The 72,089-nt window shown below is 38.1% G+C and overlaps 1 protein-coding gene and 3 long non-coding RNA genes across 4 annotated transcripts; 1 reads left to right on the top strand and 3 right to left on the bottom strand.

Annotated features, from left to right (window-relative positions):
* Positions 1–17,693: 17,693 nt before the first annotated feature.
* On the top strand, positions 17,694–21,157 carry LOC145094936 (uncharacterized). Its single transcript, XR_013703654.1, has 4 exons — positions 17,694–18,045; positions 18,182–18,211; positions 18,408–18,697; positions 21,027–21,157. It is a non-coding gene; the product is annotated as an uncharacterized LOC145094936 (long non-coding RNA).
* A 23,060-nt stretch (positions 21,158–44,217) lies between these two features.
* On the bottom strand, positions 44,218–45,621 carry LOC145094082 (delta(12)-fatty-acid desaturase FAD2-like). The gene has a single exon (XM_079032350.1). The coding sequence runs from the start codon at positions 45,512–45,514 to the stop codon at positions 44,369–44,371; it is 1,146 nt and encodes a 381-aa protein (XP_078888476.1). The 5' UTR covers positions 45,515–45,621; the 3' UTR covers positions 44,218–44,368.
* Positions 45,622–46,423: 802 nt separating this feature from the next.
* Positions 46,424–54,364, bottom strand: LOC145094935 (uncharacterized). The gene is made up of 3 exons (XR_013703653.1): positions 54,240–54,364; positions 54,036–54,116; positions 46,424–46,920 (listed from the first exon to the last, which is right to left on the bottom strand). It is a non-coding gene; the product is annotated as an uncharacterized LOC145094935 (long non-coding RNA).
* Positions 47,420–47,931, bottom strand: LOC145094934 (uncharacterized). Its single transcript, XR_013703652.1, has 2 exons — positions 47,837–47,931; positions 47,420–47,752 (listed from the first exon to the last, which is right to left on the bottom strand). It is a non-coding gene; the product is annotated as an uncharacterized LOC145094934 (long non-coding RNA).
* Positions 54,365–72,089: the final 17,725 nt, after the last annotated feature.

Raw genomic sequence — 72,089 nt, 5'->3', positions numbered from 1 at the left:
CTTTACTATTGAAATGTTTTACAAACTATTTTACCATCCAAACGTACTTATAGACTGTGATTTAAACAAATGCTTCTTTTACTTAAACTGTTTTACCAACGTATGCCTTAAAATGATTTATAGATCGACATCAAGTCAATCATCTCTTGAAATTATATTTATGCTTCAAAATGTTTTATGAAAACTTATTTATGCTTTATATATACAATTGCATGCCCATATATGTATAGATATATAAATAATGTTCAAAAGGCTTAGGAATGCCATCCGCCCTATTTCCTTTTCCTCGATTTGGATGTGGTCTGGTGGGATTTCGGGTGACCATCCGAAGGTCATTTCCATATTACTTATATATCATATATACATGTATAGACATAAAAGTACTTCCATATTCATATTTATCAGTACATCATTAGCTGGTTACCATCGGGGTAACGCAGGATCATACATATACAGATATACTAGAAACAATACATATACAGATATACTAGAAACAATACATATACAGATATACTAGAAACAATACATATACAGATATACTAGAAACAATACATATACAGATATACTAGAAACAATACATATACAGAGATACGAGAAACAATACATATACATAAATACGTAATAATTGTGATCCACTGTATCGGGCATGCCTTAAATGTCATGGCCCGAGTTGTAGCCAGAATTCTCTTGGAGGGAGAGCGTGAGTTTGCGTATAGATCTATACTGGATTGACTATCCTACACCTTGCTGCTAGCTACAGCCGGACCTGCAGGTCTGCGGGTGCCAAACGTCATTTCTTATTACGACCGTTCATTATGTCGTTGATTTCCAGTCAATAGCATGGTGCAATTCATCACATTATGCCTTAATATAAATCCGGTTTAAGGTAGTAGTATTTAGTACAGCAGTAGTCTTATTATTCAAAGCTACAGTACTACAATGATTTACCCATTACATATTTTAGTGATAATCTCACTTAAGCATTAGTGTACAAACTATATTTTTAACAAATGATAGTTATACTTGGGTAATTACATACTTTTACAACAGACAAGTTTACAAAACAGTTTAGCCTTGGTAGAAGGTTACTTTTATAGAAGACATAGGATTTTCTGAGAGATTCAAACTTTTACAAACACTTTCAAACATTTGCTTACATTTTTACAAACTTATACATTGAGACAGGTTCAAACATTTTTACAAGAAACATTGACACTAAAATACTTATGAACTCACCAGCTTAATGTTGATAAACTCTTTCAAAATAACTTGTATTCTCAGGTTGTCAGTAGACAGGTACCGAGGCCAGCTTTTGAGAAGATGGAGTGCATTCAAGACTCATCTCATATTATTTTGTGTTTCATTATTTTGGTGTCTATAACTGTACAGAACACACTTGTATTAAAATTATATATTTAATGCAATGGATGATGTTGTTTGCTTATTTACAATTACTGTGTTGTGATACTATACATGACGTCCTCCGCCCCAGAACGTTTCCGCCGTTCTTGGTTTTGGGGTGTGACAGATTGGTATCAGAGCATTGTTTATAGTGAATCAAGTATATCAACCCATAAAAGATATACTAATCTATAAACCCAAAAGGGACAAAAACACTCTGACCAAGAGTCTATACTTTAAAATAATAAAATATTTAATTAAGTATACTAGTCTGCATTCATACTAAAATCAGTGTCACAATGACAAGAACAAAAGTATTACGATTGTTGGATATCACAAGTGAGCTCGGGGATGTATGGTCAGTCCTGGGAATGGCATAGCCTGATCAACTATGCTGGTCCTAGGAGTGATTAGCATATGCCCTAGAATGGTTGTGATATGTTAACAAGTCTAAAAACTTACCAACAATACCACAAGAAGATCAGTAGAACTTAACCTTAAAATACTATAAGAGTATTTTGTGCTATTAGTTACACGTATACTATATTCTTATACCTCTCTTCTCGCATAGATCTAAATGGCTGGATTCCATCATGGCGACCCATATTTTCCCGATGAAGGCAATGTCGGGTGGATCGATGAAGAGCCCGAAGATGATCATCCAATCCCTTTGGATGATCACCTCGCAGAAGGCTTTTCAGATGGATCTGACTCCGAGCCTGAAGTCAACAACCTACCGCTTGTAGGTCAAGCCCCGAACAACAACCCTCGACCAGCATTTCCAGGTCCTACTCCCATGTGGGCAAACAATCTGAATCGCTGGAGTGATGAACAGGGTCAGCCCTTACCATACTTTGGGGACCGAACCTTTTACAACATCAGCGATGGTGGCTCTGCTGACAGAGCTCTGCCGGTGGTCATCCGCAGAATAGCTCGTAATGTCGAGCAAGGTCGAGCAGCCATCGACCGGGTCATGGAGATTGATGCCAATTCAGGTGTCAATACCGTCCGCATTCGCCGTCTTGAAAAAGACATGGAACGGACCCGGAGAACCAACGAAACTCTGCAGCATCAGCTGGCTGCCTCACGTGCTGAGGTCATAGAACTTCGAGCTCGTCAAAGAGCTCAGGACTGACACCTTCAAGAGGTGTTTCGTCAAATGTCCGACCTCAGGGATCGCCCGAGAAATTCCCATCGCCGCTAGATGATGTCTAGTACATCTCTGTCTTTTGATTTAGGGATAGCCTTGAACTTATGTGCTCTAAGTGGCACTTGTCTGTAAAATATTCCTAACTTTCAGTACTCTAATTAGGAATCTAGGACTGTCAGTTTTGTCCTTATGGTATGATGTAAGACCTACTGTTAGGTCGATTTTCCTTGAACTTATTGCATCAGTAATACCCGTACTATTGAAATCTATTGTGTGGGAAAAATTTGTACACTTGTGTATTCCTACTAATATTTCTTATGGTGATTTCTAACACTCATTCAACTGTTGGGCTATGGGTAATTAGTCCATGGGTCACTCTCACATTGCTTACAGATTGATTCTTATCATCCTTCTTGTTTTTATAAACTTATAGCTGAAGGATGCCTCCTCGCAAATCTCCCCGGAATAGGAATAATCCTGTACCTCCACCGCCTCCACCACCTGCAGTCATCGATACTGCAGCCCTGAATGCTGCCGTAGCTGCAGCAGTGGCAACTGCCATGGCTCAGTATCACTCATCGGATGCTAGCAGAGGTGGAACCCCTGTTGAATCTATCCCAGTTGAAATCCCGGTGCGCTCCAGGGAGTGCTCTTACAAGGATTTCACAAACTGCAAGCCGAAGCCTTTCCATGGCACCGGCGGAGTCATTGCTCGCTCGCAACGGTTCGAGAAGACTGAAGCAGTCTTCGAAATATGTTCGTGCCCTGCAGCATTCAAGGTGAAATATGCCGCATGCACCCTCGAGGATAAAGCCCTAACATGGTGGAACGGCCACGTCAAAGCCCTAACTCTCGTCGTGGCTAACGACATGGGCTGGGCAACGATGAAAGACCTCATGACTGAGGAGTACTGCCCTAGGGGCGAAGTCCAGAAGTTGGAACATGAACTCTGGAATCTGACAATGAAGGGCACCAACGTGATCGCTTACACTGCCCGCTTTAGCGAACTGGTGGCCCTATGCCCTAACATGGTTCCCACGGAAGGGAAAAAGATTGAGCAGTATGTATGGGGGCTAGTGCCTCCGTACCAGGGGAATGTCTTAGCATCCAACCCTGCTACCTTCGACAGTGCCAAGCGATTGGCACAAAGACTTATTGACCATGGAGTCAAGACCCCTGCAACAACAACCACCCTAGCCATCCCGGAACCCTCTAAACCCGCTGGCAACAAGCGGAAGTTCTGGGACGAGAAGAAGAAGCAGCGTGCTTCAAAGAAACAGCAAATCGTAGCAGTACATGCTGCGGTAGCCCCTACTGCTGTTACTGCTCCGGGGAAGCAGTATTCTGGAAGTTTGCCGAAGTGCAACAAGTGCAACTTCCACCACAACGGCGCCTGCCGTGAAATGCAGTGTGCTAACTGCCACAGAAAAGGGCACACAGTCCGATTCTGTAGGTTCCCGGCGCAACCGATCTCCCAAGTTCCTGGCTCAGGCGCGAGCCCAACTTGCTATGGATGTGGCGAAACAGGCCACTTTAAAAGGGACTGCCCTAAGGCGAGGAATGCTGGGGGAGCAGGGAGAGTACTAGCAATAGGCCACGGGGAAGCAGTTGCTGACCCGACAGTGGTGACTGGTACGTTCCTCCTTGATAACTCCTATGCATGCATTCTGTTCGATAGTGGAGCGGAGCGAAGCTTCGTAAACCACAAATTTGCTTGCATGCTTAAGCAACAACCACACGCACTTAATGAACAATTCACAGTAGAAATGGCCAATAGGAAAACTGAAAGTACTAATAGCATATACTTAGGTTGTCTTCTAACCTTAGATAACCATTCATTCCCAATTGACCTTATGCCGGTCTCAATAAAGAGTTTCGACGTTATTATCGGCATGGATTGGTTAAGTCTGCATCGCGCCGACATCATGTGCTACGAGAAAGCGGTCCGTCTAAACCTCCCGTCTAACGAAACCCTTATAGTCTACGGCGACAAACCGGGTGCGAGTCTTCGCATAATATCTAGTATTCAGGCACAGAAGTATCTGCGCAAAGAATACCACGCATTTCTTGCTCACGTCGTCGACACGAACCTAGAAATGAAAGAACTAAAGGACCTCCCAGTAGTGAGCGACTTCCCCGACATTTTCCCAGAAGAACTACCCGGGTTACCTCCGCAACGACAAGTCGAGTTCAGAATAGACTTAGTCCCAGGAGCTACCCCAGTAGCCAAGTCGCCCTACCGTTTAGCACCAGCCGAGATGCAAGAACTCTCTGGTCAACTTAACGAACTGCTCAGCAAGGGCTTTATAAGACCAAGTTTCTCACCTTGGGGAGCACCGGTCTTGTTCGTTAAGAAGAAAGACGGATCATTCCGTATGTGTATTGACTACAGAGAACTCAACAAATTGACGATAAAGAATCGTTACCCTCTACCACGCATAGATGATCTATTCGATCAACTGCAAGGGGCGAACTATTTTTCCAAAATCGATCTGAGATCCGGATATCACCAGTTACAAGTGCTCGAGGAGGATGTGCCGAAGACAGCCTTCCGAACTCGTTACGGACACTACGAGTTCGTGGTGATGCCATTCGGATTGACCAATGTGCCCGCAGTCTTCATGGATCTGATGAATAGAGTATGTCGACCTTACTTAGATCAATTCGTCATCGTTTTCATTGATGACATCCTGATCTACTCCCGAAGTAAGAAGGAGCATGGTGATCATCTACGACAAGTTCTAGAGACACTACGAAAAGAGAAACTTTATGCGAAGTTCTCGAAATGTGAATTTTGGATCCGAAGAGTCGAATTCTTAGGACACGTGGTTAGCGAAGAAGGAATCCACGTGGACCCTTCCAAAATAAAAGCCATTGAGAACTGGTCAGCACCAAAGACACCTACAGAAATTCGCCAATTTCTAGGTCTCGCTGGCTACTACCGCAGGTTCATCCAGAACTTCTCCCGAATAGCAAAGCCTCTTACGACCCTGACCCAGAAGGGCGTGGCCTTTGACTGGGAAGAGAAGCAAGAAAGAGCGTTCCAAACGCTCAAACGAGCCTTGTGCACCGCACCAATACTATCCCTTCCCGAAGGAATAGAAGACTTTGTTGTCTATTGTGATGCATCCAATCAAGGACTCGGATGTGTTCTGATGCAGCGAGGTAAGGTCATCGCCTACGCCTCGAGACAGTTGAAGACACATGAGGTTAACTACACGACCCACGATCTTGAACTAGGAGCAGTGGTGTTTGCTCTGAAGATCTGGAGACATTACTTGTATGGAACAAAGAGCACTATCTTTACCGACCACAAGAGTTTACAACACATTTTCGATCAGAAGGAGCTCAACATGAGACAACGACGGTGGTTCGAGCTACTCAGTGATTACGAATGCGATATTCGTTATCATCCGGGTAAAGCCAACGTAGTAGCAGACGCCCTAAGTCGGAAAGAATATTCTGGTCGCAAGGTCAAGTCATTATCCATAACCATCCATTCACACCTGACTAAGCAAATTCAGGCGGCTCAGCTTGAGGCCATGAAACCTGAAAATGTGTCAAGTGAATCCCTTAGGGGAATGGACAAGAACTTCGAAGCTAAGGGTGACGGAGCTTTATATTTCATGAACCGGATCTGGACACCGAAACACGGTGGTTTCCGAGACTTGGTCATGACCGAGGCGCACAACACTCGGTATTCCGTCCACCCAGGTTCTGATAAGATGTATCTGGATCTGAAAAAGCTATACTGGTGGCCTAATATGAAAGCAGAGATTTCTACCTTTGTGAGTAAATGCCTAACTTGCGCGAAGGTTAAGGTCGAGTACCAGAAGCCCTCTGGTTTACTGCAACAACCAGAGATCCCGGAATGGAAGTGGGAGCGGATCACTATGGATTTCATAACCAAGTTGCCCAAGACGACGGGTGGACTTGACACCATATGGGTCATCGTTGATAGATTGACCAAGTCTGCACACTTCCTGCCTATCAAAGAAACCGACAAGATGGAGAAACTTACGAGAACATACATTAGGGAAATTGTACGGTTGCATGGTGTACCTATTTCCATTATCTCCGATAGAGATAGTAGGTTCACTTCAAGATTTTGGCAATCCCTACAAAGTTCCCTGGGAACAAGGCTGGACATGAGCACAGCCTACCATCCACAGACCGACGGACAGAGTGAGAGAACCATTCAAACATTGGAAGACATGTTGCGAGCCTGTGTGATTGATTTTGGGAAGGCATGGGATACTCATATACCCCTTGTCGAATTTTCCTATAATAACAGTTATCACACGAGCATCAAGGCTGCTCCATTCGAAGCTCTCTACGGCCGCAAGTGCAGATCCCCTCTGTGCTGGGCTGAGGTTGGTGATACCCAACTAGCGAGAGGGCAAGCTTCCGACAGTACTCTCACTGGTCCAGAAATCATTCGGGAAACGACAGAGAAAATCGTTCAAATCCGTGAACGATTGAAAGCCTCTAGAGACCGACAGAAGAGCTACGCCGACAAACGAAGAAAACCTTTGGAGTTTCAGGTGGGAGACCGAGTCCTTCTCAAAGTCTCACCCTGGAAAGGCTTGATACGCTTCGGCAAGCGTGGGAAGCTTAATCCGAGGTACATAGGGCCTTTCGAGATTCTTGCCAGAGTCGGCCCCGTAGCTTACAAACTTGATCTACCTGACGCACTGCGTAACGTACATTCTACATTCCACGTATCTAACTTGAAAAAGTGTCTGTCTGACGAGACTCTCGTAATCCCACTCGACGAGATCGAGATCAACGAGAGCCTCAACTTCGTGGAAGAACCTGTAGAGGTCATGGACCGTGAGGTCAAGCAGACGAAACAAAGCCGTATCCCTATCGTGAACGTTCACTGGAACGCTAAGCGAGGACCGGAATTTACTTGGGAACGCGAGGATCAGATGAAGTTGAAATACCCTCATCTTTTCGCTTAATTGTTTGTAACTTTTATCTGCTTAAATTCTAATTTCGGGACGAAATTCCCTCTAACAGGGGGATGATGTGACAACCCGAAATTTCCATTTGTACGAACATCATCTATTCAATAGAAGCTAGTTCAGTTTCAGTGATTTTCAAGCTTTTCCAAACAAGTTTGTGTACATTAGAGTTTATGTTTTAGATGATATCAGGAGAGTGGATACTCCTGGTTTTATGAAACTTGGGCATTTCAAGTTTCAGACTGTTACAGTCCAACTTCAGGAAGGAAAATATTTTCTGTCGAAATATTCCAGGACTATAAATAGTTTTCTGAATTAAATTAATTCATTATTCACAATTCCAAATAGAGAAAAGCCATATTCTCTCTGACGGATCTTCGGGTTTTCATCCCAGATTGTGAGTCTACTTTTCTATATGTGTTTTAATACTTGTTTAATGCATATTAGCAACAATAACATGTTTAGATTTCAAGATCCGGGAGTTTACCGCCCAAGATCGTTCTTGGGGAGTAAACTCCAAAATGGAACATTATGGCTTCCTAGTCCCAATTCCTTGTTATAAGACTTGTTTAGGAGATAGGCTATTACATTTAGGGATCAAAAAGCAACCAAGAAACATAAGTCTTTGGAGTTTACGGCCAAGGAACTACCTTGGGCCGTAAACCCCTTTTCAAGGGCTTAAATGCCCTAAAACATTCCCCAAATGCTTAAGGACTTTAACCACTTGTACTTATGCTTGTTTAGAACACCAAAAGCCCATAAAAACCATAAGTTTTTAGGAGTTTACGGCCAAGAACCCTTCTTGGGCCGTAAACCCCATTTTGTGGGACAAAAATCATTCCAAGCACACCTAAGGCCTTTAGACAATTTACCTTGCACCTTTGGGACTAGAATGGAGAGAAGAACACATAGAAACAACTCCTTGGAAGGAGTTTACGGCCAAGGAGCATGACTTGGGCCGTAAACTCCAAGTGAAGGCACCAAAGTGTGCCTCTTGTCCCCATTAGCCTTAGATAAAATCATGGATGCCATTCTTGATGTTTAAGAGCCTCAAATCAATTAATTTCCTAGAGTTTACGGCCGTAAACTCTAAGGTGGAGGACCTTAGGCCGTAAACTCCCTTATGGAGTGTTCTAGAGCCTTAAAACTAATTCATGCATTATTCCAATAAAGATAGGAGTGTTCTAGATGCAAGATAACACCACAAAACACCCAAAAACACCATTTGAGGAGTTCACGGCCATAAACCTATGAGTTTACGGCCGTAAACTCCAAGGTGTGGGGTTTGTTGGATGGTGAACTCCTATACAAGGCCCTTTGATGATTCAAACCCTTTTGCCTTGTCCCGTAGCAACTTAGATGCAACCATTTGAACCTTAAACACTCACAAAAGTGTTTAAATGTTTTCTAAGTGTCTTAACTTATTTATTTAAGTTATTATTTGTCTAATTAGTTATATATATGCTTATTATATGATAACTAGGCTCGTGCGTGTAAACCAGTCTCCGTTTGTCACCTAGCACGGTAGCCGACATTGCAACTCAGACAACTCACCACAAGTGAGTTCATACCCCTTGAATCAACCTTTGAAATGATTTTAAGTGTTTTAAATACTTTATGGGGGGGAATACAAGTCAAATACTTATAAGTTATTACTTCAATCACATGTGATTGTGTTTAATCACATGTGATTAATAACTAGGAAAACAACGATTTTTACCACTGTTCAAACTGTTTTCAACTGCTTTACTATTGAAATGTTTTACAAACTATTTTACCATCCAAACGTACTTATAGACTGTGATTTAAACAAATGCTTCTTTTACTTAAACTGTTTTACCAACGTATGCCTTAAAATGATTTATAGATCGACATCAAGTCAATCATCTCTTGAAATTATATTTATGCTTCAAAATGTTTTATGAAAACTTATTTATGCTTTATATATACAATTGCATGCCCATATATGTATAGATATATAAATAATGTTCAAAAGGCTTAGGAATGCCATCCGCCCTATTTCCTTTTCCTCGATTTGGATGTGGTCTGGTGGGATTTCGGGTGACCATCCGAAGGTCATTTCCATATTACTTATATATCATATATACATGTATAGACATAAAAGTACTTCCATATTCATATTTATCAGTACATCATTAGCTGGTTACCATCGGGGTAACGCAGGATCATACATATACAGATATACTAGAAACAATACATATACAGATATACTAGAAACAATACATATACAGATATACTAGAAACAATACATATACAGATATACTAGAAACAATACATATACAGAGATACGAGAAACAATACATATACATAAATACGTAATAATTGTGATCCACTGTATCGGGCATGCCTTAAATGTCATGGCCCGAGTTGTAGCCAGAATTCTCTTGGAGGGAGAGCGTGAGTTTGCGTATAGATCTATACTGGATTGACTATCCTACACCTTGCTGCTAGCTACAGCCGGACCTGCAGGTCTGCGGGTGCCAAACGTCATTTCTTATTACGACCGTTCATTATGTCGTTGATTTCCAGTCAATAGCATGGTGCAATTTATCACATTATGCCTTAATATAAATCCGGTTTAAGGTAGTAGTATTTAGTACAGCAGTAGTCTTATTATTCAAAGCTACAGTACTACAATGATTTACCCATTACATATTTTAGTGATAATCTCACTTAAGCATTAGTGTACAAACTATATTTTTAACAAATGATAGTTATACTTGGGTAATTACATACTTTTACAACAGACAAGTTTACAAAACAGTTTAGCCTTGGTAGAAGGTTACTTTTATAGAAAACATAGGATTTTCTGAGAGATTCAAACTTTTACAAACACTTTCAAACATTTGCTTACATTTTTACAAACTTATACATTGAGACAGGTTCAAACATTTTTACAAGAAACATTGACACTAAAATACTTATGAACTCACCAGCTTAATGCTGATAAAATCTTTCAAAATAACTTGTATTCTCAGGTTGTCAGTAGACAGGTACCGAGGCCAGCTTTTGAGAAGATGGAGTGCATTCAAGACTCATCTCATATTATTTTGTGTTTCATTATTTTGGTGTCTATAACTGTACAGAACACACTTGTATTAAAATTATATATTTAATGCAATGGATGATGTTGTTTGCTTATTTACAATTACTGTGTTGTGATACTATACATGATGTCCTCCGCCCCAGAACGTTTCCGCCGTTCTTGGTTTTGGGGTGTGACACCTTTTGTCCAAAATTTGCGAATAATTAGCTAATAAATAATAAGATTATATACTAAATATATTGCTAAATATGCACATATCAGTCCTACAGGTACTTCGGGCAGCTTCGTTTCCAATGCCCTCTCTCGTGGCAGTAGAAGCACTATGCATCCTTCGGTTTGGAAGAGGGAGCAGCAAGACCAGATTTGATTCCACTATAAGAGGTACTATCGTGAGACATTCCCTTGTGGCCATTAAAAAGAGCTTTCCTCTTCTTTCCTTTTCCTTGCCCAATAGCCAAGACAGGGGAAGCAGTAGTAGGAGTAGATGCAATAGATTTTCCTTTTAGACCACTCCTAGCAGTCCTTAGCAGGCCTTGAAGCTTGCTTAGAGTGACCTCCTCCTTGTTCATGTGATAGGTTATACGAAACTGGTCGTAGCAAGGAGGGAATGATTGTAGAATGATATCTATAGCTAACTCCTCATCGAAGTTGACATTCAACTTCAGCAAGCGGTCCACGAATCTTTGCATTTTCTGCAATTGGGTTGTGATGGACTCTCCAGCCTTCATTTTGGTAGTGATCATCGCAACGATGATCTCATACCTTTCTTGCCTAGCACTTTGACGGTACATTTCCATCAAATATTGGTTCAACTCGTATGGATAGTAGTCCTCATAGGACTTTTGGAGTTCAACAATCATTGTTGCGAGCATGATGCAATGAACCATCATAGCATCTCGCTCATGAGTTTCATACGCAACAATTTCCTCAGGAGTAGCAGTGGTATGGTTAATCTCCTTCAGCTCCTATACTCTTTGTCCTCGTAACGGGTGACCATGCGGATGTTGCAGATCCAATCGTTAAAATTAGACCCATCAAATATCACCGTCCCACACAAGTTCATGAGTGAGAATGAGCAAGAATGGGTTGATCCAGAAGCGTTGTTTTGAGTAGACATCTGAAAAAGAAAAGAGACAAAGTTTAGATTAGATAAGTGTCACAGCTAGCCTTTTTTTAGCTAAGAAATTATGTCTTCATGTAAAGTTCAACTCTTATATAACTTGTAATCTAAGCTGATGTCGAGTGCTATTTAAATTCAAAATCAACCATTTGAACCATAAATTATTGAGTGAAGTTCAAAACCTAATTCAATACATCTCATATACTCAGCTATGGGATTGAAACCCTAATAAGTCGGTTCAAACTCAAACTGGACCAGGATCCTCTTGTTGAGCCTAATGGGTCAGTAAACTCTCAATTTGACTATTTTGGGTCAAGGAACCCTATTTGGACCTTTAATAGACTCATATTCATTAAATAATAACATTTTGGGCCATAAGACTTCTCATGGACCTTATTAGGCCTAAAATGTCTCACCTTGTCATCATGGGCCTTAATGGGCTGTAAATAGGTTCATAAGACCTATTGGGCGAAAAACCCCATTCCTTCCTCATTTTGGGCCGTAAACCCCATCCCTTCACCACCTCTTGGCCGTAAACCCATAAGAAGTGCCCAATAGGCCGAGAACCTTCATATTGGGCAAAAGATTTCGAATATGTTCAATATAGGCCCAAAAACTTCTTTCTCTCTTCCTTCCTCCTCATTCACGGCCCACACAAACATAAAAAGGGAAAAGATGAGGACTAAACATGCATGTGACACCTCATGTTTATTTATTGGATATCTAGGCTAATTACACCACAAACATCCAATTTAAGCATCAAAATCATAAGTTATATGTTATGTTCTTTTGGACTCTTTACAATGAGTTGAGAAACTCTTGTACAGAGATATTGTAATCATGAGCATTTGCATATTATGAAACACTAACTTTCTATGCAACTTAGCTTCGGACAATGGTAACATGATCCTCAATTCCAACAATTGTTACAAATCATTTGAATGTATTCCTATCAACAATACCTCGTTGTGGAACCCCAACACCTATCACTTCATATTCTGTTGGTAGATGTTACGTATCAACAAATGTTGAAGACTGTGATAAAAACATCCAATTCTTTAAAATAATTAATAGTTAAACATTATAAAATGGCAATTAGCTTGTGAAGTTAACGACATTCAAAAACCATACTACACTAGTCTAAATAATTGTCATCTTAAGGTGACAAAAACTCCTAGTGACAAATCTAACATAAAAAAAAATATGTAAAAAGGGAATCCATAAATTGAATTATTAAACATACTGAAATTTGTTGTCGTATTCCTAAATCGTTTCCGAACAAGGAGTATACATGCTCCGACTTAAAATCATTATACAAAAGCACGTGAAATAAACTTGGTTAGCTGAATCTTTGCCCTTTTATTCAAATAAGTTCGCAACTTTTAGAATTTTCCAAAATAACGTTCCGGTAGAAGGTGAGCTCCTTTTATATAAGAGGAACACTCAAATGAGTCATGTCTAGTTGTTATGGAGTCCAGAACGGTGCATTCAAAATAGCAGGTTAGCTTTTAAAATACGTGAAAATAAAATATATTTTTTTGAAACTATAAATAAATGATCGTTTTAATTGATATCTCTAGACGTATATATGATAGATGATCGTTAGTTAACGCACTCTAAACTCATCTAAGGCCCATTAAGTAGAAAATAAATCGAGAGGATATGTGTCATGTCATATGTGATAACAGTGATATGCTTATGTCATTTTTTCTAAGCCCATTTAAAGCCCATTAGGTGGAGAGTAACTCGTGAAGACAAGCAATGCTTATGTCATTTTTTTTTTTGTGGAAAGGGAACATGGTTTCCGGACCATTTTTTGCAAACGTTCTAATCCCCTCTGAAAACATGAGGTTACACATAATGTCCTGGAGTCACTATAAACGAACCTCCATGAGCACATGGACTGAGCAGGGTCATGATTTGAATATGAATCAATAGGCTATCGATCATATATTTCAATGTCTTCGTGTCTTCCAATGTCTTACCAATAATGTTATATTAATAAGATTAATCAAGTATCAAAGAGTAACGAGTCTACAAATAACAACGACAATGTGTTTTTTATGGGAGAATTTCGTATATACTTTTATTAGGCTTCAAAATATTGTATTTTCCCAGCTTAAAATCTAAATATCATATTACCCTTCTTAAATTTTACAATATCGTATATATACAAATCTATTTTTTTATTTATTTTTAAAACATTTCAAAATCTTTTTTTATATTCTAAATCATTATAACTTATCAATAAATAGTTTGACCATATTACCCTTCACTATTATGCAGTTCATCATCGTCTATTAGATGTTCATAAATCTATGAAAGGATAAAAAAACAAACTTATCAAATACAAGAAATTATACATGCGACAAGATAAAGAAGAAATACTTCAAATGCAATCCTTTGCTTTGCGGACATTCATAAATATTGTCAAGGTCTTCCATAGTAAAGGAAAATTTCTACTATGCAATTTTTAGTATTAAAAGTCAACCTTTTATTATGGTATACAATTAAAAATACAAAAATACACATCTATTCTGTAGTAAATCTTTTAAATTTGAAGCAAAAGCAACCAAAAGCTTCACATATGATTGTCTGCAATGTGGGTCAAAGGCTACATAAACTTGCGATTTACCCCTTTCAAAAAAATTAATTAGTTTAAAACTACAAAAAAATTCTTCTAAATGTCTGAGATACTTATAGGACTCATCTATCTATTAAAAACACTTGTTCTAGTTTTAGTATTTTAAAACATTGTAAAATACTAACACAAGATTTTGACCTACGTATTGTCGTTTTTTGCTCACAAAAAACGAAGAACAACAATAATCACTCTTTTTTCAACTAAATTTCAATCTTTTTGTGTGGAAAATGATGAAAAAATAAGATGAATCGCTATACCTCGTTTATGGAGATGTGAAATAATTAGAAATGAAGACTTTGAGTTGAATTCGAAGGGATAATGGTCACTTTATAATATGACTAATATGGTCATTTTATTTATTTTTATAATTGAAACGTAAATAAGGATTTCAAAATATAATAAAGCTATTTAAAAAATAGAATATAACAAATATGATATTTTAAAAGCTTACAAAAGATAATTATGATATTTAGAAATTAGGTTGTACGTATATGATATTTTAATATTTATAAAAGATATATACGAAATTCTTACTTTTTTTTATTATTAATTGCTAATAGGAACGAGTCTTCAAATAACATGAACATAACAAAAATTTATTTATCGATAAATAGAGATGAGTCCGCATATATTAGGGTCAAACTTATATTTTCAACAAAACATGCTTTTGTTTTAGCATCTTTCCTTTTTTTAATTTTTTTATGTCAATAAATAGTTGTCCTTGGACTGGCCAAATAAGGCTGAGCTATCGTACTCCCACTAGAGTCAACTTGAACAACTAAACTTTGACTCGATTTTAAATGCCGTCTTTTTTGGGCTATACATACATTTTAACAATAAATAAATAAATAAATAAACTATCCAAAACTAACGACTGGTTCAAAGAATTTATATATTTAACATATAAAGGAATTTATATATAAATAAATAATAACGGTTGTAAGTTAAAGTTTCAAAGAAAATAGATCTAAAAAGGTAATATATATATATATATATATATATATATATATATATATATATATATATATATATATATATATATAGAAAAGAGTTCAATGGAAAACAAATAACTAGGGCAACATCTACCGGAACCAATAATCAAATGACACGTGTCCATTTCTTTCTTCACAAGTAATATGTTGTGGAAGTTATTGTGGAAGTGATGTGTTGTCATGTTTTCATTGGTTCAAATATGTGTTGCCCTAATCATTCATTTTCCATATAACTCTTCCCTATATATATATATATATATATATATATATATATATATATATATATATATATATATATATATATATATATATATATATATATATATATATATATATATATATATATATATATATATATACTAGGTGTGATACCCGTGTATTACACGGGTTTATTAAAAAAAAGTTAATATCATAAACTATGATGAATAAGAAGGTAATTGATATACAAAGTAATAAAAAAAAACTATTAACATATTGTAAATAATTATTAGGAATAAAAAATTTTGAAATAGTTCTTTGAATGAAAATTAGATATCTTATTTCTAAGGTTACTTTATACATTTGTATTTAAAAGTAGTTATTTCATCAAGGGCAAAACAATCACATTTATTAAGAAAAGAAACAAAAACTGTAAAAATAATCAAATTTACTAAAAAAATAAAAAAATTTCATTATTACAAAAAAAAAATATATATTTCAATATTACAAAATTACATTGCTATAAACACATTGGCACACTTAAAATTTACAAAAAAAAATGAGCATTTATTTTACTATCTTCACAAAAGTATAATGTTGTAAACAATATAACCATTTAGAATATTTTTACTGTCAAAAGTTGACTAAAAATAAAATAACCATTTTAATTTTTACCATTTTCACCAAAGTGAATTGAAAAAAAGCACCCCAACATTGATTTCCACTCAAAATTTACAAAACGGTCATCTCGTCTAGATGAGAATATTTGTTATTAAAAATGTCTATTGTGACCTTTTTAAACTTGACAAAAGGCCTGAAAAAATATCATTTTAGCTGCACAACTTGCCTGCAAAGTAATGGTGTCAAAAATACCCGATTTACATCCATTTTTACATCCATGCAAGCAAAATCACATTTTGAAAAGGAGCATTTACATAATTTTGATAAAAATCTTCCTTTTCCTGTTAAAAAAATAATAAAAATGAGCACTATTTTAACATTTTCACCAAAGTAAATTGCCATTTTGTCATTCGCACCAAAGTACATTGCTATAAACTAAACATTATTTTATTTGGATCTATTATATTTTGATTTATGGCAGGTTGAAAACAAAGAGCATCTCTAAAATAGACATGATGATTTATGACCAATATTATATAGTTTTCTTTCCAGGGCATTTTGGACATTTAAGTAATAGTGAATGCTTACTACCATGAAGAATGATGCATAATAACCACCCTTAGCCTCAAAGATGCCATGATCACCGAACAAGGTGCCATCATCCATGTGGATTACAAGGCCTTTTGGAAGTTAGTAAATTTGAAAATAAAAAGAAAAAATGTTAAATTATGAAAATGACGATCAATATATACCCAAAATTTACGTGTTGAACACATAGCTTTGATGAGGCCTTACAAATGAGGCTTGAACACCTAACCACCTGATGCTCAAGCTTCTCAAATTGGTCTTCATTTATTTGATTCCATCAACTCCAAATTTGAATTGGGTTTATGAGTTCACTCTTTGAAGTTGAAAAATACGTACCTTTGCTATGATTAAACTAATATATATGAAAATCCGGAATCATTGAAATGACAGTAAGTGTTAGAACCATCTTAATTAATATTGTAAAGTTGTATGGTTGCTGATTTTAAAAGTGAGAACCTTATGTAAACACATTGAATTTTATTCATGAATAGTCTAATATAAATGCATCAAAGGATTAAACATAATAAAACTTTTGGGTTGTGACAGGAGCAAGGACCCTTAGTACAGGATCCTACGCCAATGTGACAAAAAGGTTGGCAATCACTATCCTTATGACAAGGGTCGGGAATCACATGATCGCTCATAGCATGACCATTGTTTTTAGACGTAGATTTATGGTTCACTACATATCCTCTCTCAGTGAAAGCATATGACATCTACATACCTGCAAAGTGTATCTCGTTAGCATTGAACTCTGTTAGTTTCTGAAACTACAGAAGTAGAGAAACAAATTGTAACAGACATGGAAAGCAAGAATACGACAAAAAAGACAATCTTTCAGTGAAAGCATCCGCCTCAAAGGATTCAACTTATGTTTGTAGGTTCAATCATCGACTGCCTATCCCCTATTCTAATAAAACAATCCTTTTATCAGCCCATATTTTTACAAAGTTAATTACCTATTTTGCCCTTTTCCCATTCGTTTTCCAGCAATCACTTCTAATTACATTGTCAAATTAAATTGCAAATCGTCTATCAGTAACGATAATCTCTCCCCCAATTTCGTCTTCTATTTTTGGGAACCAATCACCTTCTATCTTTCCAGCTCTTTTTAAGAAACCCTACATCAACTGATCAACGTGGTTTATATAATTCGATCACCACCATTGCGTTGATGGTTCTTCCTCTATATCGATCGATGGTTCTTCTCATATAATGAAGAATTACACTTCTTAGATGATGAAGAATCCAACAGTTGTAAGGCCCAATTTCAAGGGTTTTCTTTGATTTTGTTCAGGTTTGTATTTTTCATTTTATAATTTGACTCCCATTGCTAAATCAACTAATTTTGTAGGGTTTTTTTTGTTGTTCGACTTCATTCATGGACTTTCTTCAGGGTCGGAATTTGATTTTGATTTTTTATGGTGTTACAGTGGTTGAAGGAGTTGCAAGCATCATGAAAGGTATGCGTTTTAGGCAATAATTCTACCACGAACCCCTTTTGCTTATTTTCCACTTTCTTATATTGCCTTCAGTATCAGATAGAATTGAAGCTCTCACCACCACCATCAACCTATATACCGTCGCTTCTCACTAACTAATCCACACTTTTAATCATCATATTCTTATCCTTCTTTCCATCTTCGTTAATACACTTAGGATCAAATAAAGTGCTGCTCCCATTCACTTCGTTGTTTTCGATCATCTTTTTTCCATGGGTTTTTAGTGCATCATCTCAGTTAAGATTGAAAAAGAATGAGACTTGGGCTTTGAAGTTTGAGTAGAAATGGAAGATGAGTTCATAAAGAAGCTTTTAATGCCAAGGTTGGTTCCGTTCTGAAGCAAATTCCTTCTCTTATGTGACGAAACCATCATGGTCAATTCCCTTCTCCAAATTTCAATCTGGGCAACAACCTTCCAATCTGAATCACTATTCCTCCCCTCATCAGGTATGATCCTTAATTTTATGATTTATCAACTTACAGCACATCTTTTTTGTATATTGGATGTTTTAAGGGATTAACTCAGTGGGATTAGGGTTATTGTAATTCTTATCAACACAATAATCTTAATCAATGTTGTCTTCCCAAAGGTCATCATATATAATCTGAATCACTAGCTTCTATCGAGTGGGCATATAAAGGGTGTTTGAATGTACCTTTTGGAAGTGATTGTGATATTGCATAGTTATAATCCCACAACAAGCCAAAATAAATCAGTTATTATAGAGTGATTATGTGCTTGTGGTATTGAATAACTATAACACTATGCTGACAGTGCTTTGAAAGTTGTAATAATCACTTTAAATGGTTTAGATGGATTGAAAATTCTGATTATCTAAAAGTATTAGACATATAAGTAATTTTATTCTACAGTTTGATGCTTAGTTTCATTGCAGGTGGTATCAAAGTAATTGTTCAAAACTGAATATTTGACCTCTAAAAGTAATTGTTCAAAACTGAATATTTGACCTCTAATTGTTAAATGCTTTATTAACGCATTGTCCTTTGAAAATCTTTCCCAATCATAGCAATGTCATGACTCATGATACAAAGTAATTTTCATTGCTATAAACAGAATATTTTTAAAATACAATGTTTTAATAAAGATACATTTTTTTGAATAAAACAATGTAAGAGGTTCTAAAACCATTCAACACGTGCCATTTTAACTAAAGGTTTCAATTTACCCATTTGAACAATTAGTATTGAATATAATGCAAATTGGCCCATCTACACATAAATATGTCAACTTTGGCCCCTATAAATGTTATATGGGCTCACATATAGACATGTGTTTATATTCATATATTGTAAGTGCAACCAACTCTCCACTTCGTTTAAAGGAAGAAAGAAGGTGTCAGAAATAGTTGGGGACGATGTGAAGCTCTTAAAAACCACCATGGAGGCTTTCTACAAGTGATAAGATAAATATATGTTACAAGTGCATTATAAATAAACTTCTATTTATAATGTGATAAATAATTATTAAAAATAATTTATGTGTTAGTGTTATTTTAACTATTGTTATGGATAAATTAGCTTAAAATGACTTAGTTTACCATCTTTTAATTTCAGTCAAACTTTTTTTTTTTTGTAAATTAATAACTTTTTTTTGCAAAATTTTGATTGGTCATTACGTTTTAAATTTATTAATAGTATTTAATTATCAATATTGTTTTATTTTTTTTTATCCGTGGTTTCTACGGGTTGTAACCTAGTGAAGACATATATACAAGAGAAAATTCATATTAGTGGTACAAAAAAGGAATCCCAATAATCAACGCTAATAAATGCAAGAAAATTCATATTAATGATACAAAAAGGCATCCCAATAATCAACACTAATGAACGCATACTGTTTTAAAGAACATTTATGTTAGGAAACGTAACCTATAATCTTGTCATTAAAAATTTGATCTTATAATATCATTTATATATTTTTCTTACCTAATTAGGGTCGAAAAATAGAATCCTTCCTTCCAGATCAGCCAATCCATGAATTTTCGGTTTCATACCTTGTTTTAATTGGTTTTATATTTAATACAAAAAAACCACAAAATTCCATGTGGAATTAATTTTATTCAAAAAAAACCACAAATTTACATGTGGCAAAAGGCTTAAGAATATGACAAGTGGCAAAAGTATTTTCATTTATTAGGGAGGATATATATATATATATATATATATATATATATATATATATATATATATATATATATATATATATATATATATATATATATATACTATCTTATTATACAAACCTTATTATTTCTAAAAATAAATTTAAGACGTCCAAACTTTTAAGCTGAATATACAAACATCTATAAGCAAATTACAAAATACAATACATTAAGTACAAATGTAAAACTAATATTGAAACATTCAAACCTGCATCCTTATCTTACCCAATATAGATGATTTAATTTTTAAGAGGTACAAGCTCTTATTGCATCATGTACAATGAATTTATGCTTTGAAATCTAATAAAGTTAACATTTATAAAAAGTCTAACAAACTTTGAATGTTTAAAATTTATGAGATAAGAGATAAGTAGTACTCGGTCAACATTTATGAATCAGTCAAAGTGAACTTATTAGAAATTATTAAAACGTGACAATAGTTATGGATTAGAATCGCTTGTTTTCCCTATATTTTAAGTGATCTGATTAACTCTATAAAATTCCAAAGTTTCTCATCCACTATTTTTTGAAACAATAATCTGTTGATCATCCAAAATCCTAATATCTAAAATTATTTTGCTCGATTACTGCAGGAAAAAAATAATCATTGATGTTCTTTGGGAATTCGATTATTGTTGTGTGTTTGTGTGTTTTCTGCACATATAAAACGCAACAGGTATGTTATTTGTGAATTTCATAAATAAACTCTCTCTCTCTCTCTCTCTCTCTCGGTTTTTGTAGGAAAAAAAATAACAGGTATGTTCTCCATCTTGAATGTGATTAACGGTGTATGTTTTTGTGTGTGTGTGTGTGTTTACATACATACAAAATATTACTCTCTCTCTCTCTCTCTCACACACACACTCACAACAGAAAACAAATAGATACATATACAAACTCCTTTTTTTTATTATCTTTAATGGTGTCTATGTATTTTTTTGTGAGAAGAGGACCCGAAATATTCAACATTTTAGTATTCTTTTTTTTCCCGCAATCTCTCTTTCTCGGTTCCTGCATAAAACATAAAACTTATGAGGTAAGTTCTTTGTGAAATGTTATACATTCTAACTCTCTTGGGATAGTTGATACATTTTTTTCTTAAATTTTTTAAACAACACATGTTCTATATTTTTAAAATTACAATGCACTTACATAAATATTCAATGTATAATTCTATAATTTAAAACATGGATATTTTTATATTTACATTTTCCATCTTTTAAATTTAGAAATTTCAAAAAACACAAATTAAAAACTAGATATTTTGGATTTACATTATTCTACTCATCCCTTTATAACCAATCCTAGTTATCGATACAAACTATGTACACAGTTTGAAATTTAAATTTTAATTAATGGATATTATAAATATATAAAAAGAACCCATATTGAAATAAATGACATTATCCTTACTTTTATATTTATAAAAATTTTCCTACAACTATAAATTTTGAAATACAAAACTTTTTTTTTTCGAAATAGAAAATTTAAAATACAAAACTTAACTAATGCATAACATGGATTTTCAGGTTGATAATATTAAAGCATTTAAGCAAAAAGATATGTAATATTAAGGGTTGATAATATTAAAGTATTTAACTTTTTTCGAATCATGGCATGCTTTAATTGGATTCAGATTATATTACATACTTAAGTCAATCAACTTTGAAAATCTTCCAATTAAGCACCCTATTTTCATTTTAGTTCATATTAAAACAAAAGTAAAATGTTATTAATTGGTAAATTTTCAATGCATAATGCTTTAAAATGACATACAATTAAAGCTGATCTTTGGTTTAAAAGGATTATTCCAGTTTTTTTTTTTTTTTTTTTTTTTTTTTTTTTTTTTTTTTAATGATATAGTGTTAAGTTTAAATGCATAAAAAGATAGAACTAAATTTACCACAATCTTTCTTTTCTTACTTATTTTATAAAATAACTCACTATAATTTTAATAACAATCAATGAAAATTCACAATTTCTTAGCTCAATAAACGATAAAAAGCAAAAACAAAATTTTAAAATATCTCAAAATCTTAGTAATCTTTCCTAATTTAAAAACATATCCTAAAACTTTCTGGATTATTTATCCTAACTAAATTTGTAGGGGATATGTTAATTTGACTTGTTCTTATCCCTCCAAACTTTCAAGACTCAATTGTTTTCATTCCTCTCATGCTTCTGCAGAAAGGTATATTTTGTTGTGTTTTTTGTTTCTACATTTTTACTTCATGCTTTACAATGTTAATAACATAAAAAAGTGCATATTTTTATGTTTGTACAGCAGCAGTTAACATTTGTTCCCTCACTTTTTATTTGACTCAGACAGGTACCTCGCTCTTTGTTTTTAAAAATGTGTTCGTGATTTTCAATCAATGCTAAATGTATCACGTTAATATGTATGTGTTTCTTTGTTCTTTACTTCTTTTGATTATTTGACCCTAAAGCATAAAACATCTATACAAAATTATGTTGCTATTTTTTCATTTTTATATTCTGTTATATAATACGTGTATGACTACTTTTATATTAGGCAATTACTTGAATAATGTGACCATTATATGCAAATGAATTATGCAAAACAAATTAAAAACATGTTTGAGTTGAACATTATACATAATATTGTTAACATACAAATACACTAACCTTTAGAAGTTGAAATCAAATTGTTTGTGTACCACCCCAATACCGTTTCTCATCCAAATCTTCAAGTCTAATACACCAAAAAGTAAATCATGAGATTCAATAAAACACAACAAATGTACACTCTACATCAAAGTTTGACAATATACCAATAACAACAACCAACTTTATTTGTATTTCATTTTCAAGCAATGAACTTCGAATAGCTACCGATTACTTCAGTAAGTCAAAGGAACATGCATTACTAATGAAACAAAAAATTGCTCTTCTTTCCTCTATAAAAATCTGGAAAATACATACACACTCACGATTAGTATTGTGGGGACCGTGAGAGAGATATAGGGGGAAATCGGTGAAATTTGAGTGTTGCAGTTGCCATCGCGATTTTTGTGACAACCCAAAGTTATTCCGTTACATTACCCCGTTACCGTTAACGGAATATTCCATTGTATAAAAGTTCCATTAATTAGAGGTCGCCAATTAAATCAATATATCATTTATTTATATCTTTATGTCGTTAAGGCGTGATAAGAGAAATAAAAACTCGTAATACACATTTCCATTTAATTGAAAAAGTTAGTTTTTATTATTACGACCACTAAATCGGGTGCGACCAAAAGCCCCGTCTAACGGCAATATTGGGTAGAATTCCACTAAGCTCCAACTCCCACCCATATATAAGGGGTAGTAAACTCCATTTGGAGCTTTTCCACCCTCTCTCTCTATACTCTCTCTCTAGACTCGTTTTCGCCCCGAATCCGCAACCAAACGCTTCCAAATCGTAAGTCCGCTTACCCTAGCTTATTCTAAACATTATGATTTGTGTTTATAGCTTAGAAATTTGACTTAGAAGCTGTTGAAAAGGAGTTTACGGCCTAAGCTCCTTCTCAGGCCGTAAACACCTAAAATGAGGCCAAAATGACCCCAAAATGTCCCTAAAGGCTTGGAAATAAATTAAGGGATTTGCCTAGGAGTGTTTAAACATTAAATCACAAGGATTTAGGGTGTAAAATGGAGTTTACGGCCCAGGCATATGCCAAGGCCGTAAACACCTCTTAAACATGTCAAAAAGCCCCCAAAACACTCCCAAACCACCCTAGGGCTTCATACATAAATTAGGGGCTTATCATTTTGGGTTTAAACCATTTAAACACATCAAAATGGAGGGACAAAAGGAGTTTACGGCCCAGGCATGTACCAGGGCCGTAAACACCCCTAAACATACCCAAATGATAGTTTTAATCCCCCTAAATGGCCTCACACTTCATTATAAATTACTAGCAAGGTATTAGGGGCTTGAAACTTCACAAAACTCAAGGAATGAGAGTTTACGGCTGTAAACTCCCTTAGGAGTTGTCCCTGGGCCGTAAACTCCATTAAGATGCCCTTAAAGACCTTAAACCCACTCATACTATATAGTTGTGGACCTAGAATAATTCCATGAACAAGTTAGAAGCCTTAAAACACACTAGATACCCTCACCATGAGTTTACGGCCGTAAAATCATGGTGAGTAGTCCCTGGGCCGTAAACTAAGTAATAAGAGGTTACTCTCGGAGAGTAAACTCCATTCCTAAGCCATACACACCTTTAGACGCTACCCGGGACACCCCAAACACTTAAGTGTTTTCCGCTCGTTTGAGTGCGTATACTTGTTTAATTGGTATATAATATACTAATTGTATGTGAACATATGTTATCATATGTTAAATAGGTCATTGAGTGTGTTCGAGTCGTTACGTGACACCGAACACCCAACCGGCACCCTCGTCGGACCTACTTATACCAGGTGAGTTCATACCCCTGAATGAACCTTTTAAATGTTTTTTTACATGTTTTATAGGGGGGGAATACGAGTTAAACATGCCAGTTATCATATCAATCACATGTGATTGATAACCCGCATGCACAAGATTTTACCACACTATATACTGTTTTACCGAGTAGGATACTATAATGGTTTTCAAAAAGGTTTTTCGTTTGTTTCAAGACTCTTATTTAAACTGCTTTATTTGAAACTCACTTTAAACTGGTTTATAAAGGTTTTACAAGATTTTAATCAAAGTTCTCTTTCACAACGTACACTTTTAGTTGTTAGTTACTGCTGCTTCGCTTATACTTATTTTATACTCCTACTTGGTAACGCTTTTACTTCTTGAAGCGCTTATATCTATTATTGTCTCTATTTCACTTATACTTGTAGTCGCTTATACCTGATAGACGCTCTTACTTCACTTATTGTCGTCTCTACTTCGTGATACGCATATACTTGTTCGACACTCCTACTTCACTTGCGACCGCTCCTACTTCACTTGTTAGACACTCCTACTTCACAAGAATCACTTCTACTTGATACACACTTAGTCGTAGTTAGATGTATGTATGTGCTTATATAGGTACATATAAGTAATGATTGAAAGACTTAGGAAGGCTCGTCCGCCCTATTTCCTTTTCTTCGTTGAGATGTGGTCTGGTGGGATCGGATGGCCGTCCGAAGGTCGTTTGATTCATTACTTATATATTATGTATATGAGTATGGACATACAAGAATTCTCTAGTCTGTTCAGTTAAGAGTCTCTACCTCTAGTCTACACTTACATTAGAAACATACTACCCACTATTTGGAAGTCTCTACCTCTAGTATACACTTACATTAGAAACCCACTACCCACTATTTGGAAGTCTCTACCCACTATTTGGGATGCATCTTCAGGACACGGCCTTCTCCGTCGTCTAGATGGTAACCAGAATCTCCTGTAGGGAGAGCGGACATTGTGTGTATAGATCTATACGGGATTGACAACCCCGCACCCAGACTGCTAGCTACAGTCCCGGCCTACCAAGCCAACGGGTGACAAATGTCATATTTCAGACGCTTGTAGGGCGTCTGGTACTCTAGTCAGTTCGGTTACGAGTATCCCGGGTTACCTTATAATTCATTGGCCTTAAGGTAACGGTATTTCACCGACAATTTACACTGTATGCTGGTAATTCATTTTCAGAGTCACACTGTTTTGACCTTACAAGACGTATCTTTCAGTTGATACTGTCTGGGGTCTGTTTTCTCTGTTTTGACCTTACAAGACGTATCTTTCATTTGATACTATCTGGGGTCTGTTTTTCACTATTTTAGACCTTATCAGTTGTACCTTTCATTTGGTACCTTCTGGGGTCTGAGTCTCTACTTGTTAGACTGAACCAGGCGCGTCGTTAGTTCGATACTCTCCTGGAGTCTGTGATTCCTTTGCCTTAGTCAGCAGTCCTCACTACTGAGGCATATGTTATTTCCCTGTTGTCTCTCACTTTCTTTAGTAATCAAATTTAGTATTTTGATAATGATAGCAATTAAGGGAAAACCATTTTTTACCACATAACATTGACCCGTCTTGGTAGAAGGCTGCTTTTATTAAAGAAAATATAGGATTTTCTGGAAAGAACTCTAATGCACTGTAAACACTTAAACTATTACTTTATAAAGCTATTTGAATGAAATGTCACTAATTAAATACTTATGAACTCACCAGCATTTGTAAAAATGCTGATACTCGCTTTTCAAATAACTTGTATTCTCAGGTTAGCATTAGACAGGTACATCCCCGGAGCTGTTGAGGAAGATAGCTTAGTGCCACGTCGTATTTATTCTATTACTTGTATTACTTTGTTGTATTGTAACGTAAATCATGTAAAACTATTACTATTAATGCAATGTTTTGTTGTACTTTGATTACTATAATGCATGTGTTGTCATACTTGACATGACGTCATCCACCCCAGAATGTTTCCGCCGTTCCGGTTTTGGGGTGTGACAGATTGGTATCAGAGCATTGTTTATAGTGAGTTAAGTATATCAATTCATAAAAGATATGCAACCTATAAACACAAAGGGATAAAACACTCTGACCAAGAATTATACTTTAAAATATAACCATATTTTACCAAAGTATAATTACATCCAGAATCTAAACACTTGAACAAAAGTATCACAAGAAGAACAATAATAAAAGTCTTCGGATGTTGAGCACTACAGTCAAACCTGGGCAGTTATGTAATCGTAAGCTGGAATAAATGTAACCAGATCAACTACATTTATTCGAGATGCGATGAATGTGTGCTTGGGAGTGATAGTGGTGTTGCAACAGGTCTGAAACTTACCAACTAGGAATGCTAGAGCCAAACATAAAGTTAAAATACTATAGGAGTATTTTAGAACACTAAAAGATCCACACTAATCCCAGAATGAAACTCAGAAGATAAGAAACAAACAATAATTAAAATACCATAGGGGTATTTTAGGAAACATAAACAACCTTGCGTGAAGAACAAAAAGATCCTTATTGATATACCTACGACTATAGAGGGTGTACTCCCAAGGTTATATATAATAAGGATCCCATAGGCTAAGAATGTGTGGTTTCGCTCTACTTTCTTTTCCTCGTTGGGATGTGGATATAGAGTAGTATCACGTATTCGAAGGCCTATCGGATCTAAGTTATATATGATTTGTATACCCTGTGTAATCGTAGCAGGACTCGATATGGATCATACAGTGAAATGTTAATAATCACTTAGGATTCTTTAGATATTTCCATTCTCGCGTGAACCCTGTAGACAACCCTATCCACTTTAGTACTCGGCAGAAGAGTTGATTCAGATCCAGAAGAGGTTCATTGAGAAGATTTCCTGTTCGTAAATAAATGAACTGGGTCGAGACTATTGAATGCACCAAGTGCCCATATTCTTTTAGGGACATTGGTGAGAGATTCGCCTAAGCTTCCGAGATTCCAGTCATCCGTCATGAAGCGATGACACCCAGAGTCAGATTCGGAGGCAAGGCGGAGTAGAGATTCAATATATCCATACGAGGAGAGAACCCTAGGTAACTACCTGAAGGAAACCAACGCCGATTCCAGTCAAAGATACGAGGCAGACCGAGGGAGCCAGTACATGGAACCCGGGAATTGTCTTTTCCTCGTGTTCGTCACGCTAATACACCCATAAAATAATACAATTTAGTGAGTTAGTGGTTACACTACTCACGCTATGTGTTAGGTAAATCGTCTTTTCCCGTTGCCAGATACACGATTAAGGCAGATCCCCGCATCTCTATTGAGAGAATTTTAGCCATCTGCCCTTGTGAGCCTCTCTTTCCGCAGTTTCTTTCCGAACCGTTCTCAAATATCTCCAGGCCGGAGAGTGAAACCTTTCACAGTATAAAGGTAACTTAGTAGGAACGACTCGCATCTTATGGCCTTTTTCCGATACTCATACATCTACCTTGATTACCAGGACTACATCATAGGGATGTAGGTCGACACTCAGATGACCAGTACCTAAGGCATGGGAAAAATTTATGCCTAATACGTTCAGGACAGAAATGTCCAGGGTTAACCATCGTCTCTCATTACCTTGTATTCCTTTCCGTGTAGGAAAACCATGCCACCGAAGAAGCGTAACCAATCCACAAGCAAGAAACCTGCTCTCTTATTTGATGAAGCTACGTTCCAAGCTGCAGTCTCAGCAGCCGTAGCAGCTGTCATGGCTCACCTGAATACTAACACCGCCAATGTTAGCAAGGGCCCTGTCGGGATTTCCGATCCCAGCAATGGACAGCAGCAGCCAACACTTTCATACCCAGTCACCCAAGAACCTCAACCGAACCCACTAAAGAGAAAACTCAAGATTGAGGAGGGAAGTACCTCGGCTCAAGGACCTTCCGAAGGGCAACGAGCTGAGACGGCCAATGCTCCTGTAAATCTTTCCCTCCCGACTCCATGAAGACCGTACCTAGGAGACCTTCCCCACTGCAGCAAAAGCAACTACCATCATCATGGTTCCTACCGGGAACTCTTATGTGCTAGGTGCAACATGAAGGGGCATACTACTCGTGTATGCAGAACTCCGGTGGAGCGTATTGCATCAATAACTAATGCGGCGACCAATCCCGTTTGTCACCTATGTGGTGCAATGGGACATTTCAAGAAGGATTGTCCAGCTGAAGGAAACAACAAAGACACAGGAGGAGCCTAACTCTACTGCTTAGAGAGAGGCATCAAGGAACTCGTTAGATTTTGGTACGTCTCTCGATCTTGGGTAACTAAACTAAAAACAATAAAAGACTAATTCAAATGTAAATTTTTTTTTCCAGTAGGGCGAAAGTCGCAGCACTGTTATAAAATTTAAAAATTCATCAGGTAAAACTATAATGGCTAAACATATACGTTACGGCCATGTATATTTAAGATGGACAGACCTAGAGTGATCGAATGCCGCCTCATTTCCTGTTCCTCGTTTGGTTGTGGATTTAGGGCGGGGTCGCTCAGTCAACAGTCCTCCCCACCTTAAATATATGTGACTAGTATATGTGAGGCGATTATAGAAATGCCTTGTGAGAATCCACTCATGAAAAGGTACCCTATTCAGAAACACTTAGGACCCTCTATAGTTCCGCGTCGACTCTATCGGTCCAAGTATCCGCGGTAGTGATACATAGGACGAAACCCGAGACGCCTAGAACTTGTGTGCCCGTTCGGCGCATGACTCTACCGATCTTCATTTTATATCATGTCAGAGTGTGCCAACTTCGACGACTCTATTGATCATGGTTCGACTTCGTGCAGCCATGTGTACATTCTTAGTGGTGTGTAAAAAGAACTTTCCCCGTAGCCATGCCGGCAAATAAAGGTTCTCCCGAACCTAAACCTAACACAAATAAATCAAACCTAATGTGATCCGTCAATCGTCCCTCTTATCTCAAACCCTCCGAAGTACCCAAGAGAGGGTACCCCGCGCCGTTGACCGACCCCTCGTAGTCAAATGGAAACCGAAGCAAAAGACACTGTAAATACTCCAGAAGATGATAACCATCCGAAGCGTACTTCATAGTTTCCCCAAAAAGACCCTTCGCACCTCGCACGTCAGGTTCGTAAGCATAGAGATTAGAACTCATAAGGAATGACCATCATAACCAAGTATATGTGTAAAGGTGGTATACAATTGAGATCAAAAAGATTTAAGGTGTGTGTTTCCTCCCTACTCCCTGTTCCTCGTTGGGTGTGGGTTTGGGGTGGAGTCGCACAACTGAACATCCTGCTGACCTCAATTGTATACTACTTGCATACACCAAGTACTGGTGGTTAAGCCAAGCATGAGCTCTACCACGAACCTCTTCGCAAAACACTTTCACCCTATTCCATAACATAGGATCCGAAGTCAAGAGAATCACTGCGGGTTAAGCTAGTAAAGTTCCGAGTGATGAGACCCTATACTCACTAGAATTGACCTAGACCGAGGAAACTCAGAACCTTCGGAAGAGTAGTTGCAGTAGATGCTCTTACTACTCAGGCACCTTGCCCACCCTGTTATAGACAGGTAGTGCCTATCACCCTCCACCCTCTCGTATGGAGGAAATCGTCGTCGCCCTTTAGACGATAGACTTCATTCTCCGAAGTGAACACTAGAATACCGAGAATCCACAGGATAACCTTCGCAGCCAAGAATACTTGATCAAGTGCGAATGTAGCGACGTTAAACCTCATGACCTAGATCCCGAAGAGATTATCGACTGGACGCCAGCCCTGGTGTGAGTCGAAGGGTTATGCAGGAACATGCGCTTTCCGCACTGGAATAAACCAGAGCCTTGGAGAATCCTTGGACTAATAGGTGTTCCATGAATACTATCTCACCCAGAAATAGTAGAACCACCTCCTGAGATAGTCCAACACTCGTCTGGTGAAACCCTATCTCCCTGACCCTCAGGGTTTCCGTATCTCAAGATTCGTTAGTGCAGGTCCATTTTGCACAAGCTTGAGATAGACACTCTACAACAAACCAATAACCATAGTCGCGCAACCCACTTGACGATCTAGAAAGTCTTTATCAGCCAGTTGACAGAAAACACTAAACCAAAGACCACTCGAGATTCCTCAGAACCAACCTGAAGGACTACACACACAATACGAGTGAGAACATTAGGAACTTCGGAATGGCGATCACGCCAGTGATGATCTTGCCATAGAAGTACATTATGTTGTAAGTACTGAAAAGCTCTACCCTTCCGAAAGTTTCGGACCATATGAGAATTCTCATGGAGACTTGGTCCAACCCTTTTCGGGCCGCTACTACTTTCGGATATACCACAAGATTCACACCCGGTCGATCCACTTCTTAGACTTGATATGTGATTTCCCGACATCACTCTTCGTGCCTCACCCATCCTGATAGAAACCATTGAGAACTCTAACCTCATAGATACACCAGTTGGAACCCACTAGTTACACGAGACGGAACCCGCATCCCGTACGTGAAGGTCTGTTGGGATGACAAACACAGATCAGAGATCACTTGGGATTGCGAGGACAACCGTATAGGAAGTACTCTCATACCTCTACCTAGCCATTCATACCTACTTCCTTGCCTAGACCTGAATTTCGGGACGAAATTCCCTCTAACGGGGGGATGATGTGACAACCCAAAGTTATTACGTTACATTACCCCGTTACCGTTAACGGAATATTCCATTGTATAAAAGTTCCATTAATTAGAGGTCGCCAATTAAATCAATATATCATTTATTTATATCTTTATGTAGTTAAGGCGTGATAAGAGAAATAAAAACTCGTAATACACATTTCCATTTAATTGGAAAAGTTAGTTTTTATTATCACGACCACTAAATCGGGTGCGACCAAAAGCCCCGTCTAACAGCAGTATTGTTGGAATAGTGTCTAAGGCTGCAACTATATTAGGCAAGTATTTGATCCGGTTGTGCATGGTCCTTTTGGGTTGCCTTCACCATAGCAACTTGATAGGATGATTTATTAAGAGAGAGTAAATATTATTAATATATTATGTGAATAATATAATGAATAATATATTGTTATTTGATTAATATAAGTCATAGAATTAATTAGAATTAATTTGGTGACTTAAAGAGATTAATTAAATAAAGGGGTATGAACTGTCAATTGATTGATAGTTAAGCTTTAGACTGTAAATCCATTAGGATATGGTGTGGACGAATTCTAAGAGGTTTAGGATAGCTTAAATCGTCCATATGCTTATCTATGGAATGGATTTGGATAGCCTTAAGAGAAGATTATCCAATTAGGGTTTAGGTTGTAACCCTTAAGGAGTCTACAAGTATATATAGACCCTATGGCATAGGGAATTCGACACATCTCTAAAAGCAAGGAACCTCTGGTCGAATTCCTTCCCTCTCCTCTCTCCTAAATCATTCTTATTGCTATTGGTGTTTGTAAGCCATTAGAGGAGTGACACTTGTGACTCTAGAAGCTCCAAGACCTCAAGATCAACAAGGAACTCAAAGGTATGATTCTAGATCTGTTTCAATGTTGTTATTTAACCTAATTAGTCATTAGAAGACTTGGACTCAATGCATGTTTATTAGAAAGCCTAGATCCAAGCATTAGGGTTTTGCATGCGCACATAGGAAAGTTCTTATGGCTAAAACCCATCAGTGGTATCAGAGCCTAGCTTGGTTTTCTTTAAATTGTTGCTTGATTAACTGAAACAAACCTGCAAAATTCGATTTTTTGGTTTCTGTGTTACTGACTCGGCGAGTCCCAAGGTGGACTCGGCGAGTAGGCCTGACTCGGCGAGTCCCCTTGTGCACTCGGCGAGTCAAAGCGTTAGGAATGGCCAGATTCGGGATTTCTTTGTGTTTATCTTATGGAAACTTACCTTAATCATAATAGATCAACCTAAATCCGATTTTATGATAAATATGACTATTATCTTGATCTAGAAAAAGGTAATTATCAACTAATTAAATATTTAATTTCCTTATATGATAATTAATTAATTATTTAACTATTTTGGTAATTATCTTTCAAAGAAATCTTAAATAAATCAAATATAGATAATTAGGATATTAATTGTTAATTGGAATTATTTGTTATTTGATCCTCCATGTTTTAAATGTTTAAAACCTACCCTCTTGTTTTGAAATTTACTTTTGTGACTAAAAATTTTAATTTAGACAACTTAAATTTCAAACCCTAGATTTTAAAAGTTTTAAAATACAACACTATACAAATATGATATTACTAGAATAATATATATATATGTATAACTAAATGCTAGTCTTACCGTTAGTAGGCCTCATTCACGAAGCCGATCTATAAGGTGGGTATAAGGTTGCGTCCTATAAAATGGCGCTTAATGGGTGTACACTCACACCCACCGCTTGCTTGATTGGTGGAGGGTCGTTAGCCGAACGGGTAGGATAGGGCAACCTCATTCTCTCATTAAAAGTATAATAAGAAATATAAAGTAACTACATATATTTTAAAATTTCCCAATCCTAGTTACTTTAGGAAAAGTGAATTGATGCAATCCCATGAAATTACACTTTGCACCTTGCTAAGATGTTAGTGGAGCGTGTGTGGTTTACCGGCACACTAATTGGTTCTAAGCGAAGGTGGCAAAGGGTGATTCATTGTTTATCATAGTTCGATGGAGCGTGTGTGGTTTACCGGCACATCGAATAGGTGATTGTTACAATGAAGGCACCATGTGAATTTGCATGGTAATTCACACCCGCTTTGTGATCCTCGGCATCCCAGTCACAAACGAGAGGGGCATATCGAGATTTAAACATGCCATTGAATAGTTTCAATGAATCTCATCCGAACCTAGGAATTCTCAAAAACACTTAGGACTAATAGTGTAAGTTTTATGATGGAGAATTAGTGAATCGTCATTCACTTACCTTCAATTTATTTGCATGTTAGATTACGGCATCCCTTTTCTAGTATGTAAATGTTATTGTTGGATCCTAGCCCTAATTTTCTTATTGGGTGATAATTGGGGATTCTTATTCTAATCTATCTTTGTCCTTTTCTAATTGTAGATGTCAAACGCAAACAACGCTGCTGCTAGTTCTTTCACGTTGATGAGCCTTTGCCAAAAGGTCACCTTCGATGGAACGAACTTTAGCGAATGGATAAGATACATTCGCACCATTGCTCGCTATGAGGATAAGGAGTATGTCCTCGATGAGAAGCTCGAGAAAATCAACCCCGAAATTGATACTCCCGCCGAAATCACCGCCTTTGAAACTCATGAGCGAGATGCAACGAAGGTACATTGCATCATGATCGCCACCATGAACTCCGAATTCCAAAAGTCCTACGAGGACATGTACCCGTACGAGATGCATCAAGACTTATTGGAGAGGTACCACCAAAACGCGAGACAAGAGAGGTACGAGATTTTCACTAACATGATTTCCGCGAAGATGGGTCATGGAGAATCTCTTACCGTGCACTTGCAAAAGATGCAAAGGTATGTTGACCGCCTTCGCAAGTTAAATGTTGACTTCGGTGAAGACATGGCGATCGACATGGTGCTTCACTCTTTGCCTCCGATGTACAACCAATTTAGGATGACCTACCACATGAACAAAGAAGAGGTCACCCTAAGCAAGCTCCAAGGTCTCTTGAGGGTTGCTGAGAGCAACTTCAAGGACAAGTCTGTTGCACCCACTCCCAATCCGCCCGCTGCTCCTGTCTTGGCTATTGGACAAGGGAAGGGAAAGAAGAGGAAAGCTTCATCGAAGAACTATCTCAAGGTGAAAGCCCGAGATGGTGCCTCTTCTAGTGGGACCAAAGTTGATCCCGCCAAGCCCTGCTCTAACCCGAAGGAGGCAGAATGCCACCACTGCCACAAGATAGGACATTGGAAGAGAAGCTGCCCGGATTACCTGCAAGCAATCAAAGAAGGAAAGATCAAGCCATCTTTCGCAGGTATATATACAATCAAATCTAACGATTCTAATCATGCTATTTCTTGGGTTCTTGATACCGGTTGTGGTTATCACATTTGTTCTAATGTGCAGGGACTAAGAAGAAGTAGGGATGTGGAGCAAGGAAGGATCAATCTAATCATGGGGAACAGAAGATCGTCGCCTGTGACCAAGATTGGAGTGTATTCCTTAGTGCTTAGGAATAGTTTAGTTTTAGATTTGAACAATTGTTGCTATTCGCCAGAAATGGCAAGAAACATCATTTCATTTCATGGTTTATATAGACAAGGATTTAGATTTTCTTTTAATAATGAGAATGGTTCTATTTTGGCTTATCTAAATGATGTCTTTTACTTTGAAGCTATACCATGTAATGGAATATATGAAACCGTTATGATTGTTGATAACTTAGGAAATGATGTTTTGAATATTGATTCTTCCACTAGTATGGATAAAGCATCCCTGTGGCATTGTCGTCTTGGACATGTCAACAAGAAACGCATAGCCCAACTCCAAAAGGATGGAGTGTTGGAGTCATTCGACCTTAGGGAAGATGACACATGCGAGTCTTGTTTGCTTGGAAAGATGACTAAGTCGCCTTTCACGAGTACATGTGAAAGGGGCGAGGGTCTATTGGACCTAATACATACCGATGTGTGTGGACCGTTTAGATCAACCACGAAGGATGGGAACCGCTTCTATGTGACTTTTACCGATGACTATAGTAGATATGGGTATATCTACTTAATCAAGCAAAAGTCAGACACCTTTGAAAAGTTCAAAGAGTTCAAGAATGAAGTGGAGAATCAATTGGGCAGGAAAATCAAGATGCTTCGATCCGATCGAGGAGGAGAGTACCTAAGTCTTGAATTCCACGATTATCTCAAGGAGTGTGCAATAGTTTCACAATTGACGCCTCCTAGGACACCGCAATTGAATGGTGTGGCAGAAAGGCGTAATCGAACCTTATTGGATATGGTTCGCTCTATGATGAGTCGTGCTTCGATACCAATCTCTTTTTGGGGGTATGCCTTAGAGACTGCCGCCCATATCCTTAATCGAGTCCCTACTAAGAAGGTTGCCAAAACACCTCACGAGATGTGGACAGGGAAAGCTCCCTCGTTGGCACATATCAAGGTTTGGGGTTGCGAGGCTTTCGTAAGACGAGATACTCACAACAAGCTTGAACCTCGAAGTGAGCGATGTATTTTCATCGGATACCCACAGACATCCTTTGGATATCTCTTCTATAGACCGAAGGACAATGTTGTTTTCGTTGCAAGGAGATGAGTTTTCCGAGAGCGAGAACTCATAAGGTAAAGAGACAGTGGGAGGCAAATCGAGCTTGAAGAAATTCAAGAGTCGATAGATGAAGGAACCTATACCACTGGCACTCAACCCGAGGAGGAAACTCCGGTTGAACCGATTGACGAATCCTTACCTCTTAGACGTTCCGATAGAGTTAGAGTTCTACCCCAGTTTTATGGTTTTCATATTACTACCGAAGGGGACACGTATATTAGTGATGGTACACTAATAAATCTTAATGAACCTAATAGCTATAAGGAAGCCATGGCAGGCCCGGAGTCTGCAAAATGGAAAGAGGCAATGGATAGCGAGATCCAATCCATGTATGATAACCAAGTTTGGAATTTGGTTGATTATGTGCCCGGACGTAAAACCGTTGGGTGCAAATGGATCTTCAAGAAGAAGACCGACGCGGATGGAAACGTACACACATATAAAGCGCGATTGGTTGCGAAGGGCTTTACTCAAACTCCTGGAGTTGACTATGATGAGACCTTCTCACCAGTTGCGAAGATTAAATCTATTAGAGTGATGCTAGCTATTGCCGCATTTCATGATTATGAGATTTGGCAAATGGATGTCAAGACTGCTTTTCTTAATGGGAAGTTGGCTGAGGATGTTTACATGGCTCAGCCCGAAGGGTTTGTGGATCCGAAGCATCCGAATAGAGTGTGTAAGCTTGAGAAGTCCATTTATGGACTTAAGCAAGCGTCTCGCAGATGGAATCTTTGCTTCGATGAGAAAGTCAAAGAGTTTGGATTTGTACGAAGCGAAGACGAGTCTTGTGTATATGTCAAAGCCAGTGGGAGTATAGTAAGCTTTCTCGTCCTATATGTCGATGACATATTGCTCATAGGAAACGACATTCCGACTCTGCAGGAAGTTAAGTCCTGGCTCGGGAAGTGCTTCGCTATGAAGGACCTCGGAGAAGCTTCTTACATTTTGGGAATAAGGATAGTGAGAGAAAGAAGTAAGAGACTAATTGGACTTAGTCAGAACACTTACTTGGAGAAGGTACTGAAACGTTTTAGTATGGAAAACTCAAAGAAGGGAGAATTACCAATACAAAGTAATGCCAAATTGAGTAAGACTCAAAGTCCGAGTACCGAAGCTGAGATAGCAGAAATGAGCCGAGTACCATACGCTTCCGCAGTTGGCTCAATCATGTACGCTATGACTTGTACTCGCCCTGATGTAGCCTTCGCTTTGAGCATGGTTAGCAGATATCAAGGGAATCCTGGCAAAGCACATTGGATTGCGGTGAAGAATATCCTTAAGTACCTTCGGAGGACAAAGGAATGGTTCTTAGTCCTCGGAGGGAGTGATGACTTGAAGGTGCGAGGGTATAGTGACGCCAGTTTTCAGACCGACAGGGACAACTACCGTTCGCAGTCGGGCTGGGTCTTTACCCTAAATGGAGGAGCAGTGACCTGGAAGAGTTCCAAGCAAGAGACCGTAGCTGATTCAACGTGCGAATCAGTGTACATTGCAGCGAGCGAAGCGTCGAAGGAGGCAATATGGCTAAAGAACTTCATCGGTGATCTTGGAGTCGTACCTGCCATAAAGGAGCCCATGGAGATTTTCTGTGATAACGAAGGTGCGGTTGCCTTAACCAAGGAACCGAGGGATCATGGTAGATCAAGACATATCGACAGAAAATATCACTTCATCAGACATCGTGTAGAAGAAGGACAACTCGTAGTGAAGAGGATATCATCAGAAGATAACCCAGCAGATCCGCTTACGAAGGGACTGAGTAGGGTTAAGCACTTACAACATGCTAGGAGTATTGGGCTGAAGGATGATATTAGCATAGATTAGATAGTATTAGAAACGTGTAATAGATAAATGTAAATTGACATTTGATGATTAAATAAAGGAGTTTTATTTATGAGTAATGATACTATCTTATGTTAATTGTTTAGCTATTGTTTCACTTTGCATGTTTTGACTTCCAGAATAATTGAGTTTATTAGGAATAATCGAATTATTCAAATGGTCCACAATCGTTCATATGTTGGGAGTAGATATGAAAGAAGATTGTCATGAATTGGTGTGTAGAGTGTCTAAATGGTGTTAGACATAGCAAAGGATTGCTGCAACGTTCATGAGTGCTTATGAACTAGTTTTGAGCATTGGAATAAACCCGCGCTTGCTGGAATCACCTTGTGGAATACGATATAAAAGGTGATCGCAAGACGATAATATCATATAGTCTTAAAACCTAGATATATGGTTTATTATTTGTTAATTGATTGTACATTGATAATACGAAAACGCATCAGTAACTTGGTGTTATAAAACGTATTGTTGTGTATAGTTGGTTAATGAATAAGTAAATGCATATAAGTCGAAGTTTATCTGTAACTTTTATCTAAGAAGGTAAAAGCGATATCTCGGCCGCTCGATGATTTGATTTGACTTATGTGTCGGGCCCGGTCAGAACTGAATTGATGTGTTCAATTAAGTTCTATGTCAAATAAATCAGAGATCGAGAAACCTAAATGCTTGACTAACCATTCCATAGGATTGTCAGCATGATATCTAACAGAGGACTGTACGTTCCCTTATCTAAAGGACAAGATTGATTAGATCAGAGTTGACAGCGTCTTTGAGAGCTATGATTGCAAACCGAATTGTACTTGTATAGTTGCTAGACTTATCCAAGTGGGAGACTGTTGGAATAGTGTCTAAGGCTGCAACTATATTAGGCAAGTATTTGATCCGGTTGTGCATGGTCCTTTTGGGTTGCCTTCACCATAGCAACTTGATAGGATGATTTATTAAGAGAGAGTAAATATTATTAATATATTATGTGAATAATATAATGAATAATATATTGTTATTTGATTAATATAAGTCATAGAATTAATTAGAATTAATTTGGTGACTTAAAGAGATTAATTAAATAAAGGGGTATGAACTGTCAATTGATTGATAGTTAAGCTTTAGACTGTAAATCCATTAGGATATGGTATGGACGAATTCTAAGAGGTTTAGGATAGCTTAAATCGTCCATATGCTTATCTATGGAATGGATTTGGATAGCCTTAAGAGAAGATTATCCAATTAGGGTTTAGGTTGTAACCCTTAAGGAGTCTACAAGTATATATAGACCCTATGGCATAGGGAATTCGACATATCTCTAAAAGCAAGGAACCTCTGGTCGAATTCCTTCCCTCTCCTCTCTCCTAAATCATTCTTATTGCTATTGGTGTTTGTAAGCCATTAGAGGAGTGACACTTGTGACTCTAGAAGCTCCAAGACCTCAAGATCAACAAGGAACTCAAAGGTATGATTCTAGATCTGTTTCAATGTTGTTATTTAACCTAATTAGTCATTAGAAGACTTGGACTCAATGCATGTTTATTAGAAAGCCTAGATCCAAGCATTAGGGTTTTGCATGCGCACATAGGAAAGTTCTTATGGCTAAAACACATCAAGTATTGGGTAGAATTCCATTGAGATCCAACTCCCACCCATATATAAGGGGGAGTAAACTCCATTTGGAGCTTTTCCACCCTCTCTCTCTCTATACTCTCTCTAGACTCGTTTTCGCCCCGAATCTGCAACCAAACACTTCCAAATCGTAAGTCCGCTTACTCTAGCTTATTCTAAACATTATGATTTGTGTTTATAGCTTAGAAATTTGACTTAGAAGCTGTTGAAAAGGACTTTACAGCCTAAGATCCTTCTTAGGCCGTAAACACCTAAAATGAGGCCAAAATGACCCCAAAATGTCCCTAAAGGGTTGGAAATAAATTAAGGGATTTGCCTAGGAGTGTTTAAACATTAAATCACAAGGATTTAGGGTGTAAAATGGAGTTTACGGCCCAGGCATATGCCAAGGCCGTAAACACCTCTTAAACATGTCAAAAAGCCCCCAAAACACTCCCAAACCACCCTAGGGCTTCATACATAAATTAGGGGCTTATCATTTCGGGTTTAAACCATTTAAACACATCAAAATGGAGGGACAAAAGGAGTTTACGGCCCAGGCATGTACCAGGGCCGTAAACACCCCTAAACATACCCAAATGATAGTTTTAATCCCCCCAAATGGCCTCACACTTCATTATAAATTACTAGCAAGGTATTAGGGGCTTGAAACTTCACAAAACTCAAGGAATGAGAGTTTACGGCCGTAAACTCCCTTAGGAGTTGTCCCTGGGCCGTAAACTCCATTAAGATGCCCTTAAAGACCTTAAACCCACTCATAATATATAGTTTTGGACCTAGAATAATTCCATGAACAAGTTAGAAGCCTTAAAACACACTAGATACCCTCACCATGAGTTTACGGCCGTAAACTCATGGTGAGTAGTCCCTGGGCCGTAAACTAAGTAATAAGAGGTTACTCTCAGAGAGTAAACTCCATTCCTAAGCCATACACACCTTTAGACGCTACCCGGGACATCCCAAACACTTATCCAAAGTTTTTTCCGCTCGTTTGAGTGCGTATACTTGTTTAATTGGTATATAATACACTAATTGTGTGTGAACATATGTTATCATATGTTAAATAGGTCATTGAGTGTGTTCGAGTCATTACGTGACACCGAACACCCAACCGTCACCCTCGTCGGACCTACTTATACCAGGTGAGTTCATACCCCTGAATGAACCTTTTAAATGTTTTTTTACATGTTTTATAGGGGGGAATACAAGTTAAACATGCCAGTTATCATATCAATCACATGTGATTGATAACCCGCATGCACAAGATTTTACCACACTGTATACTGTTTTACCGAGTAGGATACTATAATGGTTTTTAAAAAGGTTTTTCGTTTGTTTCAAGACTCTTATTTATACTGCTTTATTTAAAACTCACTTTAAACTGGTTTATAAAGGTTTTACAAGATTTTAATCAAAGTTCTCTTTCACAACGTACACTTTTACTTGTTAGTTACTGCTGCTTCGCTTATACTTATTTTATACTCCTACTTGGTAACGCTTTTACTTCTTGAAGCGCTTATACCTGTTATTGTCTCTATTTCACTTATACTTGTAGTCGCTTATACCTGATAGACGCTCTTACTTCACTTATTGTCGTCTCTACTTCGTGATACGCATATACTTGTTCGACACTCCTACTTCACTTGCGACCGCTCCTACTTCACTTGTTAGACACTCCTACTTCACAAGAATCACTTCTACTTGATACACACTTAGTCGTAGTTAGATGTATGTATGTGCTTATATAGGTACATATAAGTAATGATTGAAAGACTTAGGAAGGCTCGTCCGCCCTATTTCCTTTTCTTCGTTGAGATGTGGTCTGGTGGGATCGGATGGCCGTCCGAAGGTCGTTTGATTCATTACTTATATATTATGTATATGAGTATGGACATACAGGAATTCTCTAGTCAGTTCAGTTAAGAGTATCTACCTCTAGTCTACACTTACATTAGAAACACACTACCTACTATTTGGAAGTCTCTACCTCTAGTCTACACTTACATTAGAAACCCACTACCCACTATTTGGAAGTCTCTACCCACTATTTGGGATGTATCTTCAGGACACGACCTTCTCCATCGTCTAGATGGTAACTAGAATCTCCTATAGGGAGAGCGGACATTGTGTGTATAGATCTATACGGGATTGACAACCCCGCACCCAGACTGCTAGCTACAGTCCCGGCCTACCAAGCCAACGGGTGACAAATGTCATATTTTGGACGCTTGTAGTGCGTCTGGTACTCTAGTCAGTACGGTTACGAGTATCCCGGGTTACCTTATAATTCATTGGCCTTAAGATAACGATATTTCACTGGCAATTTACACTGTATGCTGGTAATTCATTTTCAGTGTCACACTGTTTTGACCTTACAAGACGTATCTTTCATTTGATACTGTCTGGGTCTGTTTTCTCTGTTTTGACCTTACAAGACGTATCTTTCATTTGATACTGTCTGGGGTCTGTTTTTCACTGTTTTAGACCTTACCAGCTGTATCTTTCATTTGGTACCTTATGGGGTCTGAGTCTCTACTTGTTAGACTGAACCAGGCGCGTTGTTAGTTCGATACTCTCCTGGAGTCTGTGATTCCTTTGCCTTAGTCAGCAGTCCTCACTGCTGAGGCATATGTTATTTCCCTATTGTCTCTCGCTTTCTTTAATAATCAAATTCAGTATTTTGATAATGATAGCAATTAAGGGAAAACAACTTTTTACCACATAACACTGACCCGTCTTGGTAGAAGGTTGCTTTTATTAAAGAAAATATAGGATTTTCTAGAAACAACTCTAATGCACTGTAAACACTTAAACTATTACTTTATAAAGTTATTTGAATGAAATGTCTCTAAATACTTATGAACTCACCAGCATTTGTAAAAATGCTGATACTCGCTTTTCAAATAACTTGTATTCTCAGGTTAGCATTAGACAGGTACATCCCCGGAGCTGTTGAGGAAGATAGCTTAGTGCCACGCCGTATTTATTCTATTACTTGTATTACTTTGTTGTATTGTAACGTAAATCATGTAAAACTATTACTATTAATGCAATGTTTTGTTGTACTTTGATTACTATAATGCATGTGTTGTGATACTTGACATGACGTCATCCACTCCAGAACGTTTCCGCCGTTCCGGTATTGGGGTGTGACAATTTTGAATGTTAGGGTTTTTAAAGGGAAACATGAAATGGTCCGGTGGAGTATGATGGTGGTCACGATAATGGTGGAGTACGGTGGACTCGTACCATAATGAAGTAGCGGTAGATAATCCATAAACAATCACCGTCACAGCAAGAGCAGCAGCAACAAACACGGAGTCACACGACAAAAAGCAATTGCGTTGGTTTACTCGGACTCGCAAACACCATTTGTTTTGTAGATCAAGATGAGAGATAGACGAGGGGTCAAGATGAGAACGATTTGGTGTTAGTTTGTGGTGGTGTTGGTCGCCGCGTTTGTTGGGAGTATATTGACGTGGAGGCTGTGATTGGTTCTTAAACATACCAGCTGAGGTCGCCGGTTCTCTTGACTTCACCACAGTCCATCAGTGATGAGCTTAATAGAGGAGCCGTCGGTGAAGGAAAGAATAAGAGAAAGGGGATCGATTTGATTAGGGTTAGAAAAACAAAAGGCAATTTGTTCTGTATCAATTATAAATATTTAACGGTATACACTACTTTTCCCTTCATACAGTCCTTCACAAACATATAAATATAATATATCCAATTTAGGCTTTTAAACAAATGGTTTTTAATATTACATAAAATTAATTATATAATCACATGAAAATATATAAACATGGCAAATCCAATTTATGTTTTTTTAAATATGAATATTTTTATTATTACATAAAATTAATTTTTTTAACGTTATGTAAATATTTAACATTTCAAAGAAAAAGAACAAAAAAAACAATAATTTACAAAAATATTTTTATATTTAAAATAATTTATGAAAAAAAAAATTTATCAATATTACATTTTGATATGAATTATATCAGTAATGGTTGATCATACCGTTGTTCAAGAATTTTCGTCATTGCGACATGTTCACGTATGATGGATTATAATAGTTGTTCGAGTTTTGTTTTTACAAACTAATTTCCGAATAAAATATTCGCACTCGGCGCTTGGCGCGGGTAAAAGCCTAGTGTGTGTATATATATATATATATATATATATATATATATATATATATATATATATATATATATATATATATATATATATATATTATTTTTTTAAAAATAAAATAGAAATTTCGAGATTCAACCTTAGTCACGTATTTCACATCTGCCGCAATAACCTTCCGGTGTACCGGCACGGTAGGTCTGGTATAATCATAAAACATTATACAACGCCACCCATTCCTTTATCCTCCGCCACCACCCCCACCACCATAACCGTAACCGTCACCACCCCTACCACCACCTCTGATACCAGTCGATCCCACCACAATTACATACGTTACTTATACGACCGCTATCTCTGTCACTACCACCTTTTCTGCCATCTATATGATTACTCAGTTTGTGAATAGACATATAACCGACCCCTATATATATATATATATTTAAAAACTTCTTATTGTTACATTTATGGACACTGTAATTTTAAAGTAGACTTTTATTCATAAATACTTTGCAACGTTGAACTTCAAATCTACACCAACGCTATTGGCGTAAGGAATACATTTTAAAAGCTTAGTGCGAATGCAGTAGGAATTAGCCAGAATTAACGTAAGAAAATTACAAAAAAATTACATCTTATTGTTGAACCAATAAACACCTTTGCTGTTGTCGTCACCTTCATCAGCCTCAACAAAGAAACACTCGGTAGCTTCTCTCCACATTGCTTTAACTATAGGGGTGTCGTCATACTGATAGTATTCCCCTAACATGGGTTTGATTGCATTTGTGGCCTCCATGGCATTATAATGAGGAATAGTACTGAACATATGGTGGGTGACATGTGTATCCGTGATATGGTGAAGAACTGTGTTCAAAACACCATAATCCCTATCAACGGTTGACAAAGCTCCCCTCAACCAGTTCCACTCAGTGGAGTCGTAATGGGGAAGTGATGCGTGAGTGTGATGCAACCAAGTGATGACGACCAAGAATCCATACACGATAACCAAAGGAGCAAAGTAGACCAACACTAACCATGTCAACCCTTGTGCTAAGGCCACTTTATAGAGGCCAAAACTTACTACAACAAGTCCAATATCTGTTACGAGTATTTGGAGTCGCTCACGATCACTGTAAATAGGACTTTTTGGGTCGAAATGGTTGGCAAATTTCTCATACTTTCGGCCAGAAACATTGAAACAAACGTACAAGAGCCAGCCTATAGTGCATAAAATCACGAGCCTAAAGAGACGACCAGGTGGAGTGTTGAGAAGTCTGGCAAAAGAATTTAAGCTCGACTTCTTTTTTGGGACAAAAGATTCATCGTGCTCAAGTGAAGCAGTGTTAGAATGATGACGACGATGACTGTATTTCCAAGAGAAATAAGGAGCAAGTAGACTAGTGTGTAGAAAATAACCGATGGTGTCATTTAACCATGTGTAATCACTAAACGCTTGATGGCCACATTCATGGCCAATGACCCACAAACCCATTTGGACACAACCTTGAAGGATCCAATAAACGACCCATGCTACATAAGAAAGAGGGGTTGGAAGGTGGATGATGTAGGTGGAGGCTACGTAGTAAAAGAAGAAGGAAAAAAAGAGATCAACGAAAAGGTAAGATGAAGATCGGAGTAGGGATCGATTGAAACAGTGTGGTGGTATAGTTTTTTTTATATCGGAAAGCGTGAAAGGTGGCTTTGAAGATGGAGCTCGTTTAACTACTCTATTCCCGGAGTTATCTCTCTGGGTTGCACGCCCACCGGAACCCATACTTCAATTGATATTAGAGAACTTTTTCAGTTTGATTTTTGAAGAAGCTAATTGTATAAAAACTCTCTGAGATATTGCAAGGCCTCTCTGGTGATCTAGAATAGTTAGTTACTTTAGGCATATATATAGTGATAAGTATCGAAAAAATATTTAATTAATCTAATGAGCCAGATTTGAGCCGCCACATGCGACTTAGGAGTTGCTGGATAGTCAATATGGGTAGTCTTGGTGCTTGCGAAGAAGTTACGGAAATACGCAAAGTCTCAGCTTTGGTTTAAGAGTAAATTACAATTTTGGTCCTTGAATAAAGCTTATTTTTATAGTTTTTATGCCAAAAGTTTTCTTTCTCACTTTTGGTCCTTATTATGAAATATCCATTTTGGTCCAAATCCCAATGTAGAAGACACCATTTCCCTTTCTGATACCAACCTGTCACACCCCCGAACCAGACGGCACTACAACATTTCTAACCTATGGGGACGACAAAAATCGTCTCTACAGACCGGAAAGTCGTCGCTATAGACCTCAGTGACGACTTGTCGTCGCCATAGAGTTTGTTGTTGTAGATTCGTCGCTTTAGGTTGTTATGTCGTCGCCATAGTGTTCGTCGCTGTAGTCCCCCTTATAGCGACGACAGATCGTTCCTATATAGCAACCAATAGACACGATAAATAGTCGCCATAGTGACCCATATTGCCACGACATATTGTCGCCATAGCCTCATCTATAGCGACGACATCTTGTTGCTGTAAGTACACCTATAGCGACGATAAGTCGCCTCTATAGCTGTTCCACAGGTTTTACACATTTTTTTTTACCTCCTTGGTTATATTTCCAAATTTCTATATAATAAAATTTTCATATAAAATAAAACCAAAAACAGTTAATTTAAATCTAAATCATTCCAAAATATGATACCATCCAAACTTTTAAAATATCTTACATGTTTGGTTTACCAAAAATGAAGAGCTAAATATGATTTTTTTTAGATGTTTCATACAAACCAAACTAAAACAATCAACCTAATTATCAGGTCGACTAGAACTACTTTCCCATTCTTCATTTTGATCACCTTCTTCTATTTCATCATCTTTATTTTCATATCCTTGACTTTATTCATCTTCTTCATTGACATCATGACCGTTTGGAACTTGTAGTCGGGAAGGATCAAAAGTAAATTGAAATTGTGGTGGTTGGGCGTTTGGATTTTGAGATAAGAACATTTGATGCATCTGTTCAGTAAATTGTTGACTCATTTGTTGAGTCAACTCTTGAGCAAATGCATTGAAGTTTTGGGCATTGGTTGATGTACTTGGCCCATAATATGGTGCTACATTCTTCACTTTTCTTCCAACACCTCTTGTATGACCGCTTCTTTCTCCAAGTGCACGCTTGAGGCATTCTGTCTGATCAACCAATGAATCATCACCATTAACCTCTTCCAACATTTTCCTATACTCTTCCATAATTTTACCCTACAATAAACATTTATTAGTTATTTTTTCTAAAATTTGGCAGCATAACAACTATAAAAAGAAAAAAACCAACCTGTTCAAAGTATATAAATAATAAGAATAACAATTCCAAAATTTGAATAAACATACTTGTAATATACGCAATCCATTTTAAATAACAATATAAACAATTTACTCTAAATTCCATATGAATAATTTACACAAAATAATATCATACTAAAAGTATGTAAATACCACTTTTACTTACCCAATCGTGTTGCGCTTGTGGGTGACACCATCCTTTTCCTTCCTTAAAGTGACTTTTTTTTCCATCCATCAATGTGGTTTTCCCTTTCGGTTTCTTTTTTCTACAAAAAAACCACAAAAAATATTACTAATATTTCATAGAAAATGTTGACAAAACCCTTAAATAACACTAAAAAAATCTTACTTCCTTATGTCGCTTTTGGACATAGGATTCAGCACCATGAGAGCTTCCATACACCTGTTTTCCCTTGTTATCTTTATTTTTTACAGAACGGTTTTGATACTTCTCACTCATGAATAACTTTTTAATAACTTTGCTCCATGCTTTTTTATTCATTCTAGGTGGGGGGGGGTGTTTCATTGCCGTTTCCACATCATTGTAGCCTCCAACGCTCAGAAAATGCTTTTTCACCTTCGACTTGCGGTGCCTGTAACTTGCTTTGAAATCCGCATCAATTCCTTGCACAATGCCATTCCAGTGAGGCGTGCCACGAAAAGAATCTATATCAAAATAATTCTACAAAAGAAAATGAAAGGGTTATAAGACATCTCAAAAATATAAAATTATAATACTAATAAAACCATTAAATTTTATAATTACATGCAAGGTGAGATAGACTTTTCTTTTATAATCTTCAGGGACATCATCCCAACTCGGATAGTGAAAGGGGACATTCTTTTGAACCTCATTCGAAACAAGGCATATATAAACTTGATAGTTATCTCCAACGACCTTATATAGTCTCCTCGTGATGTCAAACTCCAAGGGAAGTGGCTTCTTCTTGTTAAGTCTATACCGTTCATACAAATTCAAATTTCTTCCAAAACCTCTCTTTGGTTTTGCTACATTTATATACGTAATTAAACAGTTAGTAAGTTAAAAAGTTATTGAATATAAAGACATAAGACATATTTAATTAGAACAAGTTACTTACATGACTCACAAGCTCTGGGGATCGTATGCGGCTGTCTTGGAGGTTCACCCCCACCGTCTCCACCGTGTCCTCTAGCAACATGTACTGACATTCTGTTGAAATAAATAATAAACATAATTTAAACAAAAAATTATAAATAAGAATTTTAATATGTAACAACAATTTATTAAACATACAAAAACATTATAATACATTTAATCATAATCATCACTAGAATAATATGCATCTATAGACTCATCATCATTATCATTATTGTCATCAACAATTTCATCTTCTGAAGGGTAGCAATCACTGTGTTCTTCTTCATCATTAATGAAATTCTCATCCTCCATGATAGGAGCATCACTTGATTCACCAACTTCACCTAAAGTTGTTTGCATAGGCAAATAGCCTAAATCAGCAACCAAGTTACAATGAAAGGTTTCATGGTCCACAATAGGGGCATCACATCTCTCAATAACCACACTTGAGTCACCAAAATCACCTATGTCAACCTCCAAGTTATAATCAGATGATTGATTGTCATGCAAGACATCTACATCCATACTTGGATGATCCCACAATTTTCTATGGTGAACGTCTTCTACAACCCTCCAACTATTGGCGTTTCGTGAAGGATCTTTAAGATAAAACACTTGTTTTGCTTGTGTGGCTAAAATGTATTGTTGGCCATCATACCATGAATTACCAACATACCATTCACGACTGATGTCTATAGAGATGATACCATTTTCATTAACTAATCGTCCCCTCCCCATTGTGTTGAACCATTTACCACGAAACAGAACAACTGAATAATCACTTAAATAGTTTAATTGTATGATATCCTCCAGTTGACCATAAAATGGTGTACTATCTTCTCCAAATGAAACAATACCACTATTCTGAGTAGTACGTCGGAGATCACGACTATGTACCACATATCTAACACCATTGACTATGCAACCGGTGTAAGAATATGCATTCAACGGACCATGTGCCAAAGCTTTTAATTCGTTGGTACAGTCTGGGGACAATTTTTTTTGTAGACGATAAACCTGGAGAAAAATATAATATTGACACTTTAAATGATAATATATTTTAGATTTATATGTAATATATGTATATAATGTTTTTACCTTATGACTGAACCATGAGGGAAATTTCGTTTTTACATCTTTTTCGGGATATTTAGATTCAAATTCGCTGTAAGTGGGAGAAATGGTTCATATTAGTTTCTTACAATGCCTAAGTATAAAGTATAAATAAATAATTACTTACGATATGTAGCCTTTAAGTTCATCACAGTTGTTGAGTACAAACCATTGTAATGATTTGCTGGCCTCTTCAGAAAGAGCAATGATTTTCATCTTGGAAATTGGTCGACATTGTGATGAAAACACAGAAAATTGCATCTTTGGAAGGCCATCATCTGTATTTCTATCGGGATGATTGAACTTTGTTTGTATACCATCAAGATACATGGAACAGAATGTCAATGCTTCATCTGCAATATAACCTTCCGCTATTGAACCTTCGGGTTTGGCTTTGTTTCTGACATAAGATTTCAGCTTTTTCATGTATCTTTCAAAAGGATACATCCATCTCATATATACAGGCCCTCCAAGAATAGCTTCTTCTGGTAAATGTAGAACTAGATGAACCATTATGTCGAAAAATGCTGGTGGATATATCAACTCCAGATTGCATAATATCTTTATCACTTCACTATGTGCTTTATACATGTCTTTCACATCTAACGATCGTGCACAAATTTTTTTTAAAAATGTGCAAAGGTCAATGATTGTTTTTGACACGTTAGCAGGCAGACAACCTTGGACCCCTATTGGTAGAGATCGTTGCATGAGGATGTGATAATCATGAGACTTTAACCCAGTTATATTTGAATCATTAGAATGTACCTTATTCTTGAAGTTTGATCCAAAACCGTCAGGTAGTCTTACACCTTTAATGAACTGACAAAAACGTTCTCGATCGACTGGTTTGAAAGAGTAATCTGGATGTGGCGGATAATTCTTGTTGTTTCTCTTTTGCAGCCATAGATTCTCTCGAATGCCCTATTTTTCCAAATCTTCTCTTGCTTTGTGCATATCTTTTGACTTTTCATTCTTTAACGAAGTACCTAACAAGCTCTCACCAACATTTTTCACCACGTGCATAACATCTATATTGTGTTTTAGATCGAGTGAAGACCAATAATCAAGCTCGAAGAAGATACTCTTTTTGGTCCAATTTAACTCTGACTCGGTTCGCCTTCTTTTCACACCACCACCATAGCTTGGGTGTTTTCCTGGAATACGAGCGGGGAGACGGTCTAGTTGCTTTATTATTAAAGCATTACTCAATCGTCTAGGAGGCTTTCTTGACTCTTTCTTGCCATTAAACAACAAACTATCCCTCCATTTATGCTTGCTATGCAAGAATCGTCTATGACCAACATAAGCTATCTTGTTGGTTATAGAACATGAGGGTGTGTCTTTGTTACAAGTAGCACAAGCTTTATAACCTTGACCACTCCATCCAGACAAACTGCTACGGGCAGGGTAATCATTGATAGTCCACAATAATGCTGCATGCATTGTGAATACAATATTGGTTGATGCATCTCTCATTTGGACTCCATCCCTCCATAACATTTTCAACTCGTCCACCAAAGGCCTCAAGAAAACATCAATGTCCTTCGCAGGTGCTTTAGGGCCTGGAATTAGCAAAGTCAACATGAAAGAAGATTCTTTCATACACAACCATGGTGGTGTATTGTAAGTTGTCAATACTACCGGCCACATACTATAAGGCTGATTCATGTTGCTGAATGGATTAAAGCCATCAGCAGCCAAACCCAGGCGAACATTCCTAGGTTCTTTGGCAAACTCGGGATATCGCTTATCAAATTCCTGCCATGCTTTCCCATCAACCGGATGATACATCTTACCATCATTTGAACGACCAGTGTTATGCCAAATCATATCTTTTGCTGTGAATCTTGAACTATACCTTCGACGAAGCCTGGCAGTCAAAGGAAAATAACGTAACACTTTTTGTGGCACTTTCTTCCCCTTTGTGTTTTTGTCAACCCACATACTCTCCTTACAAATAGGACAATTTTGCATTGACTCGTTCTCTTTCCAAAATAGAGCACAATCATTAACGCAAGCATGGATAGATTGATATCCCAACCCAATCTTTCTCAACTTCTTTTTAGCTTCATAGTGTGAAGTTGGAATCTTATTTTCTTTCGGGAATGCAACTCTTAAAAACTCTAAAAGTTGGTCAAATGAACTGTCTGTCCACCTGTTGATGACTTTAATGTGCATCAGTTTTGCTAGGAAGTTTAAGGAAGACATCCGACTACAACGAGGGTATAACTCGGTATTGGCTTCTTCAAACAATGCATCAAACTCTGTGTCTAAAGCAGTTGCTTCTTGGCTTATATTTTCTATATGTGGATCTTCCTCTGCCATAACATCATCTATTACATTGAACATCTCTTCATGTAGATTTTCCTCTGCCATAACTCTAGTACTACGGTATTTTGAAGCCCAAAGGTTGTCTAAATGTGAAGGAGGATATTCCTCACCATGATGAATCCATATAAGATATGAGTCTTCAAACCCACGGTCATGTATGTGGGCATAAACCGTAGTCACAATATGCCGAAACATGTTCACACAATCTGTACGCGGGCGACATGTTTTGCCTTCATCATCGACATGGTTCTTGGCGATCTCTATGAAGCTGTTAAGCCCTTTTATGAACTCTAGGCACCCTCGATTTTGCAACGTAATCCAACTCTTATCAATAGTCATAACTGTTTCATTATTAGAAATTAGAATGTATGCATATTATAGCATTTATCTATTATAGCATTCTACTTCTTCATATATATATATATATATATATATATATATATATATATATATATATATATATATATATATATATATATATATATATATATATATATATATCCCTAATAAATAAAGAACTTTTTGCCACTTGTCAAATTCTTATGCAATTAGACATATGGCATTTTCTTGATTTTTTGATTTGTCTAATATTCCACTTGTCAATTTATTATAATGCCACCTAAGAAATAGATAATGCAGATGCATATTCTTGAATGAAAACACACGTATATATAATGCAATTATTATTTCCTAAATTTTAGTCCATATATAAAGCAAAGATACGTTTGAGTTATTTGAAAATTTTGGTCAATATGCTATTTTATTTTGTTAAAATGGCACATGTATCAATTTTGTAAAATTTGTTTTTTTGGATTTCAACCCTATTTTTCCCCCATTAAGTGATTTAATGTGAAATACTTTTTTTTTAGTTTCTTTATTAAGTCATTGTTTTTTGCGTTACATCAAAAAGAAATACTTTCTTTATTAGTATGTTGCTGACTGATATGTTTGATTTGTCCTCCATGTTAACATGATCATGAAGCTCCAATATAAGATCTTGCTGATTTGCTGACTAATATGTTTGAATTGTCCTCCATATTATAAAACATACATTCGTGTCATACAAAGCATAATTAGTTAAAGTAAAACTGTAATTTTGAACATGGGAAATTTGGGAAGGGACATTTTTGTCCTTTTATTATCAAACAAAGTTATTTGTTTAAATGTGTGTCTTAGTGAATAACTGAACTCAAATGTAGTATGAAATGTTGAAGATCTTTGTGTTAATTGTTGGAAGTAAATCAAAGAAGGAATCTCATGCAGTTGTTACTCTTAGCATACCCCTGATAGGATTACTTTTTTTTACAAGTCTTTAAAAAAGAAAAAATCTCTATATGACTGTTTTGCCCCTGGTAAGGGATATACTGAAATGTTTGGGCCTTAAAGTAATCTTTGAAATGGTTGCTAAGCAAAAATAAATCAAACTAAAAGAAACAAAGAAACTAATTTTTTTCCCTACAGGGGTATACTGAAATGTTTAATTTCCCTGTAGGGGTATACCGAAATGTTTAATTTCCCTGCAGGGGTATACCAAAATGTTTAATGTTTAATTATAAAACATATATTTGTGTCATACAAAGCATAATTAGTTAAAATAAAACTTTAATTTTGAACAGGGGAAATTTGGGAAGGGGCATTTTTGTCATTTTATTATCAAACAAAGTTATTTGTTTAAAGGTGTGTCTTAGTGAATAACTGAACTTAAGTGTGGTATGAAATGTTGAAGATCTTTGTGTTAATTTTTGGACATCCAACACACATTATCTTTTACTTGTATGTGATTGTTGTTTATAGCCACCAAATGTGAAATATTCATATTAAACAAAGATGGATAATGTTCCTGATGGATGTGTTTTTTTGAGGTTGAATTTGTTAATACAACTTAAGTTCGATATAATATTGACATAAAAACAACCATTAGGCTGAATTTGGACCAGACTCAGATTGGTAAGCAATATATAAAAGCTGAGTATCAAGTCTATCAAGTCAGAAACATGTGGCCATTAACAGAGCTTCCTTCTCATGATATGTGCTAATCTGTGAAGTATATTAAAAGGGAAACTTATTGTTACTATCTCTTTTCATTATTTCAACAAAACAGAAAAATAGGTGGGCTGCTATCACGATCCAAACAAACTAAATTAAACAATATAATACTAGCATTATACAAAAGATTTGGGAACAAACAAAGGGGTAGGGCACTAGGGCTGCTACGTCCTTGCCAACAGACTTAGAAGTTAGAATAATAGAAATAATATTACTAGCAATTTACATCCTTTTGTCCAACTCCCCCAGAAAACATATACACGAATAATTGTTGGAAATAACCCAAACAACAAATACATGAATAACGAGAAAAGGAGATGTTCTTGTATTCTAAAACATACACCGTTCATACCTGTTGGGAGGAAGTAGAAAACCGATTTCAGAAAGAAGGGAGACTGCCGGAATGAGAGGGAGACGGCCGGAATGAGACCACCTGCAATTTAGAAGAAAACAGAATAAATCCTGAGCTGGAGGGAAAATATCATAGTGAAAGGCTAAAGGAGTTGACGAGGGAAACGGTGGTCAATTGGCGATCGAATCTTCCCTATCGGCTTACAGGAAACGACGATTTCGCCTCAGCTCACAAACAGGTGCAGGTGCTGTGGGTGCGAGACTGCGGGTGACTGATTGGGAAAAGGGATTTCAATCCAGCGAAACCCTATAGGGACGATAAGTCCTTCCTATACCTGCCCATTAAAACGGGGTCGTTCCAGTTTTCCTTATATATACGCATTAATATATATATATATATATATATATATATATATATATATATATATATATTGAAATTAATTTAAGTTTGGGACGATACGTCGTCCCTACATCTTTTTCAGATACCCGCCATTCATTTTTCTTCCCGCTCAGTTTTGCAGAAACGATTTATCGTCCCTATAGGTTTGGAAGTCAAACTAAATTAGTCAACTATATAGTGACGACTTGTCGTCCCTATATAATCCTCTATGGCAACGACATTTGTTGTCCCTATAGCTTTTGTCGCTGTAGACTCGTATTGTTGTAGTGCGGCGGAAATTGTTGGAATAGTGTCTAAGGCTGTAACTATATTAGTCAAGTATTTGATCCGGTTGTGCATTGTCCTTTTGGGTTGCCTTCACCATAGCAACTTGATAGGATGATTTAATAAGAGAGAGTAAATATTATTAATATATTATGGGAATAATATAATGAATAATATATTGTTATTTGATTAATATAAGTCATAGAATTAATTAGAATTAATTTGGTGACTTAAAGAGATTAATTAAATAAAGGGGTATAAACTGTCAATTGTTTGATAGTTAAGCTTTAGACTATAAATCCATTAGGATATGCTTTGGACGAATTCTAAGAGTATTAGGATAGCAAAATCGTCCATATGCTTATCTATGGAATGGATTTGGATAGCCTTAAGAGAAGATTATCCAATTAGGGTTTAGGTTGTAACCCTTAAGGAGTCTACAAGTATAAATAGACCCCATGACATAGGGAATTCGACCCCTCTGAAAAAGCAAGAGAACTCTGGTCGAATTCCTCCCCTCTCCTCTCTCCTAAATCATTCTTATTGCTATTGGTGTTTGTAAGCCATTAGAGGAGTGACACTTGTGACTCTAGAAGCTCCAAGACCTCAAGATCAACAAGGAACTCAAAGGTATGATTCTAGATCTGTTTCAATGTTGTTATTTAACCTAATTAGTCATTAGAAGACTTGGATTCAAAAGCATGTGTAGTAGAAAGCCTAGGTCCAAGCATTAGGGTTTTGCATGCGCACATAGGAAAGTTCTTATGGCTAAAACCCATCAGTGGTATCAGAGCCTAGCTTGGTTTTCTTTAAATTGTTGCTTGATTAACCGAAACAAACCTGCAAAATTCGATTTTTTGGTTTCTGAGTCACTGACTCGGCGAGTCCCAAGGTGGACTCGGCGAGTAGGCCTGACTCGGCGAGTCCCCTTGTGCACTCGGCGAGTCCAGGCGTCAGGAATGACCAGATTCGGGATTTCTTTGTGTTTATCTTATGGAAACTTACCTTAATGATAATAGATCAACCTAAATCCGATTTTATGATATATATGACTATTATCTTGATCTAGAAAAGGATATTTATCAACTAATTAAATATTTAATTTCCTTATATGATAATTAATTAATTATTTAACTATTTTGGTAATTATCTTTCAAAGAAATCTTGAATAAATCAAATATAGATAATTAGGATATTAATTGTTAATTGGAATTATTTGTTATTTGATCCTCCATGTTTTAAATGTTTAAAACCTACCCTCATGTTTTGAAATTTACTTTTGTGATTAAAAGTTTTAATTTAGACAACTTAAATTTCAAACCCTAGATTTTAAAAGTTTTAAAATACAACCCTATACTAATATGATATTACTAGAATAATATATATATATATATATATATATATATATATATATATATATATATATATATATATATATATATGTATAACTAAATGCTAGTCTTACCGTTAGTAGGCCTCATTCACGAAGCCGATCTATAAGGTGGGTATAAGGTTGCGGCCTATAAAATGGCGCTTAATGGGTGTACACTCACACCCACCGCTTGCTTGATTGGTGGAGGGTCGTTAGCCGAACGGGTAGGATAGGGCAACCTCATTCTCTCATTAAAAGTATAATAAGAATTACAAAGTAACTACACATATTTTTCCAAAAATTTCCCAATCCTAGTTACTTTAGGAAAAGTGAATTGATGCAATCCCATGAAATTACACTTTGCACCTTGCTAAGATGTTAGTGGAGCGTGTGTGGTTTACCGGCACACTAATTGGTTCTAAGCGAAGGTGGCAAAGGGTGATTCATTGTTTATCATAGTTCGATGGAGCGCGTGTGGTTTACCGGCACATCGAATAGGTGATTGTTACAATGAAGGCACCATGTGAATTTGCATGGTAATTCACACCCGCTTTGTGATCCTCGGCATCCCAGTCACAAACGAGAGGGGCATATCGAGATTTAAACATGCCATTGAATAGTTTCAATGAATCTCATCCGAACCTAGGAATTCTCAAAAAACACTTAGGACTAATAGTTTAAGTTTTGTGATGGAGAATTAGTGAATCGTCATTCACTTACCTTCAATTTATTTGCATGTTAGATTACGGCATCCCTTTTCTAGTATGTAAATGTTATTGTTGGATCCTAGCCCTAATTTTCTTATTGGGTGATAATTAGGGATTCTTATTCTAATCTATCTTTGTCCTTTTCTAATTGTAGATGTCGAACGCAAACAACGCTGCTGCTAGTTCTTTCATGTTGATGAGCCTTTGCCAAAAGGTCACCTTCGATGGAACGAACTTTAGCGAATGGATAAGATACATTCGCACCATTGCTCGCTATGAGGATAAGGAGTATGTCCTCGATGAGAAGCTCGAGAAAATCAACCCCGAAATTGCTACTCCCGCAGAAATCACCGCCTTTGAAACTCATGAGCGAGATGCAACGAAGGTACATTGCATCATGATCGCCACCATGAACTCCGAATTCCAAAAGTCCTACGAGGACATGTACCCATACGAGATGCATCAAGACTTATTGGAGAGGTACCACCAAAACGCGAGACAAGAGAGGTACGAGATTTTCACTAACATGATTTCCACGAAGATGGGTCATGGAGAATCTCTTACCATGCACTTGCAAAAGATGCAAAGGTATGTTGACCGCCTCCGCAAGTTAAATGTTGACTTCGGTGAAGACTTGGCGATCGACATGGTGCTTCACTCTTTGCCTCCGATGTACAACCAATTTAGGATGACCTACCACATGAACAAAGAAGAGGTCACCCTAAGCAAGCTCCAAGGTCTCTTGAGGGTTGCTGAGAGCAACTTCAAGGACAAGTCTGTTGCACCCACTCCCAATCCGCCCGCTGCTCCTGTCTTGGCTATTGGACAAGGGAAGGGAAAGAAGAGGAAAGCTTCATCGAAGAACTATCGCAAGGTGAAAGCCCGAGATGGTGCCTCTTCTAGTGGGACCAAAGTTGATCCCGCTAAGCCCTACTCTAACCCGAAGGAGGCAGAGTGCCACCACTGCCACAAGATAGGACATTGGAAGAGAAGCTGCCCGGATTACCTGCAAGCAATCAAAGAAGGAAAGATCAAGCCATCTTTCGCAGGTATATATACAATCAAATCTAACGATTCTAATCATGCTATTTCTTGGGTTCTTGATACCGGTTGTGGTTATCACATTTGTTCTAATGTGCAGGGACTAAGAAGAAGTAGGGATGTGGATCAAGGAAGGATCAATCTAATCATGGGGAATAGAAGATCGTCGCCTGTAACCAAGATTGGAGTGTATTCCTTAGTGCTTAGGAATAGTTTAGTTTTAGATTTGAACAATTGTTGCTATTCGCCAGAAATGGCAAGAAACATCATTTCATTTCATGGTTTATATAGACAAGGATTTAGATTTTCTTTTAATAATGAGAATGGTTCTATTTTGGCTTATCTAAATGGTGTCCTTTACTTTGAAGCTATACCATGTAATGGAATATATGAAACCATTATGATTGTTGATAACTTAGGAAATGATGTTTTGAATATTGATTCTTCCACTAGTATAGATAAAGCATCCTTGTGGCATTGTCGTCTTGGACATGTCAACAAGAAACGCATAGCCCAACTCCAAAAGGATGGAGTGTTGGAGTCATTCGACCTTAGGGAAGATGACACATGCGAGTCTTGTTTGCTTGGAAAGATGACTAAGTCGCCCTTCACGAGTACATGTGAAAGGGGCGAGGGTCTATTGGACATAATACATACCGATGTGTGTGGACCGTTTAGATCAACCACGAAGGATGGGAACCGCTTCTATGTGACTTTTACCGATGACTATAGTAGATATGGGTATATCTACTTAATCAAGCAAAAGTCAGACACCTTTGAAAAGTTCAAAGAGTTCAAGAATGAAGTGGAGAATCAATTGGGCAGGAAAATCAAGATGCTTCGATCCGATCGAGGAGGAGAGTACCTAAGTCTTGAATTCCACGATTATCTCAAGGAGTGTGGAATAGTTTCACAATTGACGCCTCCTAGGACACCGCAGTTGAATGGTGTGGCAGAAAGGCGTAATCGAACCTTATTGGATATGGTTCGCTCTATGATGAGTCGTGCTTCGCTACAAATCTCTTTTTGGGGGTATGCCTTAGAGACCGCCGCCCATATCCTTAACCGAGTCCCTATTAAGAAGGTTGCCAAAACACCTCACAAGATGTGGACAGGGAAAGCTCCCTCGTTGGCACATATCAAGGTTTGGGGTTGCGAGGCTTTCGTAAGACGAGATACTCACGACAAGCTTGAACCTCGAAGTGAGCGATGTATTTTCATCGGCTACCCGCAGACATCCTTTGGATATCTCTTCTATAGACCGAAGGACAATGTTGTCTTCGTTGCGAGGAGAGGAGTTTTCCGAGAGCGAGAACTCATAAGCCAAGGAGACAGTGGGAGGCAAATCGAACTTGAAGAGATTCAAGAATCGATAGATGAAGGAACCTCTACCACTGGTACTCAACCCGAGGAGGAAACTCCGGTTGAACCGATTGACGAATCCTTACCTCTTAGACGTTCCGATAGAATTAGAGTTCTACCCCAGTTTTATGGTTTTCATATAACTACCGAAGGGGACACGTATATTAGTCATGGTACACTAGTAAATCTTGATGAACCTAATAGCTATAAGGAAGCCATGGCAGGCCCGGAGTCTGTAAAGTGGAAAGAGGCAATGGATAGCGAGATCCAATCCATGTATGATAACCAAGTTTGGAATTTGGTTGATCACGTGCCCGGACGCAAGACCGTTGGGTGCAAATGGATCTTCAAGAAGAAGACCGACGTGGATGGGAACGTACACACATATAAAGCGCGATTGGTCGCGAAGGGCTTTACTCAAACTCCCGGAGTTGACTATGATGAGACCTTCTCACCAGTTGCGAAGATTAAATCTATTAGAGTGATGCTAGCTATTGCCGCATTTCATGATTATGAGATTTGGCAAATGGATGTCAAGACCGCTTTCCTTAATGGAAAGTTGGCTGAGGATGTTTACATGGCTCAGCCAGAGGGGTTTGTGGATCCGAAGCATCCGGATAGAGTGTGTAAGCTTGAAAAGTCCATTTATGGACTTAAGCAAGCGTCTCGCAGATGGAATCTTTGCTTCGATAAGAAAGTCAAAGAGTTTGGATTTGTACGAAGCGAAGACGAATCTTGTGTATATGTCAAAGCCAGTGGGAGTATAGTAAGCTTCCTCGTTCTATATGTCGATGACATTTTACTCATAGGAAACAACGTCCCGACTCTGTAGGAAGTTAAGTCCTGGCTCGGGAAGTGCTTCGCTATGAAGGACCTCGGAGAGGCTTCTTACATTTTCGGAATAAGGATAGTAAGAGAAAGAAGTAAGAGACTAATTGGACTTAGTCAGAATACTTACTTAGAGAAAGTACTAAAACGCTTTAGTATGGAAAACTCAAAGAAGGGAGAACTACCAATACAAAGTAATGCCAAATTGAGTAAGACTCAAAGTCCGAGTACCGAAGCTGAAATAGCAGAAATGAGCCGAGTACCATACGCTTCCACAGTTGGCTCAATCATGTACGCTATGACTTGTACTCGCCCTGATGTAGCCTTCGCTTTAAGCATGGTTAGCAGATATCAAGGGAATCCTGGCAAAGCACATTGGATTGCGGTGAAAAACATCCTTAAGTACCTTCGGAGGACGAAGGAATGGTTCTTAGTCCTCGGAGGGAGTGATGACTTGAAGGTGCGAGGGTATAGTGACGCCAGTTTTCAGACCAACAGGGACAACTACCGTTCGCAATCGGGCTGGGTCTTTACCCTAAATGGAGGAGCAGTGACATGGAAGAGTTCCAAGCAGGAAACCGTAGCTGATTCAACGTGCGAATCAGAGTACATTGCAGCGAGCGAAGCGTCGAAGGAGGCAATATGGCTAAAGAACTTCATCGGTGATCTTGGAGTCGTACCTGCCATAAAGGAGCCCATGGAGATTTTCTGTGATAACGAAGGCGCGGTTGCCTTAACCAAGGAACCGAGGGATCATGGTAGATCAAGACATATCGACAGAAAGTATCACTTCATAAGACATCGTGTAGAAGAAGGACAACTCGTAGTGAAGAGGATATCATCAGAAGATAACCCAGCAGATCCGCTTACGAAGGGACTGAGTAGGGTTAAGCACTTGCAGCATGCTAGGAGTATTGGGCTGAAGGATGATATTAGCGTAGATTAGATAGTATTAGAAACGTGTAATAGATAAATGTAATTGACATTTGATGATTAAATAAAGGAGTTTTATTTATGAGTAATGATACTATCTTATGTTAATTGTTTAGCTATTGTTTCACTTTGCATGCTTTGACTTCCAGAATAATTGAGTTTATTAGGAATAATAGAATTGTTCAAATAGTCCACAATCGTTCATATGTTGGGAGTAGATATGAATGAAGATTGTCATGAATTGGTGTGTAGATTGTCTAAATGGTGTTAGACATAGCAAAGGGTTGCTGCAACGTTCATGAGTGCTTATGAACTAGTTTTGAGCATTGGAATAAACCCGCGCTTGCTGGAATCACCTTATGGAATACGATATAAATGGTGATCGCAAGACGATAATATCATATAGTCTTAAAACCTAGATATATGGTTTATTATTTGTTAATTGATTGTACATTGATAATACGAAAACGCATCAGTAACTTGGTGTTATAAAACGTATTGTTGTGTATAGTTGGTTAATGAATAAGTAAATGCATATAAGTCGAAGTTTATCTGTAACTTTTATCTAAGAAGGTAAAAGCGATATCTCGGCCGCTCGATGATTTGATTTGACTTATGTGCCGGGCCCGGTCAGAACTGAATTGATGTGTTCGATTAAGTTCTATGTCAAATAAATCAGAGATCGAGAAACCTAAATGCGTGACTAACCATTCCATAGGATTGTCAGCATGATATCTAACAGAGGACTGTACGTTCCCTTATCTAAAGGACAAGATTGATTAGATCAGAGTTGACAGCGTCTTTGAGAGCTATGATTGCAAACCGAATTGTACTTGTATAGTTACTAGACTTATCCAAGTGGGAGACTGTTGGAATAGTGTCTAAGGCTGTAACTATATTAGTCAAGTATTTGATCCGGTTGTGCATTGTCCTTTTGGGTTGCCTTCACCATAGCAACTTGATAGGATGATTTAATAAGAGAGAGTAAATATTATAAATATATTATGGGAATAATATAATGAATAATATATTGTTATTTGATTAATATAAGTCATAGAATTAATTAGAATTAATTTGGTGACTTAAAGAGATTAATTAAATAAAGGGGTATAAACTGTCAATTGTTTGATAGTTAAGCATTAGACTGTAAATCCATTAGGATATGCTTTGGACGAATTCTAAGAGTATTAGGATAGCAAAATCGTCCATATGCTTATCTATGGAATGGATTTGGATAGCCTTAAGAGAAGATTATCCAATTAGGGTTTAGGTTGTAACCCTTAAGGAGTCTACAAGTATAAATAGACCCCATGACATAGGGAATTCGACCCCTCTGAAAAAGCAAGAGAACTCTAGTCGAATTCCTCCCCTCTCCTCTCTCCTAAATCATTCTTATTGCTATTGGTGTTTGTAAGCCATTAGAGGAGTGACACTTGTGACTCTAGAAGCTCCAAGACCTCAAGATCAACAAGGAACTCAAAGGTATGATTCTAGATCTGTTTCAATGTTGTTATTTAACCTAATTAGTCATTAGAAGACTTGGATTCAAAAGCATGTGTAGTAGAAAGCCTAGGTCCAAGCATTAGGGTTTTGCATGCGCACATAGGAAAGTTCTTATGGCTAAAATCCATCAGAAACGTCCGAGGGCTCTTGTGACATTAATTCAATATCATCACAATAAATATACATGAATCATAACATAATTCATCACCATGCATTGAAAATATTACAAATGATATTGTTTACATCCAGTACATTGTTTTAGACATTACAATTGCATAACATAAACTGTCTGATAGATAGTCTAAGCAAAACACCATGACATTACTGGGTACTTATTCTTCGGTTTACCTGTTACCTGAGAATACAAGTTATTTTGAAAAAAGTCAACATATGAAATGTTGGTGAGTTCATAAGTAATGTTGTGGTAAAATGATTTTGTGTAGTTTGTAAAACCCAGAAAATCCGATATTTTCTGAAAAGATCATTGTTTATAAAAAGTGTGAAGATCCGTAAAAATATGCTTGTTGATTTTCAAAACATGTATAATTGTTGAACCTTTGTATAAATCACGCAAGTGAAAATGTTGAACTTCCCAGGAAAACCCGATGTTTTCCCAATACATAAAATACAATGATTTGTCTATTGTTATACCGATACGTCGAATGATTTTGATTACCCGGGTGGCGTTGGATTAATTAGGGTTTGTGAGTTGTTATAATCACACAATAAAGAAAATGACTAGTTTATAACTACAGATTACGAACGATCCTTAAAGGCGTCGGCCGTTACTACTCACTTAATCCACCCACCGTGATTACTCTTGTTTATCGTCCTGAATCTGTTTACTTTGATTTCTCATAAGCACAACAACCGAGGACATAGGAGAGTACGAAGTCCCTTTATTTCCATGAGTTATTCAAGGCTATCGGGAATGCGAAAGACACTTGGCCCATCTCGCATTTGACTTCTCGACCTCACTAGCAGTACTAATGGGCCACTAGGGCCCAATAGCACATTAGAGCTATTGAAAGTCCTTTTACATGGAATTGGGTCATAGGAGGCTCAATAACACGTAAGCATATTCCCTTTGGGCCCAAAGATCATGTTAATGGGCTAGCAAGGCCCAACAAGCATGATTTGAAACTTTCAAGCCCAAAGTTTGTAGGTTAGCTCATCATAGTTATCGCGTGTTTATTGAAAAGCTTTGGTTTAACGATTTTGTTTTGTTATTGATTCGAGACCGAATCAATTCGTTTTGTAACGATATTTGTTATTGAGAGTTTATTTGTTTTCCGTTTTGTCGGTAGTCGTGGATCTTGTATTTTGTATTAATGAATTAATTTCTTTGAAAGTGGAATTTGACCCTTTTCACTACCCTTCTTTTATAAAAATATCACTTTTGGTCCTTTTTATATAAAAGAATTTCATTTTTTGTCCTTAAAACCCTTTTCTTGACACTTTTGTATTAGTTATTTGAAGAAAACATGATTTTAACCCAAAATTTACTTTGTTGACTGATTCAGCCCCTCCAGAATAGTGATTCTCGGTTAGGAACCCATTTTTCACAACTTTTACAGTTTTGGCCCAAAATCTAAAACGTTTACATTTTTGGTCCTTTTTGTTAGTGAAAAGCATTTTTGACCCTTATAAACATTTTGTTATGGTAATTACCCCCTGTTTTATAGAAAGTTACATTTCCAGCCCCTTTGACCTATAAATAGCCCATTAGGCCAAAAATTTACATTTTAAGTCCCTTGAAATTCCTAATATTCATAAAAATATTTATAGAAACTGTTTTGACCCTTTTTAACCTTCAAGAAACCGTGAATTGTTGATTTGTACCCGAAGTTTATATTTTTTTAACAATTTATGCCCAAAAATGGGTTTTATGTTAAAACATGTTCATCATGACCTTGTAAGCTATTATTCTTGACTTATTTAGTGTAAGTTAGCTTAGATTATGTTTGTTTCCCTTCTCATGTCATAGATCTCGGGTTTACACCCCTTTTTGGTAACATACTCATCACAAAACACATGAAATCACACACATACATGCATCAAATCACACATAGCATTACATAAATACATAGATCTACATATTTTCTTGTATTCTCCCCCATAAAACTCATAAAAACCGAAAAGAAAGGGGTATGAAGCTCACCTTGAGTGTGGTTTCAGTTTTGAAGAAGATTGGGAGAAGTTTGGTGCTATTTTCGGCCCTAGTAAGTTCCTTGGATGGATCTCGAACTTAGTGGGTTCTAAGATGCAAGATTATGAATTTGAATGGATTAAGAGGTGATTTTTGATGAAAAAAAGTGAGTTAGATCATAGATTTAAGCATGATCTTACCTTAGATGATGAATTTGTGGGGTAATCTCCTTGAAAAGCTTCCTAATCTCGAAAACTTGGTGAAGGAAAGAGAGAGTTTCTTTGAGAGAATTTTGAGTGAAGTGTGTGTGTGTGTTTGGGTTCGGCCGAGAGCAAAGGAGAGAGAGGAAGAGAAGAGAGAGTGAGCGATGAGATGGTGCATGGAGATATGGGTTATATGCATGGAAAACCTCCATGTAAAAATGAGGTGGCAAGCATAAGTTAACCCTTCCTTTCCTTTGGGCTTGGGCCGAGAATTAGAGACAAGAGAAGAGAGCTTTGGGCCTTTTTGCTTAAATCCATATTGTGAGCCCAATTTGATGATTTTTCGACCCATTGGGCTCCCATGATGGTTTATGGCCCAATTTGTCAAAAATAATGGGCTTCATAGTCCATTAAAGTTAATTAGGTTAATTATGGCCCTATAAGGTCCATTAGGGTATTTTATTTCATTCTAGGCCCAATATGGCCGAAAATGTTAAAATAAATGAAAGTGGGTCCAATTAGAGCTCATTTAAGAGTTCTAAGCCCAAGATAGTCAAATTGGAAGCTTATTGGCCCATTGGGCCCAATAAGGAAATCCTAGTCCAAAATGGACTTAAACCAGGATTTCTAGGGTTTCCAATTATTTGTTGACTATTTGCAGTGCTTGTATGAAGTGTTTGATTGAAATTCTGGTGTTATATAATAAACATCCTACATGCTTTCACATTGTTGGTTCACATTTGTTATCATTGTTAAATGTTTACAAGGAATCAAATTTCCTTGTTGTGACATCATCCCACCGTTAGAGGGAATTTCGTCCCGAAATTCTTTTGAAAGCTAGATTTGAGAATGTTAGAATAGATGAGGGTACTTTTGCTTCATTTGATCTTCGCGTTCCCACGTGAATTTTGGCCCACGCTTCGCGTTCCACCGTACCTTCACAATCGGAATGCGACTTTGCTTGGTACGCTTCACCTCGCTGTCCATGATTTCGACTGGTTCTTCGACGAACAGGAGATTCTCGTTGATTTCAATTTCATCAAGGGGAATGACGAGGGTTTCATCGGATAAACACTTCTTTAGGTTGGAAACATGGAACACGGGGTGTACGCTGCTGAGCTTAGCGGGTAGCTGCAGTCTGTACGCTACTGGACCAATTCGGGCAAGAATCTCGAAAGGTCCAATGTATCATGGATTCAATTTTCCCCATTTTCCAAAACAAATAACTCCTTTTCAAGGAGAAACTTTTAGCAGTACTCGATTATTGGTCAGACAACTTGCACCCCTCTTAGTACGCTGGGCGTACTCAAATTACGCTCGGCATAAGTTGACTCGACAAACTTCTAAATTGCGTAACTTTCGCATACGAGCTCCGTTTTCGACGTTCTTTATATCCACGCGTAGGTCAGACCATACTGTACAACTTTCATTTAAACTCTGTCGGCTAATTTTGACTTTTATTTTTATTATTTATTTTTAGAAGGACGGGACAGAAAAACTTCGTTATAAATTCATAACTTCTTCGTCCGACGTCCGTTCTCGCCTAACTTGTCATCGTTTCACTACTAACAACGAGATCTTCGATTCTCGTTTAGATTGTTTTGGCTAAAAACCGCTCGATCTCAAATCGAGTATTCGGGCTGCATACTGCCAAGTCGAAACTTCAGAAAATCATAACTTCCTCATACGAAGTCAGATTTGGGCGTTCTATATATATTCGGAAACCTCGTTTCGGCCACTACAACTTTATGCAAAGATATCGAGTTTATTTTACACTTAAATTTTGATGCTCATTTTATTCTTAATTCATTAAATTATAATAATTAATAAAACACACACATAATTCACATAATTCACAAATAATACATTTTTATTATTTCAAATTGGGTTACAAAGGTTAACCTAGACTATTACATTGCTAAAAATGGCAAGCCTAGAAACACAGGCGTTACAAAGTCTTACTCTGCCAACAACTCTGGATGCTGCTCCCGCATCTCTCGCTCCGGCTCCCAAGTCAACTCTGACCCTTTCCGATGCTGCCACTAGACCTGCACCAGAGGCACCTCTTTATTCCTCAGAACCTTGATCTTCCGATCTCTAATCGCCACCGGTCTCTCAACATAGTTCAGGCTCGCATCCACCTGAATATCCTCTAATGGCACCACTGCCGACTCGTCGGCTATACACTTTCTCAGCTGTGACACGTGGAAGGTTTCATGAATCTGACCCAACTCTGCAGGTAGCTCCAATCGATAGGCTACCCTTCCTACTCTTGCAGTCACCCTAAAAGGACCAATATATCGGGGCCCTAACTTGCCGCGATACCACCTCCCTCATGTACATCTCTGACAACCTCTCCGCGGAAGAGCTCTCACTGATAGCAAGGAAATGAGCATTGTTCGTCAACCTGTCCACAATCACCCAAATTGCATCGACACCTCTCGCAATCCTCGGAAATTTGGTGATGAAATCCATGGTAATCTGTTCCCATTTCCACTCGGGAATCTCTAACGGCTGCAGCTTACCTTGTGGATGCTGGTGCTCGGCCTTAACCCTGCGACAGGTCAAGCATATCTCTACAAACCATGCGACATCCCTCTTCATACAGGGCCACTAATACTCCCTCTTCGGGTCCAAATACATCTTAGTGGCCCAGGGATGGATCGAGAACTTCGATCGATGAGCCTCTTCCATCAAAATGGTATGTGTCCCGCCCACAAACGGTACCCATATCTGATCCTAAAATGTCATAAGCCCCTAGCTATCGGTAACGAAGTCCGATACCAGCCCGAAAACTCGCTCTCTCTTCTGGCTTTCCGGTCTCACGGCCTCAGCTTGGGCCCCACGAATGGTGTCCAACACCGGAGTCATCACTGTCAATCTCAAACAAACATCTCGCCTCGGGACGCCCTCCGCCCTACAGCTCAGTGCATCGGCTACAACATTAGCCTTGCCTGGGTGGTACAGGATCTCACAATCGTAATCCTTCACCACATCCAACCATCTCCTCTGTCGCGTGTTCAGATTGGGCTGATCCATTAAATACTTCAGGCTCTTGTGGTCCGTGTATATGGTACACCGAACCCCATACAGATAGTGACGCCAGATCTTGAGGGCGAACACCACTGCCCCCAACTCCAGATCGTGGGTGGGATACCTCATCTCATGAGGCTTCAGCTGTCTCGATACGTATGCTATCACATGCCCCCTCTGCATCAGCACCACTCCCAGCCCAGATATTGACGCGTCACAATACACTACAAAGTCCTCCATCCCCTCCAGAAGGGCTAACACCGGGGCTTCGCATAGTCTCTGCCGAAGTGTCTCGAAGAAGGCCTGCTGCTCTAGACCCCATGTAAAAGCAACACCCTTCCGGGTCAACTTGGTGAGTGGCACGGCGATCTTGGATAAATCCCTGATAAATCTCCGATAATAACCAACCAACCCTAGGAAACTCCTGATCTCGGTAGGTGACCTCGGCACCTCCCAACTCATCACTGCCTCAACCTAGGCCGGGTCGACCAATATCCCTTTCTGGTTAACGAGGTGCCCTAGGAACTGGACCTCTCGCAACCAGAAATCACACTTGGAGAATTTGGCATAAAGCCTCTCCGATCTCAGAACTACGAGGATCTCCCTCAAATGCTCCTCATGCTGCTCTCTGGATCTCGAATACACCAATATGTCATCGATGAACACGATCACTGAGCGATCCAACATCGGCCTGCACACTCTGTTCATGAGATCCATGAACACCGCCAGTGCGTTGATGAGCCCGAAAGGCATCACCACGAACTCGTAGTGCCCGTAACAAGTCCTGAACGCTGTCTTGTGGATGTCCTCATCTCGCACCCTCACCTGATGATATCCAGACCTCAAATCGATCTTGGAGAACCAAGATGCTCCCTGCAACTGATCGAACAAATCGTCGATCCTCGGCAATGGGTAACAATTCTTGACCGTCAACTTGTTCAACTCCCGATAATCAATGTACATCCGGTGTGAACCATCCTTTTTCTTGACAAAAAGAATAGGTGCTCCCCACAGCGAGCTGCTCGGCCGAATAAACCCCTTCCCCATCAGCTCCTGAAGCTGCGAGGATAACTCCTGCATCTCTAGAGGCGCAAGGCGATAGGGCGCCTTGGCGATAGGCGCAGCCCCCAGAACTAAATCAATGCTGAACTCAACCTGCCTCTCGGGAGGCACACCCGGTAACTCCTCCGTAAATACATCCGGAAACTCACGCACTATCGGAACATCATCAACTGCCATCGGTGTCTCTGAATCAACCCTCATATCCATCACATACGCTACAAATCCCCTACAACCATGCTGTAGACTCTGCCTCGCTCTAGCGGCTGAACAAAATGCCGACCCAGAATGTGTACCCTCGCCGCACACCGTAAGAACTCCCCCACTAGGGTCTCGTATGGTCACCAGCTGTCACTCGCAGTCGATGACTGCTCCAATCTGCTCAACCAATCCATGCCCACGATGACACAGACATCTCCCATCGCGATAGGGGCTAAGTCAATCGGAAACTCCACTCCGAAAATCTCGAGTACACAACCTCGAATCACCTCTGTGTCATACACGGCTCTCTCGTCAGCTATGGAAACCCTCAGAGGCCGACTCAACGTCTCTCGACTAATACTGATGTGCTGACTAAAAGCCAAAGATATAAAAGACCGACTCGCACCCGAGTCAAATAACACCAAGGCAGGTACAAAATTCACAAGGAAAGTACCTACACATAACATAATATAAGCACAATATCTCGACATAAAAGTAATACATGAAAGAATGCATACCAGCCACGACATCCGACGTTGCGCGGACCTCCTCTGCAGTCAACTGAAAGGCTCTCCCTCATGCCTTTGGTACCTCGGCCTTCACTGGCCGGCTCTCAGTAGCTCTGATAGAAGCAGGGGCATATCCGTGAGGTGCTCCCTGAGCTGTCCCTCGCAACTGTGGACACTCTGCCTTGTGGTGTCTGGTCTGGTTGCAGTGAAAGCATACTGCAAACCCCTTGGAGCAATCCTTGCCCATATGCCCATCCTTGCCACATTTGTAGCAAGATACCGCTCTACGCACCCCATCGTGGCTCTTGCCGCACATGCCACAAGTGCGGCCCTTCTGACTCCCATATCTCGAATCAGCGGGCTTGGCCCGCTTGGCTGCCGGTTGAGATTGCGCCGGTCGCCGATCCCTCCCCTGAGACTCAGCCTCCTCCCTAGCCTGAGTCTCCAGCTCTATCCCCCTCTTCCGGGCATTTGCCTGAAGCTCAGCAAATGTCCGGTACGTTGATTTCGCCACGAACTCCCGTATATCCCTCCTCAAAATGCTCAGATATCGGCTCATACGTGTCTGCTCGAAGGACATGTGCTCTGGGCAGAACATCGCCCGCTCATGGAACATCCTCGTCATCACTGTGACAGACTCAGTACCCTGCTTGAGGGTCAGAAACTCCTGGGCCAAACGCTCCCTCTCCACCTGGTAAACGTACTCATCTCGTAACATAGCAGTGAACCTCTCTCAAGTCACTATAGCAAGCTCAGCAGGCGAATAATGCACCATCACAAACTTCCACCAGTCCTTCGCTCCCAAGCGAAGTTGGTTCAATGCGAACCAGACTCTCAAATGCTCTGGAGATGAGCAGGTGAAGAAACACCTCTCGATGTCTGAAATCCACCTCATCGCTGCAATCGGGTCCTGGGTGCCATCAAACTCTGGTGGTTTTGTGTTGCTGAACTCCCGGAACAGCAACACATCACCACCCTGCAGTCTAGCCGCAGTTATAGCTGCAGTGGCCGCAACAACAACAGCATCAGAAAGAGCAACGTATCTCTCGTCAAATGTCTCTATCAGGGTGGTCTTGATAGACCTGAACATCTTTGGAATCTCAGCGCGGATGGCAGCAGCCACCTCATCATGAATCATCTGGCGGAGCTCCTCGTCGCTCACACCCCCTCCACTCGTCCCTGGTCTGTGGCGCATCCCCACCATGATGCCTCTCTGAAAGATAACACAAGATATCAGAGACTCGCTCGGGTGTACACACACTCGATACTCCCAATCCTACTTGGTCTCTAGTACCCTAAGGATTCTTACGGGCCCAATACTACCGTCCACACCGCATCAACATTCATCCCAAGTCCTCCTCCTAGAGTCCCAAATCCCAAGTACTCTACTCTCTCTACTCATATGCTACTCGCTAGCTGATCTCTCATAAGCTCCTCGCTGCTATCTAAACACTCTCAAGCATCCCTAGCAGCAAGACTCGTAGACGAAGGCATCATATATATATATATATATATATATATATATATATATATATATATATATATATATATATATCAGGTCACTCTAGTCCTAATAAGGATACCTAGTCTACTCCAGCATGCATAGTATAGCTCATCATATAAGATAACATAATATATCTCGTAACACTTATTACAAGGGTATTTTGGGAAATCACCGTTCGGGGGCTGGCTGATCGTACACACGGCTCTGCTCTATTTCTCTCAAAACTCTTTTTACTCGTTTTAAAGAAAAGTTTACTTTTATTATCAAAAATTTTCCTCAAATCCCCAGTTTGAGTTCAGATACGCCCGAAGATGCATCCGAATCCCTCAAACCAAGGCTCTGATACCAACTTGTAACACCGTAAAAATTCAACCAATTTTTCACTATTCAAAAACATAATAATTCATTCATAATTACTTTCATAACCAATGTATCAATATTATCTTAATACAAAATCCCAAGATCGCATCATAATAAACTCCGATGTGTGTGTACGAATCATGCCGACGCCTTCCCGCACTCCTCACTATTACCTGCAACACATAACACAAAACACTGTAAGCACGAAGCTTAGTGAGTTCCCCAAAATACCATGTATAACACATACTAGCCACTCGAGGCTATAACTCTGTGGGCCCTTGGGCCTCGAACTCTGTGGACCCTCTGGTCCTAGCTCTGTGAGCCTTCCGGTTCTAACTCTAATATACTCTGATATACTGTGACAACCCGAAATTTCCATTTTGTACAAACAATATCACCTCAATAGAAGTTATAGCAGTCATAGTTAATTTTCAGACTTTTTCGTGTAAGTTTGAGTAATTCAGGGTTTACACTTCAGGAGATATCAGGAGAGTGGATGCACTAGGGTTTAGTGCAACACTGTTATTCCAACACTCTGTTATATGAAAAAACATTCCAGGAATAAAAATATTTTCTGCCAAAAATATTTTAGGACTATAAATAGAATTCTGAACCAAATTCATTCAT

This window comes from Lactuca serriola, chromosome 3, assembly GCF_051521515.1.
Source record: "Lactuca serriola cultivar US96UC23 chromosome 3, Lser_US96UC23_V15, whole genome shotgun sequence".
Classification (NCBI taxonomy): domain Eukaryota; kingdom Viridiplantae; phylum Streptophyta; class Magnoliopsida; order Asterales; family Asteraceae; genus Lactuca; species Lactuca serriola.
Note: the sequence above shows the minus strand (reverse complement) of the source record. Positions and strands in the feature narration are given on the sequence as shown.

Bases quoted from the DNA above. Each gene is read 5' to 3' on its own strand.
- LOC145094082 (XM_079032350.1), bottom strand. From the start codon at position 45,514: ATGGGTTCCGGTGGGCGTGCAACCCAGAGAGATAACTCCGGGAATAGA.